This window comes from Scylla paramamosain, chromosome 2 (genome assembly GCF_035594125.1).
Source record: "Scylla paramamosain isolate STU-SP2022 chromosome 2, ASM3559412v1, whole genome shotgun sequence".
Lineage (NCBI taxonomy): Eukaryota > Metazoa > Arthropoda > Malacostraca > Decapoda > Portunidae > Scylla > Scylla paramamosain.
This window is the reverse complement of record NC_087152.1, coordinates 10,578,539-10,650,627: the sequence shown is the minus strand read 5'-3', so window position 1 is coordinate 10,650,627 and position 72,089 is coordinate 10,578,539. Positions and strand designations below refer to the sequence as shown.

The 72,089-nt window shown below is 36.7% G+C and overlaps 2 protein-coding genes across 9 annotated transcripts in view; one reads left to right on the top strand and one right to left on the bottom strand.

Moving 5' to 3' along the window:
- The first annotated feature begins 14,112 nt into the window (after nt 1-14,112).
- On the top strand, nt 14,113-40,049 carry LOC135109794 (endonuclease/exonuclease/phosphatase family domain-containing protein 1-like). Of its 7 annotated transcripts, none has more exons than XM_064021474.1 (18): nt 14,113-14,580; nt 17,136-17,284; nt 18,652-18,752; nt 21,494-21,629; nt 22,150-22,254; nt 25,870-26,027; nt 26,245-26,453; nt 28,392-28,595; nt 28,991-29,184; nt 31,429-31,564; nt 33,208-33,310; nt 36,846-36,950; nt 37,200-37,310; nt 37,416-37,547; nt 37,833-38,058; nt 38,405-38,533; nt 39,133-39,318; nt 39,513-40,049. In XM_064021474.1, the coding sequence occupies exons 5-17, from the start codon at nt 22,182-22,184 to the stop codon at nt 39,291-39,293; spliced, it is 1,941 nt and encodes a 646-aa protein (XP_063877544.1). In that variant the 5' UTR covers nt 14,113-14,580; nt 17,136-17,284; nt 18,652-18,752; nt 21,494-21,629; nt 22,150-22,181; the 3' UTR covers nt 39,294-39,318; nt 39,513-40,049. The 7 variants fall into 7 exon arrangements, with proteins under 7 accessions (XP_063877544.1, XP_063877565.1, XP_063877535.1 ...); XM_064021495.1 differs by having other exon boundaries at nt 17,107-17,284; nt 18,652-18,712; XM_064021465.1 differs by having other exon boundaries at nt 17,107-17,284.
- A 25,961-nt stretch (nt 40,050-66,010) lies between these two features.
- The window catches only part of LOC135109720 (mediator of RNA polymerase II transcription subunit 23-like), a 32,787-nt gene continuing 26,708 nt past the window's right edge, over nt 66,011-72,089 (bottom strand). Inside the window, exons 27-28 of one of the 2 annotated variants that reach the window (XM_064021292.1) lie at nt 68,754-68,936; nt 66,011-66,997 (exon numbers count right to left, since the gene is read on the bottom strand). In XM_064021292.1, coding sequence (XP_063877362.1) covers nt 66,608-66,997; nt 68,754-68,936 — 573 coding nt within the window. In that variant the 3' untranslated portion in view covers nt 66,011-66,607. Of the gene's footprint in view, nt 66,998-68,753; nt 68,937-71,433; nt 71,679-72,089 lie in introns of those variants that run through there. The other variant, XR_010272845.1, reaches the window with a different exon arrangement.

The window sequence follows — 72,089 nt, the reverse complement described above, 5'->3', positions numbered from 1 at the left end:
TGTAATTGTGCATTATGACACTGAATATGCATGAAGGGACGGAGAGCTATTTTTCAAATTTATCTTTTAAGGTTCGTCAACAAGCCAGAAAGGCAACGATGGAGGAGGACGGTAGGACACACAGCTGCAGGAGTGCGTAAGGGATAGATGGGTGAACTGGGCTCGTGTTGGGGCTCGTGATGGGGGTTCGTGATGGGCGTAATGGTGGCGCCGGTGGTAATGGTGGTACATGTTGATGGTGGTTGCTTGTGCTCAATTTATGGTATTAGGAGAGTAGTATACGTGATGCAGCGTCCTGTTAATGGTGGTGGTGATGGCTGCTGGGCGGGCCTAGCTATGGTGTTTGTGTGTCTACTGTGTGGTAGAGAGGGAACAAACATGAACGTGGCTACATTGAACACTGTTTTCCCCATCCGACTCTCTCTTCAGTACTACATCAGAGCTTAAATACCATAGTCAACAGATTGCTGAAGTGGCACATTCACCGCGGACGAAACTGCTCATAACTAGACACACACACACACACACACACACACACACACACACACACACACACACACACACACACACACGCAAACTTCAGAGCGAGCGAATGTTCTTTTCCCAAGTTGGCGAGGTGAGATGGCAGCCGCTCTCTTCTCCCATGAGTGTTTTTCCATTCCTTTGTCGTCCAACTTACCGGGAATTTGTCTTGGCTGGGAGTTTTGCCGACTCCGTAAGTCACTGTACCGACGCCAGATTTATACTTCTCGAGGTTAAGGACGGGAAGGCACTGCTGAGGAAGGAACACTGCTGCTTGTGTGCTTTCTGATTACCTTGTGCCGAAATGTATGAGGTAAAATATGTATCTTTCCTTGCATGGGCGAGAGAGAGAGAGAGAGAGAGAGAGAGAGAGAGAGAGAGAGAGAGAGAGAGAGAGAGAGAGAGAGAGAGGGGCGGGGGAGTCACCAGTACCTCAGTACCATAAGATGAGCGGTAGTGTCTTAAGCGGAGTACTGCATGACGGTACACACGCTCTCTTGAAAACTTCTGGACCTGTGAAGAAAACTTTACTCCTAGACAACCCTTTTCGTATATCATGGGGAAGAATGTTGGGACTTCGTGTCGCTCCGTATACGGAAAACGTTCCGAGGCGCGCCTGTACTGGAAGTTGAGAGGAGACAAAAAAAAAAAAAAAAAATAAATAAATAAATAAAATAAATAAATAAATAAATAAATAAATAAATAAATAAAATAATAATATAATATAATATAATATATATATATATAATATATATATATATATATATATATATATATATATATATATATATATATATATATATATTATATATATATATATATATATATATATATATTATATATATATATATAATATATATATATATATATATATATATATATATATATATAATAAAGAGATAGAAAGGAATTGGTTTTCAAATAGAATGGCAAATGAATGAAATAGACTTAGAAACCTCATGTTGCAAGAGTAGAATCACTATATATGGAGTTTTAAGAGAAGATGAAATAAATTTACGGAGGAGGATGATAGGTGGAAACAGGTAGGTAAGTTTCGTCCAGGAACTGCCATGTCTATGCCTGACGGCTTTTATGGAAGGGGGAAGGAAGATTATATGGATAAATTGATCATATACTCATTAATCTCTCGACACGTTCCCGATAGGCAGGTGACAGTCCAAAAAAGTATCCAGACTTGTTTATAATATATATGACCTGTTTGCTCTTTAATGTCGAGAATATATTGCCATGAAAGGTGCGGCGGCAAGCGGTGAATTTTATGGAGCTGAATCATTAGTAAAAACAGTGCGGGCGTGACGCCTGTCATGTCAACAAACGCGAATGAGTCTGGTGCATTCATTTTTGCTTGTTTGTTTGTCAGTATGTATGTGTGTGTGGGAGGGAGAACAGGTGTGTGTGTGTGTGTGTGTGTGTGTGTGTGTGTGTGTGTGTGTGTGTATTTGTTTATATGTATGTTATTTTTCTTTTTACCGGCACGGACAGCAAGATTTTAACCAAATTTACCAGAACTATTTCATGAGTGGCCGGGAGTGCAGAAGTGATGGGGCCGGTGATGGGTCCGCGAGGCAAAAATATGAAAATCTCTATGAAATCACAGTGACCAGCGGCGGGAACTACAACCAGGTGTCCTCGTGTGCTTGTTTATTTACTGCAATTTTACGACCGGAAAATTATGACACTGGACGGCTGACGGCTGACGGCGCATGTGTGTGTGTGTGTGTGTGTGTGTGTGGCTGGATGGGTGGCTGGGTGGGTGATCTTTTAGAGAGAGAGAGAGAGAGAGAGAGAGAGAGAGAGAGAGAGAGAGAGAGAGAGAGAGAGAGAGAGAGAGAGAGACGAATACAAAGACAGAGAGAGCATAGCACAGCACAGCAGGAGGCGCGGCATGGATCAGAGGTGTTTCTCTTCTCTGACATCCGGGAGTCAGGTGTTCGATATACAGTGATACTCGACAGGCAGGCAACACAGTACAAATCACAGCAGCGCGACGGGAACGGAATGACAGGCGCATGGAGACTGATCGCCATAATATGTTTATAGAGGCTTATCGAGTGAGAAGATAGAAAACAGATAACGTGGATTCACTATTCAAAGCGCCACATGCTCTTCCGCAGGATCAACCCAAGAGTAAAGAGGTAAACGGAGCTCTGGTGAAAGGTGATCGTGTTATTGCAACCATTCATTGATCTATGCATGACTTATGAATTTATATGTATTTAAGTCTTTCACTGCGATATGGAACAATTCACAACACTAAGACAATGTATCAAATCTTTAAGAGCGTCCACAAGAAAGAAAAGGCAATGAAAAAAGTAAATTATTCATTGTTTAGCCGATGTGATGCTCAGGAGTTGTAGAACAATAAAAAAATAAATAAATAAATAAATAAAACTCAAGGAAACGTGTCAAATAGCAGTGAAATGGTTAAAGTACCTAGAAAGTACTGCATGCATAGTAACACTCGTGGTTGTTGTTGCTCTTTTTCAGTAGCAGTACTTTTGTATCGAGTAGTACGTGTGTATATTTTCAATTATTCTGACTTCATGGTTTGTCTGTATCAAATTTTAAGGACGTGCATCATGTTGCTTATTATGTCTATGTAAATACGTGCATCTGTATGTAGGCAGATACGTGCATTATATTGCTTATTGCATCTGTACTTAAGTACTTGAGTTTCCATGTACGTACATACATCGTATTGTTTTCTTTTTATGTAATAAGTAATAAGTAAGTAGTTTTTTTTTATGTAAGTACATGCTGTTGTAAGTGCGTACCTCGTATTGCGAGTTGAGTTTGGAAGTACGTATGTAAATATATAAGTGCACTGTATTGTGTAATGCGTGTGCAAGTATTATTACATACATATGTATGTAAGAACATGCGTCTAAGTACGTACATCGTATTGCACATTAAGTAATGCGCACTGTATGTATGTAGTACGCGTATCGTATTTCATCACGTACGTACCTTCACAATGTCAAAACCTTCAAGAATCCTCCCAACAGATTCAGATTCGTGAGATTCCTCCTTGTTTTCTTTGTCTAGTGAGGGAGATATTTATTTATTTATTTATTCATTTCTTTAATCATTTCATTCGTCTAAGACTTGATTTTCCTCTCCGTGCACGACTCCAGTTTTATTCCACGCACCCTATGTTGAATTCCTCTGCACCGCACGTAACTCAATTAACTTGATTTGCATTCCGGATCTCTTGTTACTACAGCGCTTCGACGGCACCACCACCACCGGTACCGCCACCACAGTCACCATCGCTACCGCTCAGGAAATTACTTTCTTTGGTTTTACGTACGTTTATTTATGTTTTATTCATGTTTTATTTATTTTCTTCGAGTCGTTAATGGATACTTAATTTCTTTTTTGCCTGGTGTTTTTTTTTTCAAATGTTCACCAATATCACACAATATCATACAAGAATATATAGATAAGATGAACAAATGAAAGGTTCCTTGTCTTGTCTTTGACTTGCTGTCGTAGAAGAGGTAAGAGGAAAGAATTAGACTAATAAACTGTGATTATTGTTACAATTATTATCATCATCATCATCTTCATCATCATCATCATCATCATCATCATCATCATCATCATCATCATCATCACCATCATTACATCTCAAAGTACCCATGCATATCCCAACAGCAAATTAATAATACACTCGTCCCTCCCTTGCTTCTCCTTCTCTCCCTTGCTGGCCCAAAGGGAAAGTGTTGAAACGACGATTCCCTGATCACATGTCCTGTCCTCGTAAACCGATCTGCTCATGAAGCTCTGATACTGAGGCTGTGATTACCTGCTAGCTTGTATCGCCGCCCTGCCTTCGTCCATGTGTAGCAGAGAGAGAGAGAGAGAGAGAGAGAGAGAGAGAGAGAGAGAGAGAGAGAGAGAGAGAGAGAGAGATAGGACCTTATACCATCATTATTCTCTTTCTCTCTCTCTCTCTCTCTCTCTCTCTCTCTCTCTCTCTCTCTCTCTCTCTCTCTCTCTCTCTCTCTCTCTCTCTCGGACTCCATTGTTATCATCGAGTTTTCTTCTTTTCTTCTTCTCCTTCATCTCCTTCTTTTTCTTCGTCTTGTTGTTGTTGTTGTTGTTGTTGTTGTTGTTGTTGTTGTGGTAGCCGTAAACATTAGTATTTTTGTAGTTGTTGCTACTACTACTACTACTGCTACTACTACTACTACTACTACTACTACCAACATGTACTAGCTGAAGATGGTTCTCGTTGTCATATAGATATATACATACAGTGTACTAAGCATTATGACTTTCTTTTCTCTCTCTCTCTCTCTCTCTCTCTCTCTCTCTCTCTCTCTCTCTCTCTCTCTCTCTCTCTCTCTCTCTCTTCTTTCTCGGGACACGCGCCTACAGGATAATTAAGTTGCCAGTGATGATGTATAGTTATTTACATCAGATTTGACTCCCGTGTCCCTATCACGATCACTTGTGCTTACTGAAGGACATACAAGTGTCTCCATGACTGTAGCATAACAGTGCAAATCTTGCGATGCGAGTGATTTTCCTCACATACACACCTCAGGGAGTCCATTGAGCGACTCTTATTCCAGCTTAAATGCACTTTTCTGTTGCTATAATGAAGTTTGTTTTCAGTTGACAATGCAAGATGGTTTCATTTGCTGAGACTTGTGCTCATTTATATAAAAGGTTTATAAATTTCTCCTCTGGTAATTAATTAACTCCACAAAAGGAGGAAAAGAAAATAGGGTTGGCTAAAACACACACACACACATTATATATATATATATATATATATATATATATATATATATATATATATATATATATATATATATATATATATATATATATATATATATATATATATATATATATATATATATATATATATATATATATATATATATATATATATATATATATATATATATATATATATATATATATATATATATATATATATATATATATATTCTGTATCCAATCAGCATGTTTACTGTGAGCAGAGCTCCTATTGGCTGGCGGGCGGGAATGACAGCAGCGGGCGACATCGGGTCACCGTTGACTTATATAATTACCCTCACTATCAGGCGCAAGTCGGCCGCCGGCATTGATCCAACAGTGTTATCCCGATAATGGTCCGGCGGCACGGCCTTTCCTGCAATGCAATTGGCCACTGCTCAGCCAATGGAAGACTTGCATGTGCACCTCCCACTGTTCCTGATTAGGTGGAGAAGGAAGAACACTTAACTTTTTGGATGCGTCACTTCCTTATTATAAACAAGAAAAAAAGGAAATATTATTGTGTCGTTTTTTTTTTACTCGACAGGGTAGCCTGTGTGTGTGTGTGTGTGTGTGTGTGTGTGTGTGTGTGTGTGTGTGTGTGTGTGTGTGTGTGTGTCATTTATCCACCCTCATAAGGATAACGTCTCGTCATCACGTGATATTACCTTCCTGCAGAAAAACCAGAGCTCTTGCAGTCCGCTCTGTCAGTAAGGCAGGAACCTTACTGACTAGAAAGAGTAAGTACTCGCTCAACACTGAAGACCCTACGACCTGAGGAGCTAGTAAACTTTCCGCCTCCCAAGTGACTGGCAACGACGTTACTGGTTAATTAGCAAGTATCTTCTCTATGTGTGTATGTGTGTGTGTGTGTGTGTGTGTGTGTGTAATGACCCAAGCATAGAAGCCCCACAATCCCACTGGAGCATGAAGTGCACCTACTGCTTGATCAGTAACATGCTGGGCTTTCATGCTCGGGTTCCGTGCTCCATTCCTGGTACGATACCTTTCTCCTGAAGCTTAGATTTACTTGAGCCTCTAAATCATTGCTCCTTATTTCAATGTGCTGAGTGTGTTGTGGTTAGTACGCCTTAGTTTTTGAGGTGATACAGGTGATACAGGGAACGCTCTGGTTTGAGGCGATATGTATGTGTGTGTGTGTGTGTGTGTGTGTGTGTGATTTCATGAAATTATTATCGCCATCTTAGGTCATTACAGGTTGCAGGCGAGATGTTAAATTCCTTTTTTTCATCCTTAGCTCTTCATGCTGTGATGGTCATCTCCCTGCCCACTTATAAAAACATAAGGAAAGCTATCAGGCCTACACAAGGCAGTCCCTGCATGAAACTTACTTATTTCAACCTATTATCTTTATCCATAAATTTATTCAATCTTCTTTTAACATATACTCCACACACCGTACCAAATCATAATTTGAAATCACTCATTCCCTGCACATCCCAGCAGCTCCTTCCTATACACCACCGTTCCATTCGTACTCTAACAACCCCTAAAGGATATTTGGTAATCTATAACTCAGACTCTCCAGTATCCCCCACCCCTACATCCCCTGCGCCCGCCCCTCCAACCTCACTCACGGCAGCAGCGACACATTCAACGGCGCGCAATGCCATAAGCTGTCACCGCTGCGTTCCATCACACCATTAACAATTACACCCTGTTTTCATGACGCCTGTGTTTATCTGTCACCCCCGTAATACTTCACCAGAATTATGCTCTTCTCATTTTTTTTTCCTGCGGTGCCATTATGTGAAGGGCTGCTTACTGTGTACTTCATGTCTCAGGGTGGAGCGAAACTGGAGACTGTGTATGATGAAATGTATGTGAATAGCATCTGTGCAATAGACACACACTTTTCCTCCGCCAATGGTTTGACTTCCTGGTGACATAACTTCATGTGGCTGTGGTGACGATAACAGTTTTGTCCCGCACCATTTTGGCCAGAAATGAAAGCCAACGTGCGGAGCCCTTCACACCAGCGCCAGTGTTGCTAGCGGCACGAGTGGAGGTTCTTGGTAAGAAGGCAAAATTTTGTTAAAGATTGAAGTGGTGGAAAATGTACCCACAAGTATAATGGGGGAAATAAGTACGCCATTTCTGCTGAAAAACAGTCGGCTCTCTTTCTGCAAGTTTTCTTTTGCCTCCTCACAACGGGCGAGGAGCCTCGTGGTGGCGGCGGTGTTTTAGGTTCATGGAGCTGTCAAACCAGTGATGAAATTGACTTTAGAGAATGTCATTACTCTGGCCTTGCAATGTGTGTCCCGGCAGGCCCTGACAGGAGACTCCACCGTAAGCCTCTCTGAGGGGCTTTGGTGTTGGATGAAGTTCCTATGTAGAATCCCCTTCAGGCTTACACAGCCGTCTTCCACAGGCAGAACAAGGTGACAGTGACCACGAAGAGAATGGAAAAGGAGTAATAGTAAACTGATTTCTGAATTAGAACTTTTTGTAAATAAATAAATAAGTTAATGATAGAATTTAAAGCTGCTGCAAATCATCCATGACTCTTTATGAACTTGAACAGATTGACGACCACTAAATAACCAGCTGATGAACAGGAAGAAAAGTATGAATTAGGTCGTACTGAGTTTATGTGCAAAAACACGTGACTGCGGAAATGTGACAGAACAAGACGACTTCAGTCTATTTATGTATTTTCAATCTATCTATCTGTCTATCTATCTATCTATCTATCTGTCTATCTATCTATCTATCTATCTATCTATCTATCTATCTATCTATATATATATATATATATATATATATATATATATATATATATATATATATATATATATATATATATATATATATATATATATATATATATATATATATATATATATATATATATATATATATATATATATATATATATATATATATATATATATATATATATTAATTTATTTATTTCATTGTCGTTAAATGTAAACCCAATCAGCTCACACCGGAGCGGCAGAGAACATGTGCTGCTGCTGCCCCTGAGTGTGGCCTTGGCTGGTGTGTGGATGCACCGGGTCTGCCCGATTCCTGCGGGTCACAGTACACTCTCTAACCTGACGTTAAGGCGCCTGCCGCCCTACATCGCTTTGCTCTTTTCCCCTTCCCTTGCACTCTTATTTCAACTGTTATTTCGATGCTGCTGCTCCTGTTGGTGCTGATGATGATAATGATGATGATGATGACGATGATAGTAGTGGTGGAGGCAATGTACACAGAAATGGGTTGATTTTGAGTTTAGTCTATTTCAATTCAATTAATCTGTTATATGTCTTTTTATTCGCCGGATTACACAACTACTCCAACATTTTCTTTGATCCTTGCACTCACGGACGGTTTTCCAGACTACACTTAAAAACTTTAAATTACACGCCAGACATTTTCAAAAAACTCTAGGGGAAAAATTAGTTGTTGTTTTGCTCTGGGAGACATCTGGAGCAATCCCACAACTTTCAAAAACAGCTCTTACCATCAACATTATTTTATTCGCACCATTGAAATTGATTGCGTGTGTTCCGCTCATATTAACTGAGTGTGACTGCGGGTCATGTCGAGCACAAACTGAGATGAGAAGCCATGATGATTAAATGTGAAGGTGATATCTCTAACATTTACTTCTCTGCTGCAAGAGGAAACAAGATTCTGGGTTTTTTTTTTTTTCTCTCTCTCTTCTTCTTCGTCTTCTTTTTCTTTTTAACAAATTACTACCTACGTGCATCCGTATCATTGATCAGACGGTGGAAAAATATAAGAAATGCATGACTATCGTAGACTGGGAAAGCCTGTGACTCAGTAAAAATCTTAGAGTTTAAAGCGAGGAACATGGTGTAAAGGAAATATTGGTAGAAGTATTGAAAGACACCTACACGGAAAGTACTTCCAACATTAAGCGAAATTATGGCACATTATGTACGTATAACACAAATTGCGTAATGGTTAGCGAGAAAATTCAAATTAAGGAATGTTTCAGACAAGACGACACGATTTCCTTTAAACTGCGGCATTAGAGGAAGTTTTAAGAACTTAGAATGGAAGACACCGGAATTCAGGATCAATGGAGAATATTTGAATGAACTCAGATTTACTGGTGATACTTTTCTGATGAATGAATCTCCAATTTTCACTTTCACAAAGTCCGAAAATTTGTTCGGAGTATGGAGTCTGCTTTTTATTTCTTTTTACTTATTTACATCTTTACTTATTTTGTTATTTGTTTATTTATTTACTTATTTCTTTTTTTTTTAAATCACTGTCTGGTCTGAAAATGTAATTCATAACGTCGGCGGCTTCATTACACTTAATGTGTGTGTGTGTGTATTATATATATATATATATATATATATATATATATATATATATATATATATATATATATATATATATATATATATATATATATATATATATATATATATAAATCCACATTACTATTTACGCTCGTTACAGCCTGACGTGTGTCACAATATTCGCTCGCCACATACAAGCCCAGGATGAGCTTGTGTCATACACATGCAGCGAATATCCGGAAAGCGAGACACATTGGATATAATACTGTACTACCTGCATTTGTACGTGCACTCAATTTTGTTGCGATGTGACTGTCGAACTTTAAATAATCCCCTGCCAACACATGTTAATACAACACTAGACGTAACTGGTGTGGAGGCCACGGTGCAGCTGCTGGGCGTACAGTGTTGTGATCACTGTAACACCTGCACCTCTGCCCGCCTCAACACTGACTCTTCTTCCTCTTCTTCTTCTTCTTTTCTTCTTTTTTTTTTCTTCTCCTTCTTCTTCTTCTTCTTCTTCTTCTTCTTCTTCTTCTTCTTCTTCTGGCTGTTCACGAAGACGCAAGCGAAACGGAACACTGGAATGGCGCAACTTGCGTGCTTCTGTATTTTTGTGTTTCTGTATAATTATCTGCTGCATTATATTCTCTGAGTTGATGAGGTTCGTTGGATGCGCAGTACAATGCAATAAAGATAAATTTGTGGCTGTTTTCTATCTAACTATCTTTCTATCCATAATTTAAATATTTATTCGTTGTCGGTTTACTGCTTCTGTTTTCCTGCCAAGAGGCGATGTGAATCACAGACCACAAATCACAACACACTCCACTAACATAACCAAAATATTGATCATAATCCGAATTTTTTAACTTTTCAGGCTCTCATAAGGACAATTAATGCCACAGACAGAATTAATTATTGTTTAAATGAGTACCATTCCATTATATGAAAGCATCTCTGAAAAAAACACGGTGACTTCCACTAGACGAAAACCTATTAAAAGTATTCGAGACATACTCCGAAACGTAATGATAACGCAGTGTTACTCTATTATATTGTCATCTTACATTTTATTTCTTCGTCACATACTAATGTTTACGTAATAATGATATGTTTCCTAACCAAATATGCAACACAAAATGTAATTAACATATTCCTGCAACCCTGTGAGCCACAATGAGACTGTCTTACGATACATTAGCTTAATGTTATGCAAGAAGTCTTCCTTTCACTACCTTGCTCTCTCTCTCTCTCTCTCTCTCTCTCTCTCTCTCTCTCTCTCTCTCTCTCTGCGTCCCTTGGCTATTATATACATACAGTTTAGTACTCGGGTTGTTGCAGTAACTATCTTGTGTCATAAGGTCGTTTTCCTAAGTACAAGCGCAATATTCTGGATCCTTACCAACATTTAACCCCTAACGGACCTGGGACGTCGATCGACGTCCTGCCGCTAAAAGACCAGACATCGATCGCCGTCTTTGCTAAAATAAAGCCATATTATGTTATTTTCCACCCGATTTGCTAGGCTGGCCTATAACTGCACTGGTTTCGAATAAAAAAGCAAGTGTTGTCAGTCTACAGCTAGCCTCCGTCATGGCCAGTTCCCAGGAACGTGATTCCGGTGTGTCCGATTCGGCTCGCTCGTCCCCGCATTTCCTTACCTCCATAACCACTCTGGTATGGTAAGCTAACCACACCATCAGTTGCTGTAATGCGCGAGAGCAGAGAAAATGCCTGGGTATGGGATGTATAGAAAATTGCGGACAACGTGTTTTCTTTATTCCCAAGTCACGGCCGGGGCAGGCCGATCGGACGCGCGGGCTGAGCCACGCTTAGTGTACGCTGACACCTCATTCAACTCGTGATATCTCCGTAACCATGGCACCTATAAACTTTTGGATGGTGCCATTCGAAAGACGAGGAGTTGATTGAGGTGTGTTCCTTCACTCGCTCATTGTAGGTTGAGAGTAATAAGCCTGAGAAAACAGGTTATATTACGTGTTTTGAGCTCAGCCTCCAGTCCTTGCGGTAGGCAAATTACTGCCCCCCGGTCCTTTAGAGGTTAATATCTCTGAGTTGTCTCAGACATTTATTTCGTATCTTTGTAATGTCGTTTGTTTCTATCCGAAGGAAGTTTGGGACTTATTACAGAACTTTTCTTGCTTTTAAAGTCCATATTGTCATTTAGGAATACACAAGTTAACTGTAAGAGCTTTTCTACAGATTTCGTAACCAATAAACACATCCTGCCAGTGCACGATATGAAGAAAATGACGCGAAATGTACAATGTATATGGTTGTGATGTGAGAATGAAATGTGATTGTTTTATTTTTTTTATTTTTTTTTTCTGTAAATATTCGTCATGTGAACATTTCAGGAGAGTACTCGTAATGTTGTATATGAAGGGAAATTTATTGGAATTGTTGATATTGTGGTGTGCGAGGTAGTTATAATATATATATATATATATATATATATATATATATATATATATATATATATATATATATATATATATATATATATATATATATATATATATATATATATATATATATATATATATATATATATATATATATATATATATATATGGTAGAATACCAAAAAAGGTGATATTTGTATTATTTCAGCTAATCTTGTCTTAAAGCGACTTTCCTCCATCGTCCACTTTCTGCGTCGCTTTGAGATGATAATTTCCACATAAACTTACCTAAGCTGACAGTATTTATAGTTTAATTATTTACTTTTCTATTTTGTCCTCCTATATTTGCTTCTTATTTTCTTCTCTTACTCACGTCTAATTCATTTGTCCTTTCTCCTTTTGTTTTCCCCTTTTATATTTATTCTTGCCTCTGCTAGCGGGAGGTGCTACGGGTAGTGGACAAAGGTTGAATGGCTGGGTTTCCTGTTCTACATACCCAACTCCCTTTGTACTACACACTATCACACTATCCCATGTAGCTGGTGGCGCAATGAAATAAATTAATAATCGCAACATCTATGATGGTAAACTTACGGGTTTTTTGGGAGACTACATACCACAGCATAATCAAGGGAGGATGGTAAAAACTGACTTTCCCGCCAGTGAAATTCTCATTATTCTGCGTGTATTTTTAAATTCATTCCTGCTGTGAACGAGAAGATATCACTGAAATGACTCTGGCGTGTATTTTTAAGTTCATTCCTGCCGTGAACGTAAAGACATCAATAAATTATTATTGTTCAGGAGTGTATTTTAAAGTTAATTTCCTTAATACCTGCACGTGACTTCCTAAGGCAAAGCACGATGCAGCACCTCGCCGGGTCGTCTTTGAAGTGTTCCCTGCGCCGCCTAACAACCTCCTTTGGGATGCACCAGCTGTTGATTAAGGAAACCCACAGATGGTCTGTCGGGTGTAATCAGCATGTAAAACGAGACTCAGCTTGCTTGCCCTGCCACGCTGCTGTTGTGGAACCGTATCCCGCCCACACTTGTCTAGTTAATTGATTATCTGATGATACTAGACTTCTTTTCTGTCACTGCTGCTATCTCTGCTACACACTACTATCTACTACTATACTACAGAGTATTCCATGGGAGAGCTAGCGAGTCTGACGGCCACAACCGCACACAACCACATATGTGTGGCTTAAAATGTAGTCGTCAGACATGACTGAACTTAGCTTAGCTGGAAGATTGAATATCAACTTAAATATTATGAATACGAGTATATCATTTATAGCTTAGTATATTTGAAATTCGTCTTGTTCTATGAAATAATAAGAATGGGGTTGTCCGTTACTATGCCAGCGTTTGTCCACACATTCAGGTTCGTCGCGAATCATAACGTTAGAGATAGAGAGGCAGGTAGTCTACAGACTATCAGAATAAAAAGGCGTTGTTTTAGCAATATGGCTGCACCTGATCGTGAAGCACAAACCTTAAAAAAAATTGTGAGGATAAAGAAAATGTTAGCAGTAGCTCTCAAAATAATGAGGAATGCACACACACACACACACACACACACACACACACACACACATCTGTACGTGACATTCCTGTTAGTTTATTTCTTTGGTGGTTGTTTTTCTTCTGTTTTAATATTTTTTCTATTGTTTATTTATGTTATGTCCCTTGTTTCTTTGTTCGATGGTAATTTAGTTATTTATTTTTTTTGTAGAACATCAGTAAAACATAATATTTGGGAAAATGTTAGGCTTTGTAGGATATCTCGTCTTACCTCTCGCGCTCCCTCCTTCCTAGGCATTGAAAAAGTGCGGGAAATTTGAAGGTTTATAAATGCACTGGTGTGTGTATGTGTGTGTGAGTGTTATTGCTAGTTATCTCTCTCTCTCTCTCTCTCTCTCTCTCTCTCTCTCTCTCTCTCTCTCTCTCTGTCAGTAGTTGCACAGGTCTTCAAGGGTATTTTTACGGTTTTAGTGACAGATTAACAACATTTCTACATTAATAACAGGAGAAACACCATTGAATACCCTGATAATCATCTTTATAGCTTTGAAAAACAGTCGTGAGGAGAGAGAGAGAGAGAGAGAGAGAGAGAGAGAGAGAGTAGGAGCATTTCAGTTGAGCCTATTCTGCCCTGGTTCGTGTTTGCTGCGGTGACACGGTGCCGCACTGAGTGAAGATTGCGTTCATAATCACTTATCGGGGGTGGAGTGGGGAAAGGAGAGTCAGGAAGTGAGGATATTTATATTATTTGACATATTATTTGATAGCATGTCAACTTTTGTGTGTGTGTGTGTGTGTGGGTGGGTGGGTGGGTGTTGGATCAGTGACAGGTGGCGCTGGGGAGTTACCACGGCGAGCGACTGGCTGGCTGCAGTGTTTTGGTCAGCACTGGTCAATCTTGCCCTACACGCTCTATTAACCAGTGTTTCCGTCTTCCCGACACCTTCTTCCTGCACCAAGCACCGTCAAGCATCACCAGAGAGGCACGAGTACGTAAGGTGAGTCCAGCGGGGCCAGTCTCTCCTCAGTCAGCCTTACTGCCTTCACAACACCTTAATCCTCCCTGTAGTATCTTGTATTCGTTTATTTAGGATTCATTATTCGTTATTTAGTTTTTTTAGGGGTTAATTATTTATATGTAGGTTTTGTTTACGTCTGAGTCTGGAAAGAGTTGGAAATTTATTCAAATATTTAATGTTCGCCAATATGTAAACAAGCTGTCAGCTGTGTTATTAGCCATTATTTGCCTCGTCTCTCACTTATTGTAAGCCTAACATATCACAAGACGGATCCACATGTCTAGCCTTCATATCCGCTGGTTAGATATATCCGTTATTGCCTGGTTTTGGTGTTATATAGGAATAAATAAGGCAACATGGCCGCCGGCTCCCCCACTGAGGTCGCCGCCGAGGGCCGCCATGATGGACTGGCACCTGTTCCGGCTTGTTGGTTCCAATATTTTTTTTTATTTTTCTGAATTAATTTATTTGGCTTGTATAGTAAGATTTTATGGTTTCTAAAAATATTTCGTTGCTTTTGAAGTGTTTTCTTGCTTCAGTTAAGTATATGTGCTGAGTTTGGTGTTGTTTTTTATGTAAATAAGGGGCAGTTTGTACGGTGAAATTTACCCAGCCTGGTTTTTGGCTTTTTTATTTGAGGCTTTAATGAAGATTTTATTGCTTCAAAAAATCGTTTATGATTTTTAAAGTATGTTGCGTTCCTGTTGAGTTAAGTATGTGGAATTTGAATAGGCTTATTGTCCCGTTGAAAGTGGTGATTTTGTCATTTTTTAGCTTCTTTATTTTTTTATTGTAGCTTGTAACTAAGTGTGCATTATTTTAAAAAATAGTTCAGATTTTTTAAAATGTTTTTTTACCAGTGTAAAGTGGAATAGGTGGACTTTTCAGTGTTTTTAATGGTGTCAAAATTTCCAACACTTTTTCCATATTTCACATAATATTTCTTTATAACTACTGAGACTGGAGGTGTTTTGATATTGTTAATATTAATTAAAGTAATTGTCAAGTCAGAATATATAATGCATTCGAACCTAGCTTAATTTTTTCTATGGGTCAATTTCAAAATGAAATACGTTACGTACGTATGGCAGCGGGGCGCCGGCACCTCGCCTGTGACGTCATCAAGGATTCGGGACTCGAATGAATGGAGAGTAGACACTCTCTCTCTCTCTCTCTCTCTCTCTCTCTCTCTCTCTCTCTCTCTCTCTCTCTCTCTCTCTCTCCAAATTGGGAAGTATTCTTCATGTACCATATGATGCATATATTTTTATTTTTTTATTTTTTAATGCATTTTTAACTTTTTTTTTTTATTTCTCTATGTTATTGCAAGTGATACGTGAAGCATTTCTGAGCATTTCTGTAGATTTGTTTAGTTAGTATATCCCATAGAAATACTCATTTTCTTTTTTTGTGTGGCTTTAAAGGATTAATGGTGACATATGGATATGATCTGGGTTAAAAGCTTGTACAAATAAGGTTAAATGTCTATTTTTGCACTGGTTGTTTCCCTAAGTTTCTTAAAAGTACTGTGATATAATGATTAGCAGTGGACTAATTAATTAATTCTTTACAGGGTCTGTAACTCCTTACATTTAATTTATGTTAACTTTACTTACATATTTTTTCCTTTAGTTTATGAATGGGAGGAAGGTTTAATATTCATATCTTAAGAGATGCTTACTTTCTTTTCCACATTGCAAGTTTTAGTGATTAATACTCACAAATGTGTATTATTTACTTAATGGCTTGTCAAAAGAGGTTGTTTTTGTGTTGCTTTTTTTTTTTTTTCTCATGCTAGGATGAAGTGTTACTAATGGAGTTTATTTTTTACATCTGTTTTATATATCATTACAGTTTTGAGGGGAGCTTTCTGTTAAATGTTCAAGTGAAAAGCATATTATACTATAGATGATAAAAATTATAGTGTTTATTTTATTTTATTTTTTTTTTAATGCAATGAAATGGAGGGAACATTTAATTGTATATGAATGTATTGAATTTATTACCTATTCTTTCCCTAACCTTGAGACAGCAGTAGCTAGCTGCTAGTATTAAAGGTACTAATGATTCATCATCTGCCTAAGAAAGACTAACTAATTAGTCATTTAATTGACTAACCTTAACTAACCACTTTACTAATGTGGTTAGCAGAAGCAGTGAACAGTACGAAGGCATTAGTCAGATATATTTGAGTAAGACCATACTCAGGTTGAGTGCTCAGTTAGTCACAAATTGACTAACATTATGTTAGTCACTGTGACTAATGCTGCCACTCATTCTAGACCCCATGGGTTTTACTAAGAAAAGTTAGTCAGTACGACTAACTTTGGTTTTGTGTGTGCTTTTCGGCCTCAAACGCGGATCTGTTGGAGTGTCTGGATAAACAGGTCACGAAGATGCCTGCAAATGTAAACCTTGTAAAATGTATTTCTCTTACAATGAACTTCTGCTTCAAAAACAAAATTATCCCGTCAATTTTCGAGCGTGAAATTTTTCCCCTCTTAGTGAACCCAAGTCACCCAATCCTTCAGCAGAGACATCCCAAGGGACGCGTAGACTCTCGTGGGAGGACAGCACCTTAAAGCATCAAGAAGACTGCAGCAGAACTGGCTCTTATCTTTATCGCAAAGAGGATACGTACCTATGAGAGATAGGAGCAGGTTTGGCAACTCAGTGCTGACAGGTCAGTATTCACATCAAGACGAGATCAGCGGTGCCTGGTTATAGCACATATCCCAGGTCTTCTCTTTCCCTTGAAATTACTTGAAAAGACTGTAGATACACAAAAATCATCATGACTGGAAATGCTCTTGGAACATTCCAATATAAAAAGTGAATGTAACATGCACCCGATTAGATGAAAGTAAAAGATTAATACCTTTTGTAATTAAAAAGAAAAAAAAATTTCGATGCTGCTTAATTGTCATGCCACCGCTGTAATTTATTTTTTTCCAGTATTATAGTATTCTCGGCGCGGGTAGGTAAATGACCTCACATTTTTCCTTTTCCTTTTTTTTCTGAAAATATATTATAATTACACCGAAATAAGTTATTAGAAGTAATTAGGTAATTACTTATAAATTACATGTATTTCCAGATGATAGTTATAGTAACTAAACATGTGCGAAACAGTCGTTCATGGACAGAAAGCTCTGCGGTATTATTAGTCTATGCCAACTAAAATCAATCTATTTATTTATCTGTCCTCTCCACCTACCATTACTATTTTATTTCCGGTTCATCCTATTTGTTTATTCCATCTGAGACAAAAAAAAAAAAAACCGCATGATTTCCCTTTTTATTTCCTGCATGTCTTTGAAGGCTTCTTTCACATGGAAGAGATACAAAGTTTAGCAGGAGGCTCAACACCAGGCAAATTGACATCGCATCTGTTGACGATCACGCTTGCAAGTGTTCAGGCTAAAAGAGATATTGTTGTATTCAATAATTTGAGTCTACACACACACACACACACACACACACACACACACACACACACACACAGAGAGAGAGAGAGAGAGAGAGAGAGAGAGAGAGAGAGAGAGAGAATTTCATCTCATTATGTCCATAAGCTACTTTTCCATCGTGAGTTTAAGATTTTTTTTAAGGTTACCCCTTTATGTCTTGTTTTACGGCCATTATCTTATTGTGTAGTTGATGTCGTGGGTATGATGATCATGTTCTATCAGTGCCAAAGAAACTTACACAATACACTTGTTGCCTTGAAGGGTGTGATCATGTGATCCATCCATTCTTCGGTTCCATTAGTGCCAAGGAAGCTAGATCAAGACTCATTGGCGCTGTGTGATATACTTATGATATTTCTTTTCTTGTTTTATTATTTATATTTCTCCTAATGTTCCAGCCAAAGAACTTTAAGAGCCAAGTTTCCTTGTTCTGTCAGAGCAAGGAAGCTAGATCAAGGTTCATTGGCGCCGTGGTATGTGAGGTGAATAGTAGTGTCAACTGTTTTCTTATTCTTACACTTTTTTTTCTATTTTGTTCTTTATATTTATTTTTTTTTCTTTTATGGGAAAACAAACTATATAGAACCGTCTTTACCAAGAACCACGGCCCTTCTGCTGATCTGGATTCGGGGCTGGGATGCCAGGTGAGTGCCGAGACCCGAGATGGCGGGCGCCGAACTGAAGGTAAACATAACTTTTCTTTGTAGTGAATTTCCTTCTTTTAGTGGAAAATAATGCTGCCTAAAGGCACTGTATGTATCATGTACATGTACCTGAGTAGTTTTAACAATATGTTACACGTGTTTTCATGTCAGACTAAAAAGGCAGAGACAGGCTTATCTGAATTGTGGCCAACAGGATTCTCTGGTTTAGTGTTTATTTATTATGTTGAGTTTTTACGCCTACTGGCTGGTGTCATGAACTCTAGGGTAGATTTTTGGGATTTGAAAGAAAAGAGATTTTATAGAAAGTAGGAAGCATTGGAATACAGAAGGACTTAGTTAACAAAGGATGTACAAAACCTTGACCCACTATTAGCTAGTCTGAGAGAGTTCCATCAGGGAAGATCAATCAGGAGCGCAAGGGTACGTTTACTGTTGCAATAAGGTAAGCAGCTCATGAATATAATAGACTTGTCCTCTGAGAATTCATCTATAGCAATAGGTAATATTCTAATTCCCTTCTATACTCTCTCTCTCTCTCTCTCTCTCTCTCTCTCTCTCTCTCTCTCTCTCTCTCTCTCTCTCTCTCTCTCTCTCTCTCTCTCCTGTGGCCAACAGATTTGGAAACTTTGTGTGAAATAAGATTTTTTGGGGGATGGGGCAGTGAAAGATGCAGAAAGGAGTCATATATATCTTGCCTCAGAGAATGAAAATTATTCACGTAATAATTTTTGAAAGAATTCCTCAGTTACCTACAGAATAGTTATGTGTGTTTCATATTCTCAAACTTTAGGCTGTCTGATTGTGGAGACTTAACAGGCCGCAGTGAAATTCTTGGAGCTTTCAATGATGTTTTCATGATTCTAATGATATTCTGATAAGAATTCTGCACTATCCTTGGAGAAAACTCATACGATGATGACTAATCACCACATTGTTCCTAGAAAATAACCCTGATGAGAAAAAAAAGTGTGTAAAAATATGGGTGCTATCTCTAAATACTGCATACAAGAATGATATTTTTTCTTGAGTAAATCTATGTATTATTGCCTCAATACTTATGAAAGGCTCAGCCTGAAAAGTTTGAAAAAAAAAATCTTCAAAATTATTTTCTTTTATTACTTTTCATTCACAAATGATGAAGTGGACATTGTAATTATCCCAAATTGTGAAATCTAAAACCTGAGAATGGTTATAAAATTTGTAAGCACATACGAGTACTACATATTTTCCAAACTTATGACAGCATCAAATATTTGAATTTGACAGAGAAAATTCATAGTATTTAGAGATTATTTTTCTCTCTTGTAGAGAAGAGAGTTTTCTGATTGAAAGTAAATATCTTGCTCAAATTTGTTTTTTTTCTTTCTTTCTTTTTTTTTAGGACAATTTTGTGTTTTTTTTCAGGTAGATGTTGAAATTTATTTAGAATTGTCTCTTCCTGACAATTTAATGATATTCCATAAAAGGAAACTCCATACAAAACAGCATCTGTATATATATATATATATATATATATATATATATATATATATATATATATATATATATATATATATATATATATATATATATATATATGAACTGTGAAAAAAGGTAGTCAATAACACTATTAAGTAAAGAAGCCCCTTAAAAACATTATCTGTTCTGTCAACTGTACTGATTCCCTGGTCACATATTTTAAATAACTCACACTAGCCAGCAAAAGTAGAGGAAATTTGCAAAACTTGCAGTATTGCTATAGATTGTAAGGGATTGAAGACAATCAGTTACAGAAAGGCAGGCAATTAGATAAAAAAGCTGTTTTTGACTTTAACCTGTCTGACAAATCTGTGTGATCAGACTCTCCTCTATAGCATATGAAACCTGTAGTTCATACAAAGACAGATAAGGCCCCTTTTTAGAGCTAACACTTTGGAATAAAGAAAACATTGATGTCAATGACACAGGCATAAAATAGAATCTGTTGTGGTATGAGATAAGATCTGGAATGAGCATTAAGATGACCAAGTCAAAGGAGACTTTAAGCATTTCCTTATTTACCCATACAGTTTCTACTAAAGCATTACATGGTTTTTATTGGAAGAAAATTACAGCATAATGTTGAGAAGTAAATATTAGAGAAAAGTGTGTGGATCAAGGTTAGAGCACTGATAAAGGTGTTATGAGCAGTTACAAGTTGATAAGGAAGATAAGACACCCACATCTTTCATAGTTGAGCAACAGTCTCGCCCTTCAAGATTTCTGCCAGAGTCCTGCTGGAGATAGGTGGTGTTTGATGCTCCCTTGATACTGAAATATGAGGAACTGCTTAGAAGGACAAAGATTTCTATAAATGTGAGCATACATTTATTTACTCAATGTTAGCAACAAAGGAGACATCGATTAGGCCCCTTTTTCTGACTTTCTGTGAGCCATTATCCATGACCATAGAATTTTGGTAGGCCAAACAGATCATTTGTATTTTCATTCATATATTTTTCTTGTAATTAGTGGCAAATAGCAAGCTCCTGAAAAGTGCATGCCTCATGACTTTTAGTTTTTTTTTTTTTTATGTATATGATTATATGAACCTAACTAAGTTATTACTTATGTGATGCTTACACTATCATGTGACTGAATTTCAAATAAAATAGGAAACAGTAGTTTATAGTATAACCAAGACGAAGTTCTTAATATCTTTATTTTCCACTAAACTTATACAAAAGCAAATAGGAAAAATATTGTATTCCCACCTTTCTCAAATAAAAATTTCTTTTGTAGAATCTATAGTGTTAATAATGCAAGAAGTAATGGAAAGATGATGAACTTCACTCTGAGGAAGACAACATTTCACCATTTCCTACCAAAACAACTCATCCTTACAGCTTTATTATGACGCTTCAGAATAGAATTGGAGGTAGGTAAATCTTGCTCTCATTAATTTTGCTGTCCTATTTTTACTTATATTTCATCACTAACATTCGTCATTTATCATCACATTTAAGTATTGTCTGATATGTGAGATGAACTGTGCAACACCAACTTCTGAATGTTTGTGAGTGTGTTGTGGCAAGGCTTTGAGTGGTAAAAGGGCAGCACTACCCCCACTCACTGCCACCCTGTGTGTCATGCACTTGTCTCCAGAGGGTTATCTTTGTAGTCATCTCCCCATCATGCCCACATCTAGAGCCAGCCTCATACCTCTCACTCTTTGGTGCATTTTTTGTAAACTGACTATTCTGCAGTGTTTTCAGATACTTCCAAATATTTGTCAGCCTATAAGAGGCACTTATATTAACAGATACTTTCATAGATGTGCAGACAGCATAAATATATAAATTACAGGATATTCATAGTTGTCCAAATATATAATTTATAGAACTTTTATTGAATTGTGGAAGCCAAAGTAAGAATTAATAATCTTTCACATATTCTAGGTAAGGTGTAACTCCTATGAAACAAAAGTAAAATGGGACAGTGTACTAGTGGGGAGCTTCCTCCTCACACCAGTGATGGAACTGACTTAAACGCGACTCTGCAAGGTATATATTGTACAATCTCACTTCATTTGTCTACATTTCAAGAAATATTTTTTAACTAGATATTTCCTATCTATAGAGAAAATCCATGTTTATATATATATATATATATATATATATATATATATATATATATATATATATATATATATATATATATATATATATATATATATATATATATATATATATATATATATATATATAATATATATACACACACACACACACACACACACACACACACACACACACACACACACACACAGTAAACCCTTATTATACCAGACTAATTGTGGTGAAGCCACTGATGTTAAATGTGAAAATCTGATAAAAGCAGCAGTGAGTGGGTCAGGAGCACCACAACCTCTAAACTCCCCTCCCCCTTCCCTACCCTCCTCATCCTTCCCTCCCTTCATCCATTCATCCATCCTAGCCCCATCTCTCTCTCTCTCTCTCTCTCTCTCTCTCTCTCTCTCTCTCTCTCTCTCTCTCTCTCTCTCTCTCTCTCTCTCTCTCTCTCTCTCTCTCTCTCTCTCTCTCTCTCTCTCTCTCTCTCATTGGATGTAAATTATACAGCATATACTTTATTTTGGTATAAATAAAACAAATCTTATGGTAAAAAATTTTTTTACTCTCTGCTGGTACAAGACTGAGGCAGAAGTAGTGTGTGGGTGCCAGGGTTGTGCTGCTGGCCAGCACAAATACAGCAATGTGAAAATTATGACATTTTTTTTGTACATTATGACATAGTGTATAGCAGATGGCAGACAAGCACCAGATTATGACAGAATACCATAATTATGGCAGACAGTGCAACCCTGGCCAGTGTGGTATGAACTCACCACCACCACCACCACCACCACCACCACCACCACTACCCACACCCTCCCTCCCTCCCTCCCTCCCTCGCTAATTCTCTTGCCACTGCCACTGCTTACCAGGATTTCTTACCATGATGAGCTCCACTAGAAGGAAGCTCCAAACATGCCGAAACGCCACAGTGTAATAAAATATTTGCAATGTTGACAAACATGTACCTGATTTAAAATACTGTGGAATGTGTGTTGTAAGAATTTAGTGAATTATCAATAATAATACACAGTTAATATTCCATTTCACCTCATTTACCAACATTTATCTGGTAAATCTGATGGATGGTCTGTAGGCCATACGTGTCCGTTAAATAGGGAAATCCATTATACAGTAAAATCCCTCTTATCCGGCATCAACGGGACCGCCGACATGCCGGATACTTGAATAGAAGCGAAATTATGTCCACAATCACTACCCTACACTCACGCATCTTACCATAACAAAGATCAGCTAATCTTAATCAGCAACTGATCTGATCAGCTGCTTAAGTGTAAGCACAACACGCTTCCTCTTTTCTACAACTTTAGGCATGATGAAGGCGTCAGGCGATAAACAGTGCACACACGGGACTGAGTCACTGAGTAAACACAGTGCAGTGGGCTGCGGGTGGCGCGAAGCAGTGCGCTCTGGTGGCGAGGGGACAAAGTATGCCTCGCGCGGGAATTTTAATTGATTTTATGAGTACACATTGATTTTTTATTGATTTTAAGGCTTGGGGAAAAATGTGCCGGATACTTGAAGCTGCCGGATACTCAAATGCCGGATGAGAGGGATTTTACTGTAACAGGGTCTGGTATAACGAGGGTTTACTGTGCATATATATATATATATATATATATATATATATATATATATATATATATATATATATATATATATATATATATATATATATATATATATATATATATATATATATATACAAAATACATGTGTGTGTGTGTGTGTGTGTGTGTGTATACAGTCTGTGCAATTCAAAATTAAGAAGAAGAAAACTATGAAAAAATACAGGGTGTCCGGCGAATTAAGGTACATAACTTCAATGTTTAATAGTTCAGGTAATTCTAAGTCAAAAATACTCTATACACATATGCTGTGTTTTGCTTTATTTTGCTAAAATTAATGTGCAAGTTATGTGTTGTGTGAACTGCTTGCCTGGTTGGCCTCCGCCTCCTACCCTCCCACCTCAGCTTGCTACCTACTCAAATTGTGTCACATGGCATTAAGTGATCATTTTCTGTATACAGTCTATGCAGTCAAACCCTTACAGAAAACAGTTTCCAAATGACAGTGAAGAAAATGTACAGGCAACACAGCAATTCAGTGGTTTTTAATTGCTACTTCTAAACATACTTGGCAACTCATTGCAACTGTCACCCCCTCAACACTCAAGTTAACAGTTGACGTCTTGATTCCGTAAGTGACAGGCCTCATCATTCAGCCGACTGCCAAAGTGCATCTTTTTGTTATGGTGAAGATGCCTTTCACATTCAGTAATGGTGAGTATTTGGACATGATATTCATGTCCAAATATGTATATATTCATTCTGTAATGGGAATGCCCAGGCTGCAGCAGGGGAATACAGATGAAGATAATCAGACAGAAGACACCCAGATAGCTAGAATGTTCTACATAGTGTGTCAGCATCTCCCTGAGAGAGGATGTTTTCTGCAGCAGCTGAATCTATTGGAGCAGCTCAAGACAGTATCATCTGGATAAAAATACAAAGCCCTACCATCAGTACAAGAATACAAATACAAATACATAAAGGAACAAACTTCATGGATCATAGCACAATTTGACATCACTTAGAAGGAATATCAAAGGGACATTTACAGGAGTGGAGGGAACACCAGGTAGTCATCATGAAGCTGGTGAGTTGCCATGTATGTTTAAAAAGTAGCATTTAACAACCACTGTATTGATGTGTTACCGGTACATTTTCTTCACTGACACATACAAAAATTTAATCTGTCATTTGCTAATTGTGTCCTATAAGGCTTTGACTGCGTAGATTGTACAGAAAAAAATTATTGCTTAATGCCTCGTGGTGCCACTCAAGTATGTAGCAAGCCAAGGTGAGAAGGAAGGAGGCGAAGGACCACCCAGGCAGGTAGTTCCTACAACACACAACTTACATGTTAGTTTCTAGCAAAATAAAGCAAAACATGCCATATATGTATAGAGTATTTTTTATTTAGAATTGCTTGAACTATCAAATCCTGAAGTATGTACCTTAACTCACAGGACACCTGTATAAAGAAATATAAAAGATTTATTTTTAAAAATTGCTTGATAATTATGCCATCTTTATTACTTGCTGAGTGGAAATCCCAATCAAGCCTCAGTCACTTGCTACAGATGTTGGGGCATGGATCAACTTTATGCTCATAGTAGGAGTGGGCTTTGCTAAACTGTGCAAGTAGTTTCCACCAACTCTGAGGTAATAGATATGTCTTCTCAACAAAGTCATGCCCTCATAAGTCCCTAGAGATCTTCAGTGAGAGATATATCAGGAATCTTCCCTGGCCAATCCTCTATGAAGTCCAGGTGACTTGAGGTGTGGCATAGAGCATTATCCTGCTAAAAAGTACTCAGCTCTGGTTTTTGCAAAGCATTCAGCTAAATTCTCCTCCAGGAGCTTAATATTTTTCTTCATTTTGAATTGCACTGACTGTATGCATATGTGTATACTGTATATCAAACTAATTAATATTTGTGTTTTGTTATTTCTTGCAAAGTGCCAGAGAATGGCACAGATGTATCACCTCAAGAGTCTCCAATCAAGAGAGCAACAGGCCATAAATTTTCACGGCGAAGCTCTTGGTCCAATAAATTCAAGAAAAATAAATCCAAAGACTTATCAGCAACATTCAATTTGTATGATTATGACTACAAGGTAAGTTAGTGCTTTGCCTTAGTTTTCTGGGTTTTATGAGGTTCATCTTAGTGTATTAATTTCCTTGTATGTGAAGGAGGCTGGGCATTTCAGAAAAAAATTTCAGACAGGTCAGCTAATTCAATTCAGATGTTATGATACTCCTCTCTTTATTCCATTATGTTTGTCATCCTATAATTTGCTTCTTCAACCACTTTTCTTTTCACATCACTTCTAGAAAAATTTATTAAATATTAACACTGCTGCTGAAGAAGAATTAATGATCCTGCCCGGAGTGACTCGCTCTGTAGCAAGAAACATTGTGGAATACCGAACAGCCATTGGAGGGTTTCGTCGTGTGGAAGACCTGGCATTGGTGTCAGGTGTGGGTGCAACTCGCCTCCAGTCATTTAAGAGTGACATCACTGTAAAAAGGATGTCTTCAAGGTCAGTGATCCAGTTTCACATCTACAATATGCTGATTTACCTAAGTCAACTGATACTATATATATATATATATATATATATATATATATATATATATATATATATATATATATATATATATATATATATATATATATATATATATATATATATATATATATATATATATATATATATATATATATATATATATATATATATATATATATATATATATATATATATATATATATATATATATATATATATATATATATATATACTCGTATATATATATATATATATATATATATATATATATATATATATATATATATATATATATACATATATATATACATATATATATATATATATACATATATATATATACATATATATATATATATATATATATATATATATATATATATATATATATATATATATATATATATATATATATATATATATATATATATATATATATTCATGGTGTGTGTGTGTGTGTGTGTGTGTGTGTGTGTGTGTGTGTGTGTGTGTGTGTGTGTGTGTGTGTGTGTGTGTATTTACTTATTTATAACATAGAGAACCTAAGCTAAACTTGTGTGGTCCTATATATCTTTGTGTAGTTTTTTTTCCCATTAGTTGATGTACACTCCATGCCTCTATCACTTCTTGTCTATTCCAGGTATCCAGATTAACAATTTTCATTACTCTTATAACCTTTTTAGTTGTTTTCAGTATTACATGAAAATATTTGATGCATTTCAAAATTGGCAGTAAGAACTTACAGATTTGCAGCATTTGCTTGTGTCTTTTGTTTTTCAGTCTCCTTGAATACAGTCACATGCTGCTTTGGAAGTGTGTTTTACTAAAGGCCTCCCAGCAAGCATAAAAATTGAGCTGGGACAAATTGACTTATTGGCATCTAAAGTGCATCTTTCCTCCTCACTGACAGCCATAGCAATAATGACTGGTATTAAGCAGGTTCCCAGTGTCAGTTTTCATTGTGTCTTTAGTGACATGTGATTGGCTTTGTTCTCATGGTGAAATGCATTATGTTCTGTTTATGCTGTGGTGTTTGTAGTGATGAGTGTGAAGCAGGCTGTGATATAATTCCATCATAAATCTTCACATGTTTGGCTTTGAATGGTGTCAGTATATCAAAACTTGGGGATTTAAAAATGCAAAACTTCCAGAATGTCAAACGAAAATTCGTCAAGGGAGGCAGTGAGGAATTGTCTTTCCACAACCACAGTGGTGGCATCCCTTTTATCTTTATCCCACAGCTTCTAGCTTCTCTATGAAGGCAGTTGGACACTAATCTGACAGCAAGGCAGTTGAAGAGAAGCAGTGGGAATGCCACCACTGTGGCTGTGAAGAGATAATTCCTCACTGCCTCCTTGGTAAATTTTTGTATGAGGTTCTGGAACTTAAATTTTTTCTAATTGGCATGTTTTGCTATATCAATACCATTCAAGTCTTACATATGAAGATCTATGATTGAATGATGTCGCCATGACTTGTCTGCCTTGCACTCATCCTTAAAAGCACCACAAAATTAACAGAACAAAATGGATTTCAATCCAAGAAAAAACAGATTATGCATCACCAAAAACACAATGAATACTGATTATAATAGTTAATACTGCTCACTGTTGCTATGGCTGTGATTGAGGAGGAAAGATGCACTTGAGATGCCAATAAGTCAATTTGTCCCAGCCCATTTTTTATGCTAGCTGGGAGGCCTTAAGTAAAATATGCTCCCTAAGTAGCACGTGCCACTGCGACACAAGATCGGCATTCACTGACTGTATAAGAAGTACACTGTACTGAATATTTTGCACCTTATGATACACCTTAAGGAAATGTAACTTGCTTAGCTCTTTCTCTGTAGAGAACGACAATTTAGTATCATTTATGATTATCTATTTATGTTGAATATTCATATTTCAGTCGCTCATCATCTCGAACACAGAGTATAGATTCTCTACCAAGCTATGGGTCTGGACGATCACAGCGGTCACAGCAGTCACAAGGTGGGCGTAGTGTCCATGGATCACCTATCCGAGCCATCAATGTAAATGCTGCATCCATCTTTGATCTGATGAATATACGTGGAATGAATCAAGAGTTGGCAGCCAACATTGTAGAGTACAGGTATGTATGAAGAATATTTTCAGCAATATTGAGCCATTAGATATCAATAACTTGTTTGGTGAAAGGCCTTACATGTATGGCCATTTGGTTCAGTTATACTTAACATATACTTGAAAGTCACAATTATGAAGCTTAGAAGATCACAAAAACAAAGCATCTAAGTGTTATTGGCATAAGATGTGAAAAATATGTATCATATTTCCTGATATTAAAGATGCTGATTTTTCCCATGATATATGAAAAATTTACTATGTGGGTGAGTCTAGATTTCAGATACTAGACAGCAAATATATAAGTTTGGAGTATATTCTTTATTTTTCCTTTTCAAAGAGGAAGTTTGGTGATATTGAAAGAATTTATGGGATATAGTATTAAGTTTTCCTCTTTCTTTTTAGAGAAAGAAAAGGTCCTTTCAAGAACATTGATGACTTAATTAAAGTCAAAGGGATATCTGGTCGTGTTCTCAGTATCCTGAGGATGTATCTTACAGTCAGCAGTGTCTCTCCAGCCTCCCCCCAAGTCAGTGATGTGATCTCAGTTGCAAGCTGTAGCAAAATGTCTTCACGTAATCTTAATGGCAGAATGGCAGGTGAGCAGGAAGACTTAATACTATTCATGAAAAGAGTGGACAGTTCTTAACCCATACAGTGTTGTGCTTTGTCAGAAATAAAGGTCATGTCAGGTTGCATTTTTTTCCCTGTAAAATTGTTTTATATATATACATATTTTTCCCATGGCATGAATGGAAGTGTGGCTACCTTATAATTTTGATTCTTGGATTTTTTTTCCCTTCTCAGAGCTCAGGATATGAGACTAGTGATGCAGAATTTTATTTTTATATTTTTTAAAGCTTTTATTCTCACCTTTACATACACTTTCCACAACTCTATAGTGCGTGAAATAAATAAGTACTTCTTTACATTACAAATACCTATAAATAAACAAGAACTGTATGTTCAACAAAATGGCCGGATGTGCATCTGGCATCATCCCACATCTTAGGGCCATGGTTTCTACAACTGCAGTTCTCAGAGAAAAAGAAAATACTATGAATTTTATGACTTAAAGTTTTCCTTTACTCTGAAGCCTCACTTCCTATTTCTTATGCCTTACTGACTATAGATTTGAGAAGTAACTTTCTAGGAGAAAGTAACTTACCTTTCTATGTGATGATTTTTGAGAAAACATAGCAGCCTGCCTGTGTAACCAACTCCGCAACAATGTCAATGCTCCAAAACATTTATAAGCAAAATCTTTATCCCTCTCCAATACTGTAGTTTTCAATTTCATTTTATTGCTTTGGTATTATATGCATGTTGACATAGGCATAGAAAAAACAAAATAATCCCCAAGTATGTCTCAGTTCCTACAGAAGTATTCAGTCTATAATAACTCTGAGCCCAAAAGATAGGAATGTATATGAAAACATTCACTCCTGACTGGTCAAAATATTCTTTGTTACTGTTCATGACAAGTCTTATATATATACAAAGAAAATTGTATATATAGATTGTATATATACATACTAAACACTTCCCTTTATATATATATATATATATATATATATATATATATATATATATATATATATATATATATATACACTAAACACTGTATTGTTAAAATGGATATGGTATCCTCTCAAGTTTTGCTTGCTTACCTCTGAAGGCATAGTGCTAAACTTAAGGATCGTGAGATTTGGGTTATTGGAAACACTGGAAAAATGTTTATTTATGTATTCCAGCCACATGGCCCAGAACTTTGTGAGTGTATGTATTGTGTTAATATCTGACATGACACAGTGGTGTGGTGGTGTGACACCACCTTATCTATAACCATGTGTGTGTTTTTTGTCTTCACATTTGTCATGGTACAGCAGTGAGGTGCTATAGCAGTATGATGCAGTCATTCAACTACAATTGTCTGCTGGTCAGAGCTCATACTGACTGATCTTTGGGTAGGACTGAGACCTCTCACACACCACACATCAGGACAGCAAGGTCACAATCCCTCAGGTTGCATCTCTTACCTTCTTGCTGCTAGGCAAACAGGGGCTACACATTAAGAGGCTTGCCCATTTGCTTGGCCACGCCCGGAACTCGAACTCTGGCCTTCTCAGTTGTGAGCTGAGCTTGATAACCACTACACTATACAGTGTGTATTGTACAGTGGATGTGGCAGTGCCACAGTAGTGAGATATCTCTCATCTGTTAGTGTGTGCTTTCATAATGTGCCAGCACCATTGCTGTGTAGTGTGACACTAGCCTTTCTCTCCCCCTCTCTTGCATGCAAGGAGGCATGACTAATGTTGCAGTAGCATGTGTAACACCAATGGTAGGAAGAAGTGACCCATACACAACAATAGTGTGAAACTGAGGAGATACTGTGCAAAAATTGGAATGATAAGAATTTAGGATTCAGCATAAAACTCGAGGATTGTGAAACTTGGATACTGTGAAATTCAGGAGCGTACTGTACTTATTTTTGTTCACATGATAAATTCTTATTTTCATAATCTAAGGAATTCTGTTGTATTGTGAATTTCTCTGCTGCTTTGTGTATATGCTGTGCTATATTGTGAATCTGCATTCTCTCTCTCTCTCTCTCTCTCTCTCTCTCTCTCTCTCTCTCTCTCTCTCTCTCTCTCTCTCTCTCTCTCTCTCTCTCTCTCTCTCTCTCTCTCTCTCTCTCTCCTTGCTCCTCCACATTTTTTTCTCTCTCCTTCTCTCTCACCTAAATCTATTTGTCTTGAGGGATTGACTTTTCTGGTAGTGTAAGTAACATATGCTGGCATGCTACCACAAGAAATGATAATATCTGATTATTGCTTTAGGTCACCGAAGAACATACTCTGCTCCACTTAATAATAATGGAGAGGACATCGAGCAACCATCTCTTGACTTAAAAGGGATATCCCTGAGAAATCCTGTTGACTTCAGCACAGACATTTATGAACTTCTCTCCTTAAGGTATTTTTTATTTCAAGTTTGTATATTTGATGATAAATCATGCTGATGTGTATTCCAGTTGATGCTGTGACAGCTTCTATACTATTTAGTTTATATAGAACAAAAGATTCAGGGCTTCAGTCTTTAACCAGATGGACATAGTTTGTAAAGGAATCCTTAAATGCTGTTCACATAGCAGAGGAAATATGTAAATGTATAGGAATTGTGAATTTGTAAAAAAGACTCACTCTAGGACCATTCCCCAAAGGGATGGCCTCAACAGAACAACCTCCACTTCTTTCTAGTGCAAGCCTTTAATCTTCGCTAGCATCTCTTTCAGAAATGTACTCCTTTGTTCTACCCATTCACTTTTTAACTGGGATCTCTCTCTTATTAGGGTCTTGATTTCATTCATTCTGTAGCATAGACCAGTAAACTTGCCAGATGATGCCTCTATTTAGTAACATTCACCCTGTAAGCGCAGTTTCATCACTACCAGCCGAACAATACATATACATAATTCAATAACACATTGGATTTGCAATACTATACAACGTAAGAAGCACAACTGCTATCAATTCCTACCTACACCTTGGAGCCCCTGTACACACAGCACAATCCTGAATTCACTACCCCTAACTTATAGGTGACCAGATAATGTCCTGTAACCGCCATATAATCATACCCAAATAGTGAATCACAAACACAGTTAACCTAAACCTTATCCATAATGCACTATCCAATATCCAGATACAACTTGTATAGCAACTTTTGTACCTGCCATAAACTCCACGAATCACACTGACATCCATGAGTCCACTTACCACCAACCTACATCAAGGCACAGCATGAAGTTTTGAGACGAGGGGTCAGTGGAGCCTCGCCATGTATTATTCCTACAATGCCTTTGTCACATAGGCCTCCCATAATCCTCAACAAATTAATCTTTACAAGCACAAACCTAAGCTACCCTACACAGTATTAATACAATTAATACAAAATAAGATGTACATTTTACACACACTTTCTTTGCAAATTTTTCACTTCTTCCTACAACAAACTTAATTGTATTTCTTTTTACTCTCTATCACTCCACACTTCCTATCATTTGTACAGATGCCTTTACCACATCCTTCATACAGATTTTCATTGTTCTCACCTTGTCTTGTCATGCAACTTGTCCCTCTCAGCACACACACTTGACTGCTGTCCTTTATATCACTTCCAAGTGTCTTGACTGCTGTCCCCTATACCACATCCAAATGTCTGATGCATACTATTTACTGAAGAAATCTTAATTTTAATGAAACGCTGTTGTGAAACATCCAACCTTACATTCTTAAAGCAATTAGCTGCTGCCTATGATCACCTTTTTGAGCTGAAGTGATGGTGATGGTGATTGTTGCTAATATATTGCAGTTGCACTATTCTTCAGTATAAATGTGGGGATGGCTGAGCCACACATTCTGCAACTGTGTTGTAATAGTACTGCTACCATACAGTGTGCATTTTGTAAAAGGTGACAAAGAGAATCAGAGTGATGGAACTGCTAACTACCTCCTCATTAGTGTTTTGATTCCTACACTGTCTTCCATTAAGGGAGATCTCTGCCTGTTATATATATGTACATTAATAGAAATAACATTAATTTTTCTGGTATTTAGATCTGAACGTCCAGTAGTGAAAGAAGTGTTCACTGGGAACTACCAGGGCCAGCCAGCCATCAGAGTTGCTACTTGGAATTTGCAGCAGCTAACAAAAGAAAAGGTAAATATCTATGCCTTTATATATATATATATATATATATATATATATATATATATATATATATATATATATATATATATATATATATATGTATGTATATATATATATATATATATATATATATATATTAGGGTGTTTCAAAAGAAATTTCAAATTTTTTTCAGCTGTATGTCACCCTCATTCCTATCAAATAATGCAATGTTCCCACAAAATTTTGAGGAGATAGCTCAATATTTAGGGGTCACTCAAAAAACTGAAATAGGTCCAGGGACCTATTTTGGCAGTGTAATTCAGATACACCGGGGTAAATCGAATATTTTCATTTACTAACTAAGAAAATTAATAAGCATGTAGATAGATCCAAAATATATTGGCAAAAGAAATGCATACATTTAAAAACCATTAAAACTAACCACAACCAAAATTAAACAAATAAAATAAGACTCTTTAAACAAAGGCAATAAATCATCATCATTTGAAAGCTGATTTCTGGAGGAGTGGAATTTCCTTCCGGTGTTCTTGCACAACTCTCAAAAGGAACCGTTGCTGAGCTTCATCTTTGGTAATAACCATGTTAAATTGTTGGATAAGAGAAATGGCTCTCTCAGCACAGTCATTCACTCATATATATATATATATATATATATATATATATATATATATATATATATATATATATATATATATATATATATATATATATATATAAAAGGTTCTTCTGACAGAATCACAGGAAATATCCTTTTTATCTTCATTGTAAAAAATTCTGAGAGGGAAGTTTGTGGCAAAAAAGATTTTCCATCGACCCTCTTCATTCCTTTTGGTTTCTCAGGCCAAGACATATTATCCACCATTTTCTGCTTTTCATCAGTTGAAATTCAATCTTTGAACAGGGAAAGTCCCACAGCCTCCTCCAAAATATACCAAAGATGACGTTTGAAAGCTGTGAAGGCAACCTTGGCAAGTTTTTTATTTGGGATTCCCTGTTGCATGAGAATCATCACATCCATATCATTCTTAGCAGCATAAGGACTGATTGGTGACTCATTCCAAAATCCAAAATGGCACATAGCACAGGGTGGTGAAGAGGGAAACATCTTGGAGTGCTTTTAGTTCACACTCCATCAGAGAAAACTGATCCTGGAAGAGGAATATTTTGATACAATATAAACCTTTCCCCATCCATCTCACATGATGGAAAGCACCTGGGGCATGAAAGGAAACTCCACCAGGTGGAACACCTCCAAGGAAGATGTAGACAAGAGTAATAAGTTCCCAATGTTGCAGTTAACCTCAGGGCAACCTCAAGACGTTGCATTGCTTCCTCATGAGGTATGAACCAGTCATCCACGAAATTTGCCAAGATTTCTTCATCGTCCTCTCCTGTCATTTCTTCATCGTCCTCTCCTGTCTTGAAGTTTCTTTTGTCGAGATTTCTCCACTGATCTTTGAAAGGTGAAATGAGTGGGATACTTGGTCCGGAAGAAAGACCATAGGCAGAACAGAACACATCAGCAAGGATCACTTTGTACACGTGATGCCAACAGGCCAACCAAACAAGCTCCCTTTGTAGTTGCTCTTGAATTTTGATACAGGCACCTTGTTTCAAACCTGTGTTTGAGGCAGTTGTGTCAAACACAAGAGCCTTGATTTGCTGCAACAATCATTGCCCCAGTTGTTGATAGCAGACAGATATGCATTGGCTTGATCTGTTCCCGAATTGGATCTAATTTTTGGAACACTAAGGAGAAACTCAACACCATCTCCTCCTGAGGCAAAAATTGCAATTCTCTCAGCCTTCTCCTGACCAGAGCTTGCTACAGTTATGTTAGGCAATAGCTTTCCATCCCAATGTAGAATGAGAGGTGCATCATGTGAAAGACTTGTTGTAATGTCAACCTTGATGCCGGTTGCTGCTTTTTTATGGTTCTTCTTCCAGTACCGGTAAATTGTACTCGGAGTCAAAGTGATTTGTTCTAAGTCAGTGCCAATAGACTTTGCTTGAGCCCCCAGCTAGTGCATCGTCTTCCTGTGAGACGTCCCAGTATGATCCAGAGCTGCCGTGACCTCAGGTTTCAAGATGTTCTTGGGAATCGATGGACCTGCAGACAGAGCATCTGACTTAATTCTTTTGGGAGGGTTGTGAATTCCAAAGGACTCATTTGTAGAGGACTCTGAAGACAAACTGGAAGCATCTAGTGTCAATGAGCTAATGACTTTAAAGGTTGCTCGTTTATCTGCCTCAGATTTATTGCATTCATGTTCTTCTTCAGCTCTTTTCTTTTTCTTCTCAAGAGACTTAGAATGATCCGTGTCAACTCCTGCAATGCTCAACTGGGAATGATCCTCGCGTTGGCTCAACAAGAAGTCTCTATCTTCTTCATTTTTTATCATAATCAGCGCATCTTTGTAAGCAACGTCAAAAAGTTCATCTAAGTCATCACAAAACATCTGTTCCTTCATGCGTTGCATCTCTGAATTACGCTGATGATTCTTCTTGAGACCTTCGTATTTCGTAATGAGGTCTGTAAGCTTCTTTTTAGCATAAAACAGTGTTGTTGTAGGGATTTGGGCCTTCATCCAGAACGAAAAAACTGCTTCCATAAGCGTCTTTACTCTCTCGGACTTTGTGCACTTCACATCAAGGTGATGGTAAAAGAAGTGAAGAAGGACTTGGCCGTTGGATGGGAGTTGGGACCCAGTTATCTCTTCCTCAGAATGTCTAAGGAGCCAAACTGATGGTGCACTACATGTAGTCATTTCAAAGGTAACCTGCAAGACAAAAAAAGAGAGAATTGGGTGATGAGTCATTGATGAGGTATTTTTCTATAAGTGCTTATAAAGTGAACAATTTGAGCGACCTCTAAATCTACTCAGATCTTTCTGAAATTGTGCACAAATTCAGCTTATATGAATAGGAAACAGGGGCAGCATGAAGTTCAGTGTATACACGCACCTTGCAAATTGACCCAATGGTTTTGAAACATCCTAATATATATATATATATATATATATATATATATATATATATATATATATATATATATATATATATATATATATATATATATATATATATATATATATACATATATATATATATATATATATATATATATATATATATATATATATATATATATATATATATATATATATATATATATACATATATATATATATATATATATATATATATATATATATATATATATATATATATATATATATATATATATATATATATAATTTTTTATTTTATTTTTTTCACACTACAGAGCATTTGGGACTCCTCTATAATTTTGACAGCTACATTATCCACACAGCTCCCATTAATGCTATTCAGATGTTTTCTTAAGTGACTAATCTAGGACTTGTTCTTGAGGTATCATAATTATAATAAGAGCTCCAGTCAAATACTTCTCTACTGATGGATCCTCCACCTCTTAGTTTCATAGAACAGAAGTAACTTATACAGAGATGTTCCTATATCTAGATTTGGATTTGTTTTGATGTGTTATATTCTCCTCTTCAGATTTGTAACCTTGGAGTTTTAGAAGTTGTGTGTCGCACAATTTTGGAAAATGGTTTCAGCTTTATTGCCATACAAGAAGTTGGCAGCAAAGATGTTTTAGAGAAGGTATGAATGTTCTCATTAAAAATTATTAATTTGACAAATAGAGATTCTTATACTTAACTTTTTATGCTCTTAAAAGTACTTGCCAGGTAGTATTCTTTGAGTAAATTAAAATTTCATGGCCATCTTTCATACAAGTTGTGAGTGCCAGGAAGCATGTGGCTACTTGTCTGACATGGGTTTTAAGACTGTAGATTTGCCTGTCCTCCCAAATTTTCTGAAAGAAGTATCCAGAAAAATTTATTCCTTCAGATATGTTGTGAACTGAATCATAGTAGCTTAAGGCGTGTTCGAGAGTGGACAGGAGCCAAGGGTGAATGGAGGTGGCAGGTGTCAGAAGAACCTGTTGGTGACATGGCAGAAGTGAGTTTGATTAGTATTTGCTGATTAAAAACTTGCATATCATGAGAATATACTTTTAATTTAGGACATCATAGCCAAGACATATCTAATGTTTTTGTGACAAAGCAGGGAGCCGAGTATGCGGCCTTCATCTACAATGTGCAACATGGTCTCCAGTTATTGTCTGCATCCCTCCTCAGCATCCATGAAAACAATGGCAGCGCCTTCTCCACAAAGCCCTATCTTGGCTACTTTAAGGTTAGAATATACTCGTAGTCTTACTTTGTTGATTGTGTGAGGCTCAGGGCTGGGATTCCATGTACCCAATCATCTTAACTTAGGATCCAACATAACTAACTCTTCTTTAAATATCTCATTAGATTTGATTTAGGTTATGCTATTATGTCTGGGTATTGATGCCCAGAAGGCACATTTCTTCACCAATTTTCTTTCCTGTGACTTGATTTGAAACTGTTCAGAACAAATGAATGAAGGAAGATCAGTAAACATTATCATACACTTTTTTTTTTTTGCATATTTCAGGTTAATGACTTTGAATTTGTTGTGATAAATCTTCATATAAATGGAAGCAAACTAGCCCAAAGCAGTGGTACAAGCAACTTAACTGACTCTGGAGAGGATAAGGAAGGCAGTCCAAGCCACAAGGTATCTCAGCTGGCCCCACTCGTTGCTGCTCTCAGAGACAAGCTTGTCACGGAAAGAAACATCATTCTGTTGGGAGACTTCAGTATGAGTCCAGAAGACATTGGTTAGTGCTAATTGGTTCAGCAGTAGTTCGTGCTAATTGGTTCAACAGTAGTTAGTGCTAATTTGTTCAACAATATCATTTATTGTTTTGTTTAAGTTATTATTTACTTATTAATTGCCTCCCAACATCATTCACATTTCTATTTCTCTGTCCTCTTGGTCTCCCTTCCTTTCATGATGGCTTATCACTCTTGATCCTTATGTTAAGAGGGTTGGAACATATTTCAATTTTCTTTCTAGAGTATAGATTGAAGATTTTCATGAAGAAATTTGCAGTTCATGAGAAAAATCAGTATAATAGTTAGAAGGCATCTTGATAAATTCTTATGCACACTTTTTTCTTCCAGCTTTCAATATATTGAGAGAAACCTCCTACACAAACATTGTTCCAGCTGATACTATGACTGGCACAACTAAAGAAACAGTTTATTATGACAACATTTGGCTGAATCCCTGCATCACTACTTTATATACAGGTAAGGTAATGAGCACCTTAGTACATTAACTGTGTCTTATAGCTTTGCTTATTAGAAATCCTTATACATTTCATATTGGATGGGGATATGGCCATGTAAATAGAATATAAAAAAAAAATAAAAAAAATAAAAAGAAAAATAGTAATAAGAAGGGAAATGTCAGAAAAAATGACGGTGAGGGAAGAGTAGAATAAGACATTGACAGGCAAGTAGTTGGGAATTTTAGAAAACAAAATCATTTAAAAAAAAAGGAGCAGTATGGAAAGTGCTATGAAACAATTCTCACAAGGGGTTTCAGATGAGAAATATTGATAGGTGTGATGAAGATTGGATGAATATTTATGTTATTTATTATAGTATGTTGGCGAAGAATTTCTTTTGATAAAGATTGTGAAAGTACAAAGGGCATAAGTTTAAATAGAAAAAGTTACAAGCAATATCTAGTCTGATTGGAATCCTTTTAATAATTTTTGAACCTGATTTTCCTATTTCTGTTTAACAGGACACTGGAGAATAGTTAATGAAGGACTGAGTCATCTAGTCTGATTGGAATCCTTTTAATAATTTTTGAACCTGATTTTCCTATTTCTATTTAACAGGACACTGGGGAATAGTTAATGAAGGACTGAGTCATCTTGCCATCCCATCTGGCTGGGGCTGGGGAGGAGCAGTGAGTGAACACTGCCCACTGTACTGTGATCTCTTCTGCCATGGCACCCACACATTGCATCAACGTGAAGCTAGAGTTTTATGGTATTGAAATTACATAGCAGCTTAGTAACAAGGTAACATTGACTTATTTGTGATGTTAACCAGTTAACTAATTATATTCCTTGTGATAATCAAGAGCACAAATTTTGCTGTGTATATTTCAGCATCTTTTATGTGTGTTAGGTTACACATATAAGCAAAACATGTGTACTGCTTACTTTATTGTTGAGTAATTCAAGATGCAAATTTTCCTTTTTGTATTTGACAGGATACTAGGGAATAAGTGATGAAAGTTTGAGTCGTTTGGCTGGTCCTGGAGAAAGAGTGTGACTTACCACTGTACTGTGGTCTCTTCTGTCTCGCCACCTACACATTTCATCAGCGTAAAGCTGGAGAAAACAGCATGGTAGACTACCAACTGCTCTAAGTGTTGTATGTATAGTGTAAAAGGCTGTTGTTATATTTGACTTCAGTGACTTCTCCCATCTACTTATAATGCCCATTATTTGCTTTATATTATCTTGCTTTTGACTCTTCTCTTAATGATCTAGGCATTCAGAACTTTGAAATTTCTGCTACTTGTAAGAAACTTGTGAAGTTTAGTTTGAAATTCTACGTTGAGAAACATGCATACATGGTGTGTGCAAAACTTCTTAATAACTGAGACAATATGTGATAAGCCAAATTTCAATATAGGTACTAGCAAATGTGTTCAAGATAGCAGGAGTTGTGAGTTGCTGGTCCAGATTCCTTTAAGCTTTAATGTTTTGGTCTGCTAATATATCCAGTTCCTTGTTGCATCGAAGTGGATTTTTTTTGCATTTTGCATTTTCATAGGATGTTACCCAACATGTTTGGGAAATGTATAAAATGTATAAAAGAGTTATATACTGTTATTATTGTTGTTAAGCAATATATATATATATATATATATATATATATATATATATATATATATATATATATATATATATATATATGAAAATAGAGTACTTCTTTATGAAAAATTATTGTGATGATGATAATGATTTTTAATAATATTAGTAACAGTGATGAAATTGATGATAATAATGATTACAAAAATAATAATATAATGCCACCACTATTAATAATAACAGTGATAAGAATGATGATGATGATGATAGTAGTGATAGTGGTACAGTGGTTAAATGAGTTTAAGAGTTTAAAAGCCACAGTCATATGGAAACAGTTTGGATGGTTTTCCTTTCCCAGCATAACAGACAATAATCTAGGACTTGAACTGAAGAGTTGTGTCATCATAGTCCAGCAGGAGTAGATTAGCAGTCTTGTACTCCTTTGTGTGGTATATCTGCATAATTGTACTTGTCTAGTTGCAGCAATCAAGGGCTAAACTACCCTTATGTAGCTCACAGTCTGTATATTTGTATTTATCCAGTCTCCTGCTGTTGATATGTACTCCTCCCTTACCTCTTGTTCCAGCCTATTTCAGATACTTTTGTGAGGAAGGCTGCACTTTTCTTATTCAGGTATCTTGCCTTTTTTTTTTTACTTTAATTTCTTTTGTTCCCTCAGATATCCTATTTCCTAATTTTCTTTGGCCTGTACAACAGTAAATCTTTTCCATGTAATTCTTCCAACTTGACCATTGATATCTAAATCATATTAAATTTCCTTCCTCTCATCCTCCTTCAAGTATTGGCTGATTCATGTTCCCAAATATTTCCCCTTTAGTTATGTGTTCTGGCTCAGGCACCATCTTGGTTGCTATTCTTTTTTTTTCCCTAATTTATTATGTTTCTCCATATGAGAAGGCACACGATTTCAACATATTCCAGTTTGGTCCAATTATTGATGAATCAGTTTTCTTCATGTCTTTGTTTAGGAAATGAAGGGTCATCCACATAATTTTCAACTTGTGATATGTATTTCTATATACCTTGCATATATATATATATATATATATATATATATATATATATATATATATATATATATATATATATATATATATATATATATATAATGTGCCCTCGCTGGCCTAAACCCTCGGAAGGCTTATGGACCTGGTGGGGTCCCTCCTTTTGTTTTCCGAAACTGTGGCTCTGTGCTTGCACCTTGCCTATTCAAACACTTTCAACTCTGTCTATCAACATCTACTTTTCCTTCTTGCTGGAAGTTTGCCTACATTCAGACTGTTCCTAAAAAGAGTGACTGTTCTAAATCTAATCCCTCAAACTACTATCCTATTGAATATATATATATATATATATATATATATATATATATATATATATATATATATATATATATATATATATATATATATATATATATATATATATATATATGCATGCCCTCGCTGGCCTAAACCCTCGGAAGGCTTATGCACCTGGTGGGTTCCCTCCTATTGTTTTCCGAAACTGTGCCTCTGTGCTTGCACCTTGCCTATTCAAACACTTTTAACTCTGTCTATCAACATCTACTTTTCCTTCTTGCTAGAAGTTTGCCTACATTCAGCCTGTTCCTAAAAAGAGTGACTGTTCTAAATCTAATCCCTCAAACTACTATCCTATTGATTTAATTTCCTGCCAATCTAAAGTTTTTAATCTATCCTCAACAGGAAGATTCTTAAACATCTATCAATTTACAACCTTCTGTCTGATTACCAGTATGGATTCTGTCAATGCTGCTCTACTGGTGATTTGGCTTTCCTTACTGAGTCTTGGTCATTCTCTTTTAGAGATTTTGGTGAAACTTTTGCTGTTGCCTTAGGCTTATCAAAAGCTTTTGATAGAGTCTAGCACAAAGCTTTGATTTCCAAACTTCCCTCCTACGGCTTCTATCCTTCTCTCAGTAACTTCATCTCAAGTTTCCTTTCTGACCGTTTTATTGCTGCTGTGGTAGGTGGTCACTGTTCTCCTAAATCTATTAACAATGGTGTTCCTCAGGATTCTGTCTTGTCACCCACTCTCTTCCTATCATCAATGATCTTCTAAACAAAACTTCTTGTCCAATCCACTCCTACACTAATGATACCACCTTGCACTTTTCCACATCTTTTGCTAGATGTCCAACCCTTCAGGAAGTAAACATTTTATGCAGGGAAGCCACAGAATGCTTGACTTCTGATCTCTCCAAAATTTCTCACTGGGATAGAGCAAACTTAGTATTGTTCAATGCCTCAAAAACTCAATTCCTCCATCTATCAGCTTGACACAACCTTCCAGACAATTATCCCCTCTTCTTCAATGACAATCAGCTATTCCCTTCTTCTATACTGAACATCTTAGGTCTGTCCTTTACTTGCAAATATTATCTAAACTGGAAACTTCACATCTTATCTCTAGCTAAGTTTTTCTCATCCCTGCCCAGCTGCTGACTCTGTACAGGGCCCTTATCTGCCCATGTATGAAGTATGCTTCACATGTATGTGGGGTTTCCTCTCATATCACTATTTTAGACAGGGTGGAATCAAAAGGTTTTTGTCTTATCAACTCCTCTCCTCTAACTATCTTCAGCCTCTTTCTTATTGCCACAGTGTTTGACATCTTACTGTCTTCTCTTGCTATTTTCATGCTAACTATTCTTCTGATCTTGTTAACTGCATGCCTCCTCTCCTTCTACAACCTTGCTGCACAAGCCTTTCTTCTTTCTCTCATCCCTGTTCTGCCCACCTCTCTAATGCAAGAGTTAACAAGTATGCTCAATTATTCATCCCTTTCTTTGATAAACTCTGGAACTTCCTCCTTGCTTCTGTATTTCCTCTTTCCTATGACTTTAACTCTTTCAAAAGGGAGGTTTCAAGACACATCCTTCAACTTTTGATGATTCTCTTGATTTTGGAACTGGCACCTAAGTGTGATTTTACTTTTTTCCAGTTTTGTTTCCCTTGGCCAGTGACCCTCTTATGTAATATATATATATATATATATATATATATATATATATATATATATATATATATATATATATATATATATATATATATATATATATATATATATATATATATATATATATATATATATATATATATATATATATATATATATATATATATATATATATATATCCACTTAGGCAAAATGAAACTTGAGTGAAATGCTCAGGAATTTATAAGAAGCTTTAGCTGAGAATATCACACCTGAAGCTTTATGATTATTCTTTTGTGTGTTTCCTGGTTTCTAATGGTCACTCATGATTAGGCAATATCAAGGTACCTCATGCTGTAGCTGGTAAACATCATATCTATTTTTTCTGCCTTGATTAATTGTGTTTGTTATTACAGCTGTGCTAGGTGACAAAAAGTGACAAAAAAATGGCAAGCATTTTGGACACACATTATAATTACAGTCACATTATTGGTCTCCCAGTTCTGTTATCATCTTTCATTGTTTCTGAACTTCCATAATAGTCTTCAGTGTGGGACCTAGTGAAATGTTTTCTTAAGTCTAACTTCATGCACTCTGCTCACTTATTCCATTCCTGTGTTATATCTGTCACTCTCCAGTTAAAGTTTAGTCATTGGTGATGCATGACCTTCCTCATGTAAATTTAAATAATTTTCTGTTACTTTCCCTTCTCTTCTTTTTATTTTCTGTCCATTGTTTTATTTAATTACTTTTCAGAAACTTACTGACTAGTGGTCAGAGATACGGGTCTGTGATTCTTCTATGCTTGCATTTTTGCTAATATGCTTTATGCATTTAAGTTTGTTTCTTCTTTTTAGGACCTTTACTGATTTTGAGTTACACTTAATTATATACATTCCTTTATAATATATCTTGACACCACATCTAGCCTTCTGATTTCCATTATTTACATCTCTCACCTCCTTCCTTGTGATTGTTTATTCTAGTTCACTTCAAACTCTTACCCAGTGTTTTTATTCAGGTATTTCACTTCCGTCTGTAGGGTACTCATTCTTTTTCAGCTGAACTTAACTTTGTTTTATCTTTCCATTTATGTATCTGTTGGAAAAATTTGGCTCTTTACACTTGTCAAGTAACAACACATCATATTTCTTTTTCTTTCTTATCTTCATACATTAATTCCCTGTCAGTTTATATTTTATACTGTTTTTCTGAATTAGTCTTTTCTTCATATTCTTTTCAAACTCTACATTAAACAGTTTTTCTCTTTTCCTTGCTGACCTTGCGACCTTGCTTTATGGCAGGAGTAAAATACTAGGAACTCTACCCTCTTGTGTGTGCATGTATGAGTGTGGATGGGTGTGAGTGCATGAGTGTATTCTCCAAGCAACCAAAAATAATCTCTGCCACACCCTTAAGGGTTTAGAAGGCAAGGTTAAAAATAAATTAATAAAAGAAAAATTAATGTACTGTTTGCAAATAGCTTTCACTTCTTCTTTGTTACCTTTGATCTGGAGATGAGAGAGTGTGATAGATGCAGTGAGTGCGAGACAAAAATCTCTAGTGAAATGAGAGGATAAGGGTGGAGTGCTAGAGTATGTGAGAGAAAGTGGTGTGGGGAGAATGTAAGGGTTAGAGCAGTGATTCCCAACCTTTATACCCTCAAGGAACCCTTGAAAGAATATTTCATATTCCAGGGAATTCCTATCTTTTGTATCATATACTTTGTCATATATATATATATATATATATATATATATATATATATATATATATATATATATATATATATATATATATATATATATATATATGAACAGTTCTTAAACAATAAGCAGTATAAATTATTTAAATTCAGATTGCCATGATTTGTAATACATTTATTTCTTATGGAACCCTGGTTGAAAATCACTGAATCAGAGTGTGCAGTAACAGGAATTAATGGAGACTTCCCTGAAAAGAGTTTTGAGTGGAAAAAATTATATATAGATAGATAAATAAATTATTGTCATCAATGTTATTACTGTTATTATTGTGTTGCTTTTCTTCTTATTTATTATTATTATTATTATTATTATTATTATTATTATTATTATTATTATTATTATTATTATTATTATTAATATTATTATCATTATTATTATTATCATCCTCATTGTTATTATTATCGTCATTATCATCAGCATCACTATTTTTTATCATAAATACTATCAGTACTTCTGTTATTTTCATCATCACCATCATCATCCATCATCATTGTCATCATCAGTTACTGTACTTTACAAGGTTCTTGTTACAGTAAGACTGTTTATTTGTGCCCTAAAAATTGGATCAACCCCAACATAAGTCAGTACTGGATATATTTAACATTACACATGGACATTTCATGAATGCTGACGTATATTGTTGTATATATCATTGTTTCATTAGTAACTGCATGATTCTTATAATTCAGAATAGCAAGAGCTTATCCACAAGAAAAAAATTGCCAGTGCCTTTAAGAGTCTTAGTGCCACAAAAAATGAGAAATGTCAGAAATGTAAATTTTTATTGATTTGTATGAAGAAGATGATGTCCAAAGTCATGAAAGACATGTTACACATTACTTGTGTGACTGAGGCTGTTATCCTGAAACATAGAGCAAAGACATAGGGATGAATTTTCAATCAAGTAAGATTAAAAATGAAGTGAAATATGTCTATGTGGTACATTTGTCATATGACACAACTCAGTAATGTGCTATAGTTATTGCTGGTCCAGACGCCACAATCTTGCTTCCCACATATTGGTGAAACGACTGATTGTTGAACTTGTGATGTTTTTGTTATTTCTTCAAATTTTTGTTCTCTAAATATTTTCACTCAGCTTGTAAATTAAAATTAGCCTTGTCATTAGCTAATTTTGTAAAATATCAACATGAAAACAATAATAATATAAAGTAAGTATTAATTCTTCAAAAATTTGTGGAAACAAGTATGCATGTATCATTAACTGCATAAGTCAAGGATAGAGATAGTTAAGTTTCAAACAAAGCTTTCATGGAGATTGTAAAAGAAAATAAGGTAGAGGCTAATGAAATGATATTTTACTATTTGCAATAATTATGTTGTTGAAATTATTTGATAAGTGAGAAAACCAAGAAAGAAGCTTCAGGCTCATGCTTATGGAGGCTGATGCTCAGTGGAAAAGCCCTGGAGATGTGGCACATGTCAACAGTTAGATTAATTTATTTAAATAGTACTACATGTTTATTTGTTTCCACAAATTTTCTAAAGAATTAGCACTTTGATGTAATTATCATTTTCCTGTTGGTATTTTTGATACTTGGCTGCTTGCTGTCATGGTTGTGCTTTAGATATATTTCTTGATGCATCAAAACATCAGGCATTGGAATACAAACAGTGGTTAAAATATCAGGATAACTTTTGACAGAAGAAAGACATCAGTCTTGAATCTGTAGTCTATAAGGTAAATTTCCCAAAAGTTTATCACAGATGCAAATTCCATATTAATCACTCAGCCACTGTCAACCAAGTTAATTTCCCGGACAAGATGAGACGAGTAGACAATCTTTTCATGCCCTTGCCTCTGTTACTTGACAGCCCATGAGTACTGAGTACTGTATGAGTCAAGTGTTGTCCTGCATCATGGGTGGGTGGCCATTTCCTCTATATATCCTTTCCCATACCACTGGCCTCTGGCACTATAATGCAGAGAGGGCTCTAAAGACTGTTCAATCCTTACTTGTACTGGACAGTTAAAAATGTGTTCATAAGCTTAAACATCCATAATCATCCATCCTATGCAGTTGCCTTTACCAATGGTCTGTAAAAGCTATAAGCTTTAAATGTAGCTTCATAGATACAAAACAAAAACATTAAGAAAGTTTTTTTTTACTTCTTGCTATTTACTTTCCAAAAATAGAAGTATTATTGCTCAGTTGTGAATATACAGAGCATGGAATGTTATTGGAAGTTGCAACAATTGCAGGAATAAGAAAATGACAGTCTATCCCCTGAAGAGCAGTGTCTTTTAGAATGCAATGCTTTTTTGTTTAGAAAGAGAGTGAATATGGGGGAATTATGGTTACTTTGAAGTACATAAGAAAAAAGAAAAACATAACACTCTAGACTAAGTTAGGGCAAGATTTTTCTCAAGAGCTGCAGAAACAGAAATATATATCCTTAACTCAATCTCTTCAAGTGAGGCATTAGGTAAGGAAAATCTTCTGCACAACATCATATGTAAAGTCTTGCAAAGATATTGCCTATAATGCACATGCTACTAAAAATGTAATGAATTGTGCAAAATGTCATTGATAAATGGGAGTTTTTGTTGGTTATGGAAATATTCATCATTAATAATGAGGTGTGTTCAGGGCCTGTATTCTACAAACTGTTATAGCCAAGTCTGTTGATTATAGTGAAACAAAATGGCACATTTCAGACATAACTGTCATAAACTCATATTGTTGCCCATAAACTTCAATTATTGGTCATAAAATGCCATGACAGGGTTCACCCTGTCATAGTTGACAAATTGTGAGCGTGCGTTCTAGCGGCAGATGGTGACTGAGATATGATCGATGACTTCTGACTGTCATAAGACTGATGGTTATAAATTCTCTTAGCTATGACAGTTAGCTATGGTCGACCATAAGCACAATGTAGAATATGGGCCCAAAATTATAAATATTATTTTGTATTTTGAAGATGAAGGTCCTTGAAGTTAGTCTTTCTTTCCACTCCGATACTTTACTAGGCAGTGCATGTTATTGTTCATAGCTGGACATGATAACTAAAAAAATTATCACAATAATTGATAAATTGATAATAACCTTATCAGTGATAACTGATAATCGGTAACTGGCGATAAGTTTATTACCTGATAACCAATAAACTGATAAATTGATAAATCCAAAATTCCAAAACTACCAATAATGATACTGATATTTTAAATTTAAAAAAATGATAAATCCAAATCTTTGTTTTTACCTTATATCATAGGAAACTTAGAAAAATCTTCGAAAAAATTCAGATTCATTGTTTATCCTGTCTTTTCACTAGTGAAAATACTGTTTTAAGTAAAATAACTACATTTGATTTTGGAAGTTTAAAACTTCTACATGCTCATGTTCCAAAAACTAAAATTATTGATTATCACTAGTTTGAAACCAAAAGTATCAGCAGTGCCAATGAATCAGTAACATGGGAAAAATAATTATCAGATAACCAGTAACCTGATATTGTTAATGCAATAAGTTACTGTGATAATTTATTGCAATAATGCCCACCTATATTGTTGGTATACTCTATCATGCAGTCACCTTTTTACCCCAATACTTATTGTTGTTTCTTTAATGTTAGATTTACAACTTAACAAAATCATATTCAAAGAAGGGGGCATTTCATTCCATTTCTCAAAATTCTACTCCCTTGTATATGTGAATGATACTTATATAGGATACTGATTTACCCATATAAGTCTCTCTGTCTCATTTCCTTTCTTTCAGGTAGCCATCTCTAGTCTCATTTTGCCATAGTATTGTTCATGTCCTTATATTCTATTATTGATTTTAGGTTTAACTACTGCATTTCAGATTCTGTTCAGAAAATGTCTTCTTCCCTTATGCTGCAGGTTTTCTTGCTAGAATTTGTATTTTCTTGTACCCATTTTATGCATAATTTTAATATAAGAACAATCCAATATCAATATTTTCACTCTTCTGTGGTCTTTAGCACTAAACATTGTAAAGTCTGTCTTCCTCTTTTTTCAGTGTTTCTTAATTTTTTCTCATCTTCTTCCTATCCATTTCTGGATGTGCTTTTTAGTTGAACTGTGATTTTTTTTTTTTACTGATGACTTAATTGCACTTTATCATGTGAATCAATGATCCAGCACTGCATAAAAATGATAGTATAATAATGGATTAAGTAGTATTGTACTATAAGTAAATGGCAGAGAACAAGAAGAGGAGGGATACAGTATTTAAGCAAATGACAGAATGCTGCTACCAGTGAAATTATATAATTTTTTACAAGGACAAATCTTAGAATATCTGATGTGATGAAATTTACCAAGTAAAAAACTCTAGATGTAGAAAAATTAAGAGGATATCTCTTGAAAAGATTAATATTACATTGACTAAGTTCTAAAGTGTTAATCTAACTTAGATAATGGAAAAAGAAAATATGAAATAAAATTTTAAGTTTATCTGTCTGCTTACCTAGTTGACGTCCCACATAGAGGAGGTAGCTGAGGCAAATAACTCCATAATGCCCAGTTTCTTCATAGGAATTAGAACACAGTAGTGTAGGGGGTTTTAAGTTGAGTTCATGTTCAGTAGAGTTTAGAATGATCCATCCAAATGTTTATCAAACTCACTGCATAATAGTGTACAAAAGAAAGTATGCAAATGTAATACCATGTGCATACATAGTTTCATAGAAAATGAAGATGGCAAGCACAGTGTAGATGGTATATGCTTGAAAGCTTTGGCATGCTATACAATGCTATATGATATTGTTATCAGGCAAATGAATGAAGGAAGGAAGGAACAGATTATAAAGCTAGAATGGAATTGGTTTGTCTGAAGAATCAATGTTGCACATTTTTCTGAACACTGAGTATATCCCCTAGATCATGAAGCTTGGAAATACTGTAACAGTGGATTGGGATTTCAGGTTGTGATTTACAGAAGATATGAGTAAGAGTTGTGTCTTAAAACAGAAATTGATATTGTGCTTCACTTCATAAATATATTATTATGCAGCCAGTTTTACATGATGACATACATAGTTTTGTTACTCTCCTTTACTAAGGCTTTTTCACCTTCAGAAGTGCATTTTTTTTATGGTTAAATAGATGTTCCATGATTTAGCATTAGTTAATCCAGAATTATTTAGTTTTTCATTTTCAATATATTTTTTGGATCTGAATGGGTAATTTTGGGATACTCTCATTTACCCCAAAAGAATTTGCATAAATTACATTATCTACCAATTACATTATTGTTTTCTAAAGAAATATTGGAACATTTTATATGTATGTACTTAAATTATTTTTAAATGAATGTTACTAAGATGCAGACAAATAAGTTTAATTTGAATACTGCTATGTTTATTATATTTTAAACTAATGTATGTACATAAAGATGTGTGTCACTTTTTTGTGCCTTGATTATAGATGAGGTTTACTGAAATGTGTTCATATGTCATTTTCTGACTAGTGCATTTATTTTAAAGTAGCAGAGAGGTTGGTTGATGAGCAATATGCAGCATATATATATATATATATATATATATATATATATATATATATATATATATATATATATATATATATATATATATATATATATATATATATATATATATATATATATATATATATATATATATATATATATATATATATAAACACACACACACACACACACACACACACACACACACACACACACACACACACACACACACACACACATATCGAGATACAACTTGCGAACCTGATTATAATGAACCCGAAGGAATTTTATAGCTTCATCAGGCAAAAAAGAATGATTACTTCAACTAATAGACCCATAATTGATGTAAATGGAGATTACACTAACGACGAGGAGAAAATTAGTAACATTTTAAACACTTTCTTTGCCTTAGTATTTATAATAGAAGACTTCATTGACATCCCTACAGTGCCAGCAGTCCAAATCAATAACAATGATGTCCTAAAAAGCGTCAATGTAAGAGAAAGTGACGTGTCAAAATGCATCAATGAACTTAAAGTTATCAAGTCACCTGGTCCTGACACGATCTCACCCTGCATCTTAAAAGAAGTGAAATCTGAATTAGTTAAACCATTAACCATATTGTTCAATAAATCCTTGCAGTCCGGTACAATGCCTGATGAAGGGAAACTTTCTAACGTAACTCCAATTTTCAAAAAAAGGTAGTAGTGAATCTTTACCATGTAATTATCAGTCAATTACCTTAACTTCAGTTGTATGCAAAATGCTTGAAACACTAATGAGAGATAAACTCATTAATCACTTAGAAGAAAACAACTTACTTAAAAATACTCAACATAGCTTCCACAACAAATGCTCTTGTTTGACTAACCTCTTGGAATTCTATGATATTCTGAACCAGTATGATGAGAGTAAAGTGGTAGATATAATATATCTTGATTTTCAAAAGGCCTTTGACAAAGTCCCCAACAAATGTTTACTGATTAAACTAAAATCACACAGTATCCAAGGCGACGTGTTGTGATGGGTTGAAAACTGGCTCAACAACCATAAACAAATGGAAAAGCATTCAAATGGACTAATCTAACCAGTGGGGTGCCACAGGGATCAGTCTTAGGACCTGTTCTCTTCCTTGTTTATATTAATGACATAGATGAGGATGTTATCAGTATAATATCAAAATTTGCTGATGACACCAAAAAAGTGAATTCCGTAGTCTCTAATGAACAAGTAATAGAAATGCAGAAAAATCTAGACAAATTGGCAGTGGGACAAATCTGACAAATGAGTTTTAATGCAGATAAGTGCATTAAATGAGAAAGCAAAGTATATTTTAAATGGTACCCAACTTAAAAGTGTTGACCACGAAATTCATTTAAGAGTGACAATATTGTGTAGCTTAAAACCTAGCCAACAATGTTCAGAGGTCATAAAGAAAGTGAATAAAATAATTGGTGTAATTGGCAGATCTTTTGAATATAAATCTAAGGATACAATTCTCACTTTGTATAACTCTTTAGTCCGTCCACTTTTGGAATATTGTGTTCAAGCATGGTGCCCCTATTACAAGAAAGACATTGATAAATTAGAAAGAGTTCAACATAGAGTAACAAAAATGATACCAAGCCTAAGAAATAAATCATATGAAGAGTGTCTTAAAGAATTAAATCTATTCCCATTAACACAAAGAAGACTTAAGAGGTGACTTAATGCAGGTGTTTAAAATCATCAAAGGCATTGATAACATGGACTGCAGTAAATATTTCACAATAGACTCTTCAAATTACACACAAGGAAATAGTTTCAAAAATGAAAATCCTTCAACTCTCATGAATCAAAAAATCACTTTTTCCATCAAGTAGTAAATCTATGGAATGGGCTTTCTCGAGATGTGACAGACTGCAATACCATTGAGACTTTTAAATGCTGTCTTTATAAACATCTTGTCTGCAATCCGCGGCTAACAGCATTTGTTTGTTAGTGATTAACTTCCTTGCCCTCAGGAAATGGGGGCACCTCATTTCATCTATTTTCTTTTTCCTGTAAAATTTCCTTCAGGTTTTTTCTTCTTTAGGCACTTAAGGTATTTCTTTCTGGCCTGTTTTTTCCTGTATGGCTTATGCTGGAGGAAGTGGAGTGTAGGGAGAGAGCCTTCTGCTTTCCTGTCCTTTTCTTCTACTATCATCTTGGTAGTCCTAGGTCAGGTTGCCTCATGAGGATCACAAAGTCTGTTGTGGCCTGTTTTTCTTTATCTGTGTGTGTATTGGCTACACACACACACACACACACACACACACACACACACACACACACACACACACACACACACACACACGTGTGTATGTGTGTGTGCATGTGTGTGTGTGTAGTAAACACCCAGTATCTGGCCAGCCAGTTTCCAGATTATCTAGTTATTTAGATGAAGGGGCTTGTGAGTAATTTGTCGTGGCCTGTCTGCTTTTGTGTGTGTGTGTGTGTGTGTGTGTTCTTACTTAAATGTATTTTTACAGAATTGAGTCACATGTGTAATGCCCCATCTTGTAAAGTTAATTTGTCATATTTATCTTTAAAGCTATGAAGGCTTTTTGCTCACACAAATTTGTTGGTCATTGCATTCCATTGGCTTATTGCTCTGTCAGGAAAACTATATTTCCTCACATCTTTCTTTATTTTTTTCCTACTGTGTCCTCTTACTGTTAATTCTTCTGGCACCATAAAATCTGTGATATCAATATTTTTTTTTTTTTCCTTCTACATCATGATCATGTCACCTTGATTTTGTCTCCTCTTCTAGTGTTAGGAACTTTAGTTTGCCTTTCTTCATGGCTAAAATCTTTCAAACCTGGTACCCAAGTTATAACTGTTCTTTGCATTTTCTCTATCTTTTCAACTTTTTTTTTTCCAGATGTGAATTCCATACTGCTGCTGCATATTTTAGTGTTGGTTTTATGAATGTTGTGATTATTTTCCTAATCATTTCCTCATCTATGTATCTAAATGCTATCCTCATATTTGCCAACAGTTAAGTGATGCCTGTTCTTTGCATTGTCATTTTAATGGTCTTCTGGTGATATTCTACTGTTTATTATTATACCTAAGTCCTTTTCTTTTCAGATGCTTGAATTGTGTTGATATTGAATTTATAATTTCAATCAGGTCTCTGCCAAATTTTATCACATGATATTTATCTTCATTAAAACCCATTTGCCATTCCTTAATTCATTCATAGAGTTCCATGAGGTCTTTCTGTGTGTGTGTGTGTGTGTGTATACCTGTAGTAGTATCTATCAAGAGTGCACAATATAACATGACTATTAGGGTATAGTATATTATGTACCTCTTGTAAACATGACCAAAGCAAACAGTCACCTGCATCAAATGCCAGTGGATGTCAGTACTTCAGATGTTACATTACACAACAGATACATTGCCATTTGTGGAAAATTTACTCATTTAATGAATTGGTAAAGCTAATTACAGTAACTTCACTTCATGAATGAAATGACACCTAGCTCTGCATTATAAAGAATAAACTTGTGTTTGCATGCAGTGCTTTAAACTAACCCACTCGTATAGTATTTATCTATAACAGCTATATAAATGTGCCAACAGACTCTACCTTGGCCACCCGTCCAAATAAGACCACGATTTTTTTTATTTATTTATGTATTTATTTATTTTATTTATTTATTTATTTATTTATTTATTTATTTATTTATTTATTTTATTTTATTTTATTTTATTTTATTTTTTATTTATTTATTTTTTTTGGTGTGTGTGTGTGTGTGTGTGTGTGTGACACATAATATCTTTACCTACATTAGGGCAGCACATCCCCACAATATTGTTATTGCCATAAAAAGTCACTATACTTACATCACCTATATCACATGTTGTGATGCATATGTACAATGAGAAGGGAAGCCTCAAAGATGGGTGCTATCTCACTCATTGCCATGTCACTCTTAGGTTACCATGAGTTGCCTACTGTGGGACCTTGGTTTGAACTTACTGTAAATTCAGAATTTTGATAGCTGCTTAATGTGATAGTTGTGGCTGTATAGAGCATACACATAAAAGAAAATAGTGTTTTATGAATAACTTTAGGTTCCAGTTGTTGTTACATTAATAAGAATAAAGTAAAAAAAATAAAAAAGCTGCAGATCATCTGTATGTCACTAGGCCACATGGGATTTACTTCTATACCATTACAGACTGCATAACAATTTTTAATTGAGCACAAACTGCCTTGCTCAATGTTACATGTTTTCTTTCTTATACATACACATGTACTTTATGTTCTACAGTGTGCACATAATATTTTTTTTTGTATGAATGATTTATTACTTTCTTATACCTATAAATTGATTTATGACTTGTTCACTGTTCTTTGCATTTGTTACTATGATAAAACTGATTTAGTTTGGTTATTGGAAAGCCATCAAGAAAGGAACTTGAGTATCCCTTGCTGAATTAGTCCAGATATGAGAGTGTTTACTATACTTTCAGACACACACACACACACACACACACACACACACACACACAAACAAACAAACAACTGGCCTTGATAAATTACATTGCTCAAGAACTTCAATCTGGCAGATATGGTCATACTTAAGCCCAAAGTATTATATATAACTACTGAATATATAACAATTTATATGGTTTCAGAAGCATGATTCCTTGCTCTGTGATAAGTGAAAAGTGTGATATTTGGTGCTTCAATTGAATTGCAATATAAACCACATGTAGTGTTAGCCTCAGGAATGTACAATTTTTCATTCTGTTTCTGATATTTTGCATATAGCATTGTGTAAATAGTGTACTATATGTAATTCTGTTTACCAAAGCAGGTAACTGGAGCAATCCTCACTATTGATAGAAACTTTTAGCCTCACTTCATAACACCTAAGTCAAATTCAGCAAGAAATTATTTCTGAGATGCTGTGTATAAAGCAATACAATCACACATCTTTAACTTGTTTATGTATCATCTAACAAACTAAAGAAGTAAAAATTATGCAAATTTTCATCTAATCTTTTTCTACCTATATATTTTCACCACTGTTAATGTTAGGTATCAGGAAGAAAAAGTGTTTTTAGACTACTATCAATTATCTATTTGATGACAGTACTAAGGGAGGCAGCTACAGTAGAAATCCGCATGGCTTCCTCCATACACAATTTATTCTTGGGACACTCCATTTCTCTCATTCTCTTGTCCTTTACCTCAGACATTCTATAAAATTAATTTCGTTGGAAACTCACATTCACTACAACTAAATTAATCTCATTTTCTTCCTGGCATCTGATTCCCTGCAGTCAAAGTATTTAATCACCTTCATTATTTTACAGTCCATCCTTGCTGCCAATCCTCATTTTCACTCTTGGGGAGATATTGATGTCCAGTTTACAAAAGAATATATATGTTCAATGGATTTTTTTTTTTCAGCAGAGAAACTTTTATGATCAAACTGTATTAAAAGGAACCAATATGTATACTACTGTGCTATAATGTGTAAGTAGAAAATATCCTATTATGGTTGTATAGATAGTTAAGTATTTTCCCTTGTGATTTTCAACTATCAGATTGCCATTCATCATACACTAATAGCATCATGACCCTCCATCGTTACTTGGTTCTGTAACAGTCTTCCTATGACATACAAGTAACATGACCTTACCTGACTTCTGTATCTCCATGGTCACTTTGTTTTTGTAGAAGAGATACCTTCAGAACTTAGTGTATTGGACTTTAGTTCCCTTTTCTCCAAGCATCCAACCCTTTTTTTTTCCCAGCATCCTTCCCTTTCTCTCAACTTTTCTGTACTATCCATCTTTACTCTCTTGCTTCCTTCCTTCTTCCTCACAGTTTTCTTCACTCTATCCCTTCATTTTTTCCCTCCATCCTTCCATTCACAACTTCCTGATATTCCTTCCTCTCTTCCTGTATGCCTTCTTTCATGCTTGAATCTCTCCTTTTCTCTTTTACCGTAGCTTCACTTCCTCACTCTCTTCCCTTTCAGCGTCTTTGTCTCGTTTTTTTCCTCCTTTCCCTGCCAACTCCATTCCCTCTCCTTCTCATTTCATTTTCTGCCTTTCCTTTTATCTTCCATTCAGTAGTGAAGGAGTCACTGAGAGAGAGAGAGAGAGAGAGAGAGAGAGAGAGAGAATAGTTCTGTTCTGTGCTTGTGATTCGAAGCCTCATTGACACGATTTTTTTCCCCTTTTTTTTGTTGTTATTATAATTATTGGATTTATTATCCATATATATTACTTTGAATTATTATGCATTACACTATTTTGTTCTGGTAACTCTGTAGGCCATTAGTGATAGTGAAGCCATCTGGATATAGAAGCGTAGCTGCGCATAACGTACTTCATTGGTCCTATGCTCAGCTCATGACTCGGACTCGGAAGGCTGTCCCAAGACACTGTGTAAGCTTACTGAGCCAGCGGGAAGGAGGTTTGGTGACAGAAGGATTTGCTTACCCAGCTCCAGCATTTCCATAGTTTTTAAGGTAATTGCCCGCAATGAAATCAGTAAGAAGGAAGAGATGCAAGGAGTACAACGTCCTTGCCACACTGGGTAAGAAGTGTGAGGAGTGTGCAAAAGAGGAGAGTGAAGAAAAAAGCTGGTCATGTGACCGCTGTAGGAGTGAGGTTAAGGACGGTCAGGCTGATGTTTTTTTGTGGTGTGCCGAGGCTGCCGCTGGTTCTACGCCAAATGTGAGGGAATGAGTGATGAAATATATGATGAGCTTCAGGAAAACAAGGAGGAGCCTTGGTGGTGTAAGAAGAGCATCATTGTGGCTGTGAAATACCTGGCAACAACCAAGAGGCTGAGGGAGGAGTAAGGACTGGAAGCAGGAACAAGAAAAATATGATGATTAAGTCAGGGAGCTGAGAGACTGGAATCACTTGAGAGAGAGAGAGAGAGAGAGAGAGAGAGAGAGAGAGAGAGAGAGAGAACATGTCACATAAGCAGGAAATTAATCAATTAAAGAACTGAAAAGTCGAAACTGAGATAGACATCCCCAGAAGCACCGTGACCACCCAAGTGGACCACACATATGCAGAAAAGCATTGCACGCACCAGGGCCCGTATACATAAATATTTTTAACAGGCTAAAAGTACTTTCAGTGACCAGATTTACTTTTGCTGCCAAAAGTACCTTAAAGATGATACATATTCACTTTTATGACCTAAAAGACTTAAGCAACTAGGAGTGGTGAGGGGTACTCATAAGCGCCTAAAATAACTTTTAGGCAGCAGGATTACAGCCCAACACTTCACTTTTTGGCAATGGACAGGCATCCTACGAGAGAATAGTGATGCTCAGCTGATCGAGAGAGTTCTACCTGCCCTTCGTGACATTCTATAGGTTATAGAACTTGTGAGGAATGCACTATAGAGTCGCACTGCTAAGATGAGATAAAAACCATAACTTCGGTACAATGCAGCCAACCATCAGCCAGAACCCTTAAGGCTCACGCACTACACGGCATCACATTTCTCTCTCTCTCTCTCTCTCTCTCTCTCTCTCTCTCTCTCTCTCTCTCTCTCTCTCTCTCTCTCTCTCTCTCTCATAGATATTAAGATGAGACAAACACGTTATGTAAGCTGTAGGACTCCCCACTGTCATCTGTTGTACTGATGGCACACATAAAAGAATTATTGCACTAAGAGATTAGGGGGTAGAATATATAAGTAAGGCATGAAATACAACTAATTGTGAAATGCAGGTGTAGCTCATGACACCAAAATCAATTTTAAATTGTGCTTTGGTGTGTGTTTGTGTGTGTGTGTGTGTGTGTGTGTGTGTGTGTGTGTGTTAGATAATAAATTGATCCAATACCTAACTCAATCATATCAGTCCCTTGCAGGGAATAAATGGAATATAATTTTTTTTTTTTTCATGCAAACTAAGTTAATCTGTCACCACACAGTCCAAGTAACTGGAATTTAACTTATCTTTTTTTTTGCATTCAACTTGATATAAGGAGGAGGCAGTAGACACCTGCCGAAACGATAATTACTCCCAGTGAGGTCTAAAGCACTGTTCAGGGGGTGCTGTGAACTTATCATTAAACCCAGCTGTGACCTCACTGAACGTTTCCCTTTGTGTCTCACAACACAAGGGGGCAGTCACAGCCTGCCCTCTAAAGACAACTCTCTTCCTCCACACGAAACTACAAGCACCTAATAACACACACACCCTTCACTCAAAAATTTTAAACTCATGGCGACTCCTACACCAGCCTCGGAGTCCCCATCTGGGGAGGGGACCATAAATGTCCCCAGGTCGGACTGCCTTTCCGTTGACGACCCTAAGTGTCTTGACACCCCCCTCAACTTTTTCTTCATTAACTTCTGCAACATTCGCGGTCTAAGATCTAATTTTCAATCTGTAGAACACCACCTCTCCTCTTCTAAACCTCATCTTCTTTTCCTCACTGAAATTCAGGTGTCTGAGGCAACTGACAGTAGCCCCTTTTCTGTTCCCTCCTACTTTCTCTATCCTCATTTTCGATCCAAAGCTGGATGCTGCGTTTATGTGCGCAATGACTTAACCTGCTCTTGTGCCCACGCTCTTGAATCTTCCGAGTTTTCCACCATCTGGTTACGACTACAGAGTCATTCTCATACTAAATTTATCTGTGCTGTATACCTCTCTCCTAACTCCTCTGACTATAAGAAATTCTTTGACTAAGTAACTTCCAAAGTGGAGCACATTCTGACCCTCTTCCCTTTTGCAGAGATCTCCATTCTTGGAGACTTCAATGTTCACCACCAGCTTTGGCTTTCCTCTCCCTTCACTGACCATCCTGGTGAACTAGCCTACAACTTTGCTATCTTCCATGATCTAGAGCAATTGGTGCAACACCCTACTCGTATTCCTGACCGTCTTGGAGATACGCCCAACATTCTTGACCTTTTCCTGACCTCTAATCCTTCTGCTTATGCTGTCACCCTTTCTTCTCCGTTGGGCTCCTCCGATCACAATCTCATATCTTTATCTTGTCCTATCACTCTAATCCCTCCTCAGGTTCCCCCTAAGCGAAGGTGCCTCTGGCGTTTTGCCTCTGCTAATTGGGGGGACATGAGGAGGTATTTTGCTGATTTTCCTTGGAATGAGTACTGCTTCCGTGTCAGAGACCTGTCTTTGTGTGCTGAGCGCATAACAGAGGTGATAGTGTCTGGCATGAAGGCGTACATTCCTCACTCTTTTTCTCGTCCTAAACCTTCTAAACCTTGGTTTAGCACAGCTTGTTCTCGTGCTATACATGATAGAGAGGTGGCCCACAAAAGGTACTTAAGCCTTCCATCACCAGAATCTCATGCACTTTATATTTCTGCCCAGAACCATGCCAAGTCTGTTCTCCAACTAGCCAAAAACTCCTTCATTAACAGAAAATGTCAAAACCTTTCAAGATCTAACTCCCCTCGTGATTTCTGGCATCTAGCCAAAAATATCTCCAATAACTTTGCTTCTTCTTCTTTCCCTCCTCTACTTCAACCAGATGGCACCACTGCTATCACATCTATTTCTAAAGCTGAACTCTGCTCAAACCTTTGCTAGAAACTCTACCTTGGACGATTCTGGGCTTGTTCCTCCCTCTCCTCCACCCTCTGACTACTTCATGCCACGTATTAAAATTCTTCGCAATGATGTTTTCCATGCCCTCGCTGGCCTAAACCCTCGGAAGGCTTATGGAACTGATGGGGTCCCTCCTATTGTTCTCCAAAACTGTGCCTCTGTGCTTGCACCTTGCCTAGTCAAACTCTTTCAGCTCTGTCTGTCAACATCTACCTTTCCTTCTTGCTGGAAGTTTGCCTACATTCAACCTGTTCCTAAAAAGGGTGACCGCTCTAATCCCTCAAACTACCGTCCTATTGCTTTAATTTCCTGCTTATCTAAAGTTTTTGAATCTATCCTCAACAGGAAGATTCTTAAACATCTATCACTTCACAACCTTCTATCTGATCGCCAGTATGGGTTCCGTCAAGGCCGCTCTACTGGTGATCTTCTGGCTTTCCTTACTGAGTCTTGGTCATCCTCTTTTAGAGACTTTGGTGAAACTTTTGCTGTTGCCTTGGACATATCAAAAGCCTTTGATAGAGTCTGGCACAAAGCTTTGACTTCCAAACTACCCTCCTACAGTTTCTATCCTTCTCTCTGTAACTTCATCTCAAGTTTCCTTTCTGACCATTCTATTGCTGCTGTGGTAGACGGTCACTGTTCTTCTCCTAAATCTATTAACAGTGGTGTTCCTCAGGGTTCTGTCCTGTCACCCACTCTCTTCTTATTATTCATTAATGATCTTCTAAACCAAACTTCTTGTCCTATCCACTCCTATGCTGATGATACCACCCTGCACTTTTCCACGTCTTTTCATAGACGTCCAACCCTTCAGGAGGTAAACATATCACGCAGGGAAGCCACAGAACGCCTGACTTCTGATCTTTCTAAAATTTCTGATTGGGGCAGAGCAAACTTGGTATTGTTCAATGCCTCAAAAACTCAATTCCTCCATCTATCAACTCGACACAACCTTCCCCTCTTCTTCAATGACACTCAACTGTCCCCCTCTTCTACACTGAACATCCTCGGTCTGTCCTTTACTTATAATCTGAACTGGAAACTTCACATCTCATCTCTAGCTAAAACAGCTTCTATGAAGTTGGTGTTCTGAGACATCTCCGCCAGTTTTTCTCACCCCCCCAGCTGCTAACTCTGTACAAGGGCCTTATCCGTCCATGTATGGAGTATGCTTCACATGTCTGGGGGGTTCCACTCATACTGCTCTTCTAGACAGGGTGGAATCAAAAGCTTTTCGTCTCATCAACTCCTCTCCTCTAACTGACTGTCTTCAGCCCCTCTCTCACCGCCGCAATGTTGCATATCTAGCTGTCTTCTACCGCTATTTTCATGCCAACTGCTCTTCTGATCTTGCTAACTGCATGCCTCCCCTCCTTCCGCGGCCTCGCTGCACAAGACTTTCTTCTTTCTCTCACCCCTATTCTGTCCACCTCTCTAATGCAAGAGTTAACCAGTATTCTCAATCATTTATCCCTTTCTCTGGTAAACTCTGGAACTCCCTGCCTGCTTCTGTATTTCCACCTTCCTATGAGTTGAATTCCTTCAAGAAGGAGGTTTCAAGACACTTATCCACCAATTTTTGACCACTGCTTTGACCCTTTTATGGGACTGGCATTTCAGTGGGCATTTTTTTTATTAGATTTTTGTTGCCCTTGGCCAGTATCCTTCCTACATAAAAAAAAAAAAAAAAAAACTCACCCTCACACCCCATAGTCCCTTGCTAGGAGTAAGTACAATCTAACAAATCCTTCTGAATTTAACCCAACTTTATCAAGTAATATCACAGCTGCTTGCAGGGAGTAAGTGTAATTTAATAAATCTAATTGCATTCAGTCCAACTCAGCCATCCCCACAGCTGCTTGCAGGAATAAGCAGAATTTTGAAGATCATTTTGCACTAAGCAGAAACTAGTGTGTCATCCAATTAATCTGATGGAGCTGCCTATCTCTTTTTCTTGGCTTGGGCAAGCTGTCCTTACCTATGCTGTTGTGATGACATCTCTGGGACAGGTTCTCTAAACTGGCCTCATGTACAGTACATTATCAAACACTTAAAACATGTCAACACTCTGGTTCCTTTTTATTGAAAAGTTAAATGTAAATTAACATTAAATATTTTTTATGTATGATCTTGACATTCAAGTACAAAAGGCGCTAAACATAGCACATATAGCAAGTTTAGATTTTATTTTTACTCCTTGCTAAAAGTGACTTAAGAAAACTTATAGTTTCTTGTATACAATTTTAGCATTTACTTTTAACTGGGGAGTAAATTTAAAAGTCTTTTAGGGATTTTTATGTATATGGGCACAGGACATCACAGCAACAGCTGAGAATCCATTGACTGGCAGTCATGGAGGAGCAGAGCTACTACTAGCATGAAGTACTTCATGCTACCCATTAACCTTTTCATTGCGTGCAGTGAGGAAGGTGGGCCGCCCCCAGGTGCACTCTGGCAACCCAATGGGTGGGGTCTCTTTTAACTACTGTATCTCAAAAACTATTCATCACAGCCAAAATACTAAAATACCATTGGAAAAAGGAGTCACAGATCTTTAAGATTCGTTTTATGTATGCTGTTATATTATTTCACATGTACTATTGAGCTTTTTCTGCGATCAGATATCAAAAGTACATTTTGTGATAAGAAGTAATGCATAGCAATGTAAAGATGAAGGAAAAAAACAATAAAACTGTGTACTTTTACTACGAATTATGCATGAAAAATTACACATTGGTGAATTATGCGGTGGTGACATTGCACCCAGGAACACTTAGGTGACTTGACCACTGTTTACACAATAGATATCTAAAACTATTCATCACAGCTAATGTTTCAAACAGGCAAACAATGTCTTATCTGTAAATCTGCAGGCACATTCATGGATGTTGTCTGCAAACACTTCTTGTTCACGACTGTGGTAGCCAGCCATATTGAGGAAACTGAGTAGATGTGATGTTTGAAGGGGTGTTGGTTGCTAACTGCAAAATTTACATCCACTTGATAAAAAAATAAGTCAGATGATAGGTAACCTATGCAAAAATGCCTATATATTGGACAAGAACATCCACCAGTTACTCGTCCATTGATTTTTCATGGTAGGTTGATATGATTTTCCATTAAAATTAGGGGAAAACCCACTGAGTTGGCAGTGCTATGGTGAGAAGTGGCTCATAACATGTTGTTGGAACACGCTCATATGTGGGAAATTTAAGTGTGATTAGAAGTTGCAGCAAGCACTTAGCTCCACCAGCAAGTGACGCTACTGCTCGCTGTGAGTATTTAGCAATGAAAGTGTTAAGATCCTTCACAGTGATGCTTTCTATGCCCTCACTGGCCTAAACCCTTAGAATGCTTATAGACTTGATGGGGTCTCTCCTATTGTTCTCTGAAACTCTGATTCTGTGTTTGCATCTTGCCTAGTCAAACCCCTTCAACTCTGTTTATCATTATATACCTTTCCTTCTTGCTGGAAGTTTGCCTACATTCAGCCCATTCCTAAAAAGGGTGACCATTCTAATCCCTTAAACTACTGTCCTTTTGCTTTAATTTCTTGTCTATGTAAAGTTTTTTAATCTATCCTCAACAGGAAAATTCTTAAACATTATCACTTCACAACCTTCTATCTGATCACCAGTATGGTTTCATCAAGGTTGCTCTACTGGTGATCTGGCTTTCCTAACTGAGTCTTGGTCATCTTCTTTTAGAGATTTTGGGGAAACTTTTGCTGTTGCCTTAGACATATTAAAAGCTTTTGATAGAGTCTGGCACAAAGCTTTGATTTCCAAACTACCCTCCTACAGCTTCTATCCTTCTCTTTGTAACTTCATCTCAAGTTTTCTTTCCGACTGTTCTATTGCTCCTGTTGTAAACGGTCACTGTTCTCCTAAATCCCATAGTGATGTTCCTCAGGGTTCTATCCTGTCACCCACTCTTATTATTCATTAGTGATCTTGTCCTATCCACTCCAACACTGATGATACCACCTGCACTTTTCCACATCTTTTCATAGACTTCCAACCCTTCAAGAAGTAAACAGTTCATGCAAGGAAGCCATGGAACACCTGACTTGTGATCTCTCAAAAATTTCTGATTGGGGCAGAGCAAACTTAGTATTGTTCAATGCCACAAAAACTCAATTCCTTCATCTATCAACTTGACACAACCTTCCAGACAACTATCTCATCTTTTTCGGTGACACTCAACTGTCTCCATCTACATTGAACATCCTTGGTCTGTCTTTTACTTATAATCTAAACTGAAAACTTCACATCTCATCTTCAACTAAAGTAGCTTTCTGTGAAGTTCTGAATCATCTCTGCCAGTTTTTCCTATTCCCCCCAGCTCCCCCAGGACCTTATCTGTCCTTGTATTGAGTATGCTTCATACCACTCTTCCATGTAGGGTGGAATCTAACAATTTTCATCTCCTCAACTCCTCTCCCGTAACTGACTGTCTTCAGCCTCTTTCTCACTGCCGCAATGTTGCATCTCTTGCTATCTTCTACTTTCATACTTCATATCTTCTATTTTCATACTAACTGCTCTTCTGATCTTGCTAACTGCATGCCTCCCCTCCTCCCTAGGCCTCACTGCAGAAGACTTTCTTCATTCTCTCACCCCTATTCTGTCCGCCTCTTTAATGCAAGAGTTAACCAGTATTCTCAGTCATTCATCCCTTTTTCTGGTAAGCTCTGGAACTCCCTGCCTGCTTCTGTATTTCCTCCTTTCTTTGACTGTATATTTTCCAGGCAGCTGTATTTTTTTGCTACTTGAGTTCATATCACATGATTTCAACAGGATATTATTAACTATTTCTGTTTCTCTTGTTTTAGTTGTTTTTTTTGGTATGAGTATCTCATTTATTAACCATTATTTCATCATTTAATAAATATTAGCAAGTAAATATAGCAGGGCTCCTCTTTCTAAGATTTGCCAATGCTGTATTCTGTATGATAGAAATGGTTATGATAGTCATAGTCATAGTCATGATTGTCATTTGACAAAAATTATGATTGATTTTGTTATGACAATTATGACAAGTTCATAACTTCATTACAAATACAGGCCCAGATCTTTGGTCTCCCTACTGGTCTTGTCTTTAGCCAGTGGAGGCAAGACCTTAGATATTAGTAATAGAGAGCAGGTCCGTTGTGGGACAGCAAAGGAACAGTCCTTAGCCTTGGGTGTGGGTCATGGTAGCAGCTGGTTGGCCATTCTTGTCCTGCAGCATAGATATTAACCTTTTATCTCCTGCAGTACCAGTGAAACACCACTATTCCAGTGATGTTGGATCACAGGAATGACAGGCACCCTGCAAGCTACTGTGAGAGCATTGTCCAAACACAGGAGGTGGGAAGCAATACGTCTATACCTGTCAGTCTCTCTGAATCTAAAACCAAGGTCTCTGTCCTAGTATACAGAGTACTTATTAAAAGTAAACAGTCTGCCATACCTCCCTTCACCAGCTGATGGGATGATTCAAGGTAACCAATGTATAAATGTTTTGCAGCTCTATATGTCTAAATACTTTTTGGTATGGGCTTAATTAATGTAATAATTATAAGGCATTTTTTTATTATATATTTTTTTATTGATATCTGATTAACTGTAGCTTTCAGTCCACTGCATATGAGAGAGAGAGAGAGAGAGAGAGAGAGAGAGAGAGAGAGAGAGAGAGAGAGAGAGAGAGAGAGAGAGAGAGAGAAGGGGGGGATGGGGTTAGAAGGGCAGCTTGGAGGTGTAAGTATACATTTGTACGACAGAACTACTCAAGATTCACTCCTGTAATATCCATATTCTCTTTGCATTCGGGGGCCCAACTGGTTGCTAATATCACTTGTACTTAAAACCTGTCATGTTTGATTTGTGTGATATATATATATATATATATATATATATATATATATATATATATATATATATATATATATATCCCTGTACATCACTGCAACATGCCTTTATTCTCTATAAATTGTATATTGATCCTATTGCTTTATGGAAAATACCACATTGCCATATGCACACATAATTCTTTGCCTTATGGAAAAACATTCACAAATATTTCACATGTTTATTTGACATTTTTTACAGGTATTCTTGTCTAGCCATATTTTTTAGAGCAAAGTATGAAATTTTTTTCTGACCATGCATGATGCTTAGTTACATACTCTTCCATTTTCTTTGAATTATCAGACCCTCTACTATGAACTTCTTATTTCCTAAAAGTTTTTTGATTCAAAGGTCAACTGTGTATTGATCTTTGATACATGAAATATGCTGTAATTACTTATATTTTTTCTAAATTTGTACAATAGCACTATAAAAGTATAAATTACATATCCATAAGATGGAAGAAAAAATCTTAGCCTATAAAACCTATCTACTTGATGGTAGCTAAAATATCAGTGTCCACCTTATTTCAGTAATAAGTGGAACACCCTGGTGAATGACATTCTACCAAGATAATCTTGTGTTTATTTTTTTAAATTAAACTTCCACATACACAGGAATATGTGGAACATGTCAAATGTGTAGTAACAAGAGGTTTAATGCTTAATATTGGGTAACGGGCTATTAGACATTTTTCCTTTCAGTCTATAAAGCCGGCACTTTCTTCAGCTGGACCATGCTGCATGCCAAATTGCTTGTTTTCTCTATGATGTACTGACAGGAGATGTATCTTGCAAGAGAGAGGCTAAGCTGGAGGCAGCCCCAAGGGAGCCAACCCCTAAGCCAGAAGAAGTTGCACCCCCAGTTACACTAGATGACTGACTGACACTGCCAAGAGTAACACTAGACCCTAGACTGGCCAGTGTTCCCATTGCAGTTGCAGAGGGTCCCAGCACTGGGGCTGCTGCTCCTGTTCCACCAGCTTGTGCCACACTATTTTGGGTAAGAGTTCCTGTGGCGCTGCTGGTGATGCTATTGCTGTTGGCTGTGCAAGTGATGCTACTACTGTTGTTACTAATGCTACTGTTGACTGGTGCATTGCTGGTGGTGCCTGGGTTGTTACTGCTGCTGCTGCTGTTGTTGTTGGCATTGTTCTGTTAGGATGATTAATTAATTTAGTATATTGTACAAGTATATATAGTACAAAATAAATCGGTACAAAATAAATCTTTAAAATTTAAATAAATTTTAAAAATTTAAAGTTTTGAATACAGTCCACATCACATGTGAATGGAACTCCTGCCGATGTGCATCATATTACACAAACTGGCAACTTGCTCCTTCTCAGTCTGAAAAAGTCTGCTGGAATAAAGTGACTACATGGCAACTTAGGTTAGCCTCTCATGTTTTTGAAAGCATAATTATAATTAATAATGGATTCAGTGTATAACATATTGACAAAACTCCCTTATCTTTTGTAACAGCTACTTGCTTCAGCAAACAAAACAGCTGTGTTTGTTTTAAACAGTGTTCCATTGAGGTGATGTGCAATGCCTAGAAAAAATAATCTGTATAACTATTGCCAGTTAAAAGACTAGGTGTGTTCAAGAAATGGAGCAATGAGGGATGGGAGGATGTGCCTCACCAGAAACATGGTGATAGGCCACCCCAAAATGTTTGACAACACCATATTATCAAAAGACAGTTAAAGGTATATACCTTTTCCTCAGCTTACAGCAAAACGACTAAAAGAAAACAGACATTTTGGGGTGGCTCAACACCATTGCACTATTTTTTACCAATGCACTCAGTCTTTCCACTGGCAATAGTTACAGAGCTTATTTTTTTCCTATTTGTTTCACCATTCTAGTGAAACTCTAACACACGTACTATGTAATCATGGCCTGAATATTTTCCAGGCGTCAAATCACCTTAGTAAAGCACTTTGTTTAAAACAAATACTGCCATTTTAGTAAAACACTTTATTTAAAACAAATACTGCCGTTTTACTAGTTGAAGTAAGGAGTGGTCACAAAAGTTAACTCTTCCTTATATCAGTATGCGAAACACTGAATCTATTGTTCTATGCTGTCAAAAACACATGAGGAGCTAACTTAAATTCCCATTCATTTTCTCCCAGCATATTTTTTTCCAGACCAAGGAGGGAGTTGCCAGTTTGTACAATGTGACACTCATATCAGCAGAAGTTCCAATCATGTATGATGCTGACTAAAACAATTCTACTACAAATAATACAATCCCTACCATTCTCTCTCTCTCTCTCTCTCTCTCTCTCTCTCTCTCTCTCTCTCTCTCTCTCTCTCTCTCATTATTATTATTAAGTAGGGCAAGAATGAATCTGAAAAAATCAGGCAGTGGTTTGAGTCTTGTGAATGTTGATGGGAGTCTATCTACTTATAAGCCAGGCTGACATCCCAAGGATAGTAAAGGCAAAATAAAATACTCTTACACACACACACACACACACACACACACACACACACACACACACACACACACACACCTCTACTCCCCCTCTGACCCCCAAACACACATCCTGAGATTACAATGTTTCTGAGTCTGTAATAGTGGATACAACAGATTCGCAAATGAGGGAAGCCTGCATGTATGCTAATTTTTCCAATTATCTATGTAACTTAAAGGGCAAGCAGCTAATACAAGGTGTCTAGATAATGTTTTATCTCATAGGAATAAAAAAAAATAAAATAAAAAATAGCATGGAGGAGATGCCAACCCCTTTCAAGCATCGTTTGCAAACATGCAGGAAATACGATGGATGGCATGGTTGCAGTGTGTGTCCCTTTTCATATAGTGAAAATATTAGATGCACTGCAATGAAAAAAACATCATCATAACAATAGGCATAATGAATTCTGATCAATATCAAACCTCAATAGAGTCAAGATTAAGATGTGTAATGAAGCGAAGCCGTCTTTGTAGAGCTGGTCTCAGGCTTCGGATGATGCCTTCCACATCAGTTTTGATGGAATCTCCGGTAAACATGTACTTGATGTGGTACAACACATCACAAATGGGATCCATGTACTTCAGTTCTGTCACACTGCGATCAACCTGGTGAGGTGAAAAATACTATGGGATTTTCAAAACACTTATGATACCTAAAAGATTCCAACATTTCCATAGCTCCAATTCAAAGTTCTTAATGCAAAGCAGCCCAATATTAGAATAACATTATCATCATCCATAGCAGAAAGACTGATAACCTGTTATGTGCAGCATAAAAAAGGCGAAGAGAGTAGTAGGAGGAAGGAAGGGGATAGAGAGAGAGAAAGAAGAGTGGAGATGAATGACACAGATGCCTGATGTGTGATGACTACCTGGCTACTCCACACAGAGTTTATTGTAACTCCTCATTTAATTTCCCTTGCTTCCAGTTGTTCTTTCAGATTGAGTCCCACAGATTATCTACTTGAAGAGTTCATCTTGCCTACCAAGTAATCAGACTGCATCCAGCCCCTGTAGTATGTTCCCTAGAATTTCTGAAAGATACCAGTCTGTGTGGAGTGAAGTTCATATAGATGACAGCAAGCAGGTGGGTGGTGTGTTACTTCCCACCGTCTCCACTGCTTTGTCATGTGACTTCCTCATCCTGCCCTTGTGAGAGGCACATGAGGTAGGCAAAGTGATGCTGCCTCCTTTATTTTATTCAGCCAGTGTTCAGACAGATGTACGTGTTGAGGCATTGTGAGGCAAGGAAACTAAGTGAGAATTTAAGCTTAGAGGGGTTTTAGTTTCATATGATTTATATTTGTCTAGTTAAAGCAGTATGCTCTGCTGTGATAGGTACACAATAGGGAGTCTCCTGGAGCCTGCTTGTTTTGGTTTTGCCTCCTAATTTAGTAGATATATTACACACCGACTGCTTGGCTGTGAGTTGAGCTTGGCGCAGGAGAGAGTGTGAATGGCTGGCTCTCCCTTTGTCTGTGGGCTGCTTGGTCTTGTATCAGTAGTATATGTTGTATTGTCAAATGTTATTGAACTCCAGTGTTTTTTTTTTTTTTTTTTTTTTGAGGATTCTGGACCCAAAGGATTACTGTTACACTGTTGTGCAATAAAGTATACTCCTTTTCTGGACCTTGCCATTCCTTAGGTGGCAGTGGCCTGTCTCCTGTGAAGCTGTATATAGTATTGTCCAGGAGATAATATTCTATAAATGTGGGTGGATTTTTTGTCTTGTTCGTGAGGGCAGCAGTTCATAGAAAATTATAACTCTTACAACCATTTGTCCCTTGTCATAGCTGTGCCTCCTTTGGAATGTGGCTTTTGATCTTTTCCCAGCTGTTGGAGTGATATGGCAGTTGTGGTGCTCCCTTACCTGCAGGTGGTGAAACAGGTTGGCAACCTCATTGATGTAATTCACCATGAGAGCCCAGGAGGACTTTGTGGAGGTGGACATGGGCCCCGCACTATACTGTGCAGGAGGCAGTGTAGGGAGGCTGCCCCCAGGTAGTTGCAGCCAAGAAGGGAGGTGGAACCTGGTGTTATGACTGTCTACGAGTATTTAAAGGGTGCAAGAGACTAGAAGGACATTGTAATCTGTAATTGGGCCTTGCACTAAGTTACATAGGTGTAATTTAAGGAAGCTCATTGAGTTAAAGGTAGCTGTGAGAGTGGCGGGATTTGTGGTTGTAGCAAACCCCATAAAAAAAACAAGATTAAAATAATCAGGCTTTATCAAAAGTTATCTGCAATGTCCCATATTTCAAGTCGGAAGTTTGCTATGGAAATGGATTCATGCATTTACCCCCCTTTTTTTTTTTGTTCCAAAACAACACATTTCTTAACTCCAAACCATATATTTTCTGTGATCATGGCTCACTGAGCAGTGCAGTCTGTTATCCTCCTTCAAAACCTTTTAAATACCATTGCTGCTGATATATGACTCATTCATTCAGAACTTGAGCTCTGCATCTAAGTGTTCCTCCATCCAAAGCAATATGCCACCTTAAGTACTAAAAACAAGCTACATCCTCAAGCAAACTGCCACTCAAAACTAAATTTGCCCTTCTATGAACTACAATCTTTGACCCATACAGTGTTTAGTACGTATACATATATAGGGAAGTGCTTAGTATGTATAAATATACAATTTCATTTTTGAGCCATATTATGGTCTTCAATTTTGTCTGTATATACAACATTTGTCACTAACAGTAACAAAGAATATTTTGACAAATCAAGAGTGAATGTTTTCATATACATACCTAACTTTTGGGCTCAGAGTTATTGTGGACTGAATACTTCTGAAGGAACAGACATATTCGGGGATTATTTATTTTTTTTCAATGCCTATGTCAACATGCATATAATATCAAAGCAATAAAATGAAACTGAAAGCTACAGTACTGGAGAGGGATAAAGATTTTGGTTATAAATGTTTTGGTGTGCTGACATTGTTGCAGAGTTGGCTACACAGGGTGGACTGCTGTGTTTCCACCCAAATCATCACATAAAAAGGTAAATTACTTTCTCCTAAGAAGTTACTTTGCAAATCTATAATCAGCAAGGCATAAGAAATAGGAAACGAGATTTCAGAGTACACTCATACCTCAGTACTATGGATCTCGCTTTATTGGATTTCAGAAGCAGCAGACAAAATCTGGAGCAGCTGACTCAATCTGAAAGTCCAGCGTGCTGTGGATGGAGTTGTGGCAAGACTCGACATGAGCCACTGCTTCAAGAACTGACCACTTGTTGCAGGCAGTCAGTTTGTTTACATCAGTGTAGCTTATTGCTCCATGGTTTTTGCCCTTTTTATGTGTTGTGTTTGAATTATAATTTTCTATAACCATGCTGTATGGAGGAAAAGTAGAAAAGACAACCAGTGGACCTTGACACAATTCTCTCTCTCTCTCTCTCTCTCTCTCTCTCTCTCTCTCTCTCTCTCTCTCTCTCTCTCTCTCCATATATGTTTGTTATATCTTGCTGCACAGTTACTTCATCATCATGATTCATCTCATTCATCATCAGTGAGTGCTTATACTGTTTTTCTTTGAGACAATAAATAGACATTTTAGGGGTAGCATCAATATAATGCAGATTTTAGTACTTCATGGCTGCTTTTGGAAAATAACCCAGTGGAAAACTGGGGGTTCACTGTGTTAGTACTTATGAATAATTGGCTTCATTGGCCCGATGTTCCCCCCTCTTAGTCTGTAGTACTGAGGTATGGGTGTAATTGAAAAGAAAAACAAAGTAATAAAA

What these genes read in the sequence shown, in the direction of transcription:
- LOC135109794 (XM_064021513.1), top strand. Translation starts at nt 22,182, where the DNA reads ATGGGACAGTGTACTAGTGGGGAGCTTCCTCCTCACACCAGTGATGGA. An exon ending in GCAAAGATGTTTTAGAGAAG is followed by an intron (nt 36,951 to 37,199) that starts GTATGAATGTTC and finishes TTATTCCTTCAG; the next exon opens with ATATGTTGTGAACTGAATCA. An exon ending in CCTATCTTGGCTACTTTAAG is followed by an intron (nt 37,548 to 37,832) that starts GTTAGAATATAC and finishes TGCATATTTCAG; the next exon opens with GTTAATGACTTTGAATTTGT.